We start from the raw sequence: 72,089 nt of genomic DNA, 5'->3' as shown, positions 1-72,089 counted from the left end.
TACAACACCAGCATGGTATGAAAGACAGCAGGTATATGTGTCTTTACTTTGGTATTTGCATGTAAATGCCCAATAGATGTGATAACATTGATATAATTAAAGGTAACTTCATCATCAATGTCTTACGTGATTTTACCAGGCTAGTCGTACTCGAATCAGAACCTCGGACTCGAGTCGCATCGCAATTTAAAAACTCACGACTCGACTCAGAACTCAGGAAGCTGAGGGGTCAAACAGGACGCACCTCGGACTGAAATCGATCCACGAATATTTGAAGGTAGACGACTCGATCGAGCAAATTGAGCAATTGTACACAATAAATGGCATCTCCCGAGAGTTTGCGATTCAAGTAAATAATAAGCAAAAATATTGCTAGGAAAGAAAAACTGTGAGGCAGGGTGATATCACTGTCAGGTAGGCATGCGATGACTATGCTTCAGGATGCAAAACCAAAACACTCGAACAATGAGAAATGAGCCGACTCCAAAACCATCCAGAGGCGTGTCCAAGATCATGACATCACTCGGTCACAACCCATGCAAGATCATAAGACCAAGTCATGGAGCATTCCACTCCATTCCTGCGTAATCGAGTTGCTCAAGTTAATCACACAACGATCTCGAACACATTTCCTTTATCCGCCGTTTCCTTCAAAGCAAAATATTTGGCCTGGACCCTGACTGTAATATCTGATATCAGTTTTTTATGGGTTTCAAATGAGATTTTCCACCATGTCTCATGTATCCCTTCGGCCTTGTCATTTGAATTTTGGAATCCTTGGCAGCCAGCATCTCAGTTTAAACGGAGTTCATCGAGTCACTGTTCAAGTTCCCCGTCATATGACCACATCAGGAGAACACCTCCCACCTGGTATTAATTCAATAACCAAGCAGGATTTGAACTCAGGACCCGAGGATCCCAAGCCAACCACCCGAACCACTAAGCAAACCACCTGAACCACTAAGCCAACGCCAGGTTTAGGACAACTCATTGACAGAATGATCTTGAGGGCACCAAGGTTGTGCATTTTACAAACCAAATTTCCATAAAAGCGACAAACATTTGGACACGTAAATGTCCAACCAGAGTATTATGCACTATCGCATCAAAACAGCGAGCACCTGGCAAAGCCATCGTATCTATTGAATAGTAATTAACATTTGTGACCTTTAACCTCATGATGGTTCAATATCAAAAGAGTTAATATCAAAAATGGTAATAATTTACTTCCAAAGTCATATTTAAAACATGACTGCATTTTTAAAATCCAGCCTGAACGAGGGTACAGCACAAACAAAAACAGAAATTCACATCTTCATGAACGTTTTGGAACCTCCCCACCAAAAGTGGACGGAGGTTGTGTGTTCACCCCTGTTTGTTCCTTGCGAAAATCGAAGATTCACAAGTATATTGGTTGATCTGGTGCGTTATTCTGTCTGTATGTCTGTCAATTGCCTATTGGTCACAATTTTAAACAGATCTTCATGAAGCTTCACGACCTGATAGAGCTCGTCACGAACAAGAAACCCATTGACTTTGAGATTTAAAAAAAAAAAAAGTCAACATCAGCCAGAGGTCAACAACTTTGTCAAATTTCTAAAATTAGCAATTTTCATCTGATTGACTTGAAATTTGAAGAGGATTTGCATATCAGGTCACTGAATTCAACCACAAATTATTTTTAAGGTCAAATTTGTTTCAAGGATTTCGCAAGTATCGTGCAATGCATAACGTCTTTCTTGTTTGTTTGTCTGTGAGCAGGATATCTCAAAAAGTTGTGGACGGATCCAGATGAAATTTGTCGACAGGTTGGGTGTGTGACAAGGACGAACTGATTATATTTTGGTGAACATTCAGATCCGGCAACTAGAATTTTTCAAGTAATTCTTCACCATTGAGAGATTGGGCTAAACCAATATACGTGTGTATATATATATATATATATATATATATATATATATATATATATATATATATATATATATATATATATATATATATATATATATATATATATATATATATATATATATATATATATATATATATATATATATATATATATATATATATATATATATATATATATATATATATATATATATTGTTGCGGATTCGCGCCCGCCGGCGTGCGAACGGCCACGTAACTCGAATCGCGGCACGTCGCCCACCGGACGGACAATCCCGTCGTGACCCTCTCGGACTAACGCCGGGAACTAGTCACGGGTGGGCCTTTCGGCCTCACCACGATCGTGCCAATCGCAGCCCGCCCGCGTGGGATAGGGTTGCTCGCCAAATTCGACCTACCTAAGTACCCACACGGAGGGTAGACCGGGCGATCGCACCTCGCCGCAGGTCGACTTCGGACACGGGCCACTTTAAGCGACCCGTTCCGTACTATCGGGATAACCGAGCGGTGTTATCGTCGGCCTCGACGGTTCAATTAATTATTGGGCGTCTTTAGCCCACGACCAACCCTTTACGTGAAGTAAGATGGAGATTCAATAAAGGAAAAGACGAAGCGAAACGGGAAAAACAGTTCAACATAAAGCACATTTATTTCGCGATGAACGGAAAGCACACATATACAATTACACCAAAAGCAAATGTAAAAGAAGAAGAAACACACAATAATACACAAAAAGCAAATGTAAAAGCAAAACACAATGCAGATCTACCACCGACTACCGAGCACACGGCAACACTTATACAGTTTTACTTCACAGACGGCGCCGACAACACATATACTCAAAGCAAAAGAAAAGGACCACCCTCAAGGATGATGGGGGCAGCCGGGCCTGGGGCCGAGACCGCGTCGGGCCTACCTGTCTGATGATGAGCCGCAAAATGGCGGTGGCGCCCCGACTTCGCGGGCCTCGCGGACAGTGCCTGGAATGGGGTGGGAACGGGGCCCCCTTCTCGCACTATCTCAGCGCGGGGGGAAACAGGAGGGGGTTGTTGATGCTCGGGGGAAGGAGGATATCTCCCTGGCTTGGGTCCCGCGACGAGCGTCTCCACCACGACCTCGGTCGCGTTGCCGGCCTCTCCTCTCCGCAGCTCCCCGACTCTGACACGAGCACCCCCTCGACTGCCTTCGCCGCCGCCACCTCTCCACAGCTCCGTCCAACTGCCTTCTCCGACTCCTCTCTTGACTGGCTCTTCCCAACTCAACTCCGAACTCAACTTGACTCCCAACTCAACTCCGAACTGACTCTTTGGCGAGCGAACACGGCCCTTTATAGCCCCCGTGGCCTCGCTCCTTCACCTTCGACCCTTTACCTCTGGCTGGCTCCCCATTGGACAGAGGAAAAGTGGGCGTGAATGCTTTTTGATCCATGAATCTGCATATAGCGATATTACTCCGACGCACCTGGAGGCGGGGCCAAATCGCCCCACGCTCGCCGATAGGACGGAACAGAAGTGGGCGTGAGTCGTTTTTGATCAGTTTTCTTCGGAAAGGCTGGTGTTTTCGCACCCCTGCTCGGTGCGCGCCCTGCACGAGTCCAGTATCGGTGCCCACAAGCGGCGCGGGAATGACGGTGATGCGATGGTTGCGAGGGCGAGTTGTGACGGTAAAGGTCGTGGCTGTGGTTGTGAAGCGGCATTGCGGTTGGTGGTTGTTGTGTGATGGCTGTTGAGACGTGGTTGGTGGTGGTAGTAATGGCGGCTGGTCCAAAATAAAGATAGTAAAAGAAAAACGGCTATCTAGAGGGGTCGCAGCCCGAATGAATGACATTTATTCCCTCAAAACAACGGGTTTGGGCCTAACTACACATATACTTAGAGATATCTCACCTAAGGGACCTGAATGGTGGTTTGCGAATTTCGTCAACCACAACACTATATATATATATATACACACATATATATATATATATATATATATATATATATATATATATATATATATATATATATATATATATATATATATATATATATACATATACATATATATATATATATACATATATATATATATATATATATATACATATATATATATATATATACATATATATATATACACACATATATATACATTGTCACGGTTGTGGAAATTCACAGAACACCATTCAGGTTCCCCGAAGATCAGTTATTTCGGTAAGTGTGTGTTCCAGGTTAGATTTCCCCACCAATGTATAACGGGAATTGTTCGGTGCCGGGCTGTGCATCTTTGAGGTCGTGTTATTATTTTCTATCTTTTATTTTAAAACAACAACAATAACAACGACAACCCACGTCCGCGTTTGATGGCGATTTCCACCACGTCCGCGTGAAGCCGGTGATTTCAACCACGTCCGCGTGAAGCCGGTGATTTCAACCACGTCCGCGTGAAGCCGGTGATTTCAACCACGTCCGCGTGCAAGCACGACTTGCAAAACGGATCAAAAAGTCCTTACCCTCTGAAGAAGCTGGCCAATCGGAAGTGAAAGGGGCAGATCCAGCCTGGGTGAAGGTTCAAAGGTGAAAAGGGGGAGGGCGCCGATTTCGGGTGGTGAAGCCCAGAGCGGCCCCTCCCCTTGGGGCTATAAAAAGCCGTGTTCGCTCGCCGACAAGGCAGTTGAGTTCAGTGGAGTTGAGTTGATGTGGGGAGCTCGGAGGCAGTTGAGAGCAGTGGAGAGCTGGTCGCTTCAAGTTCGTGCTGCGCTGGACTTCGTGGCTTGCAGTTGGCGGTGGGAGTGGAGAGACGCCCCGTTGAGAGCTGGAGAGTTCAGAGTGTTGGAGTGCGGGCAGTTGGTTCGCTGGGGGGTTCACCAGCGCAACCAGGAGGCTGGAGTCGAGACCCGATCACTCCTCCAGCGTGTCGTCGGCTAGGCCAGGCCGCAGTGGAGGCCGGACGACCAAGGGAGTCGGAGCTCAGGGGTCCGGGCAAAGACACTGAGGGTCACCGAACGAGGACCCAGCGAGTCACCACGAGAGTGGCCAGGTAGCCCGCTCGGTCTCTCGGAGCCCCTTCGGTCATCCCGGCTCTGAGTAATTATAAAGGCCGGTTCTTCCTTTCTTGGGTTTTGGATGAAAGTCTGTGGCGCCTTGTCAGCTAAGTAGAACTGACTAAGTGCATGATTGTGTACATAACAATAGACATCGGTTGTAGGATTTTGCTCGTGTCTTGTCCCTGAGCCCCCATTCCCCCATTCATTGCATATGTGCATGTAAAAATAAATACCCCTATTGTTTGAATGTTAACCTGCTCGTTGTGTCACTGTCTGCCATTGACTGCCATGATGCGTTCGGATTATTAGCTGGCTGATTATCAAGCCGATAAAACGTACATCTGGTCCGACTGGACTTGGCGATATAAAACCGCTCGGCAATCGCATACGGAACGAGCTGCTTAAGCGGCTCGTTTTTGTGCAGGCCCCGTCTTGGTATAAACACCCGGTATCTCTGTCTGCGCAAATAATTGGGTACATCGACAATTCGGCGATCGACCCTGTAGCGCGTGGACAGAGGGATTGGCTGGTTTGGTGTGTTAAAACCACCCGGAGCTGGGTTTCGGCGTTGATCCGGAAGCTACGACTAGATTGCGCATTCGGTGAGCGTGCACGGCCGCAATTGGGCTAAGGCGGTCGTCCGCACACCCAATGGGTGGAAATCTACAACAATATATATATATCTACAGTATATGTATACCGTATGTATATTTATATATGTGCAGGATATCTCAAAAAGTTGTGGACGGATGCGGACGAAACTTGGTGGACTCATTGGGTGTGTGGCACGGACGAATTACTTCGATTTTGGTGATGATCCGAATCCGGATTTGGATATGAGAAATTTTTTTTTTTAAGGGATTCTTCACCATTGAGAGATAGGGTCAAAAACGATATAGTTTTGTGCAGCATGATATTTCCAAAATGTATTGGGCCAGATATGTTCTCGTGGATCAGGCATTGTGTGGTGGAGGTATGTACTCCGCCGAGTGCCCTTCGTTTTTTCACTGATTCTTCACCATTGAGAAATGAGGCAAAAAATATGCTGTAGAGCATAAGCAGGGGGGTACCTGACACTGCCCGGGCAGGTGAGTTTTTCCCGGCAGTGGTTTTGGGACAGATTTGACATCGACAAGCTATAGAGTTATTGGCCTTCTGATGGCTCATTTTTGCCTGGGGAAGCACTGCCTGACCTCACATCTCAATATACACATTATAGCAGCCTTTGCTGGCCTCAAAACGGATGTCAAGACCAACATGCGGGAGGCTATAACCTTACCCAGATTCTGAAGGACGTACACCCAAAATTTGGGGCCTCGAGGTGCTATGGTTCAGCCGTGAAAGAATAACGTACAAACGCACAAACACTTGAAAATATTTACAAGACACTTAAAAAAGTTGTGGACGGATTCGGACAAAACTTGGTGGACGAGTTGGGTAGGTGACAAGAACAAGACGATTAGATTTTGGTTCAGGTCCAGATCCAGCCCATCAGTGGGATACAAAACGTAAACGAATAAGCCTGGCGAAGGAATGTGCTCCACTGAGTGCTGTTCTAGTTCCTCTTGTGAATTATTGGTAAACTTAGAGATGTGCAGACTGTAAAGGTCATCCAATCAAAATTGATTTCTCATCATCTAATAAAGTGCATAGAATTACTTACCATTCACCAAGATGTCTCCACCATGGAACAAGCAAGTGCTTTCTGTGCTAACAAGTGCATCATTAACTATTTAGATGTACTTATGCAAGTGTAGGTGGAATGATTTCCACTCAGGTCCAGAATGAGGCAGATGCTAAGAGGAAACTTCCCTTCAAAAATTAGATTGGGCCTGACATTTTCACTGTTGTACAATTATAGCTCAACTTATTGAAGATGATTTACATGTTTAAATTTTTTTAAGATGATCGGCCACCATCGTCTGAAGTAACGCGGAAACCATAGGGGTGGAAGTGTCGATGTTCTTCGGCAATGTCTAAAGAGGAGCTTGTACATATCTACCTCTGGCACCGAAGGTGGACGGAGGTTATGTATTCGCCCCTGTTTGTTGGTGAGTAGGAGATCTCAAAACGTTGTGGACGGATTCGGACAAAAATTGATGCACAGGCTTGGTGTGTGACAAGGACCAATTGATTCGATTTTCATGAAGATCTGTTTTCGAGAATTTGTTAATTTTTAAAGTGACTCTGCACCATTGAGAGACCGGCCAAAAGTGATGCATGGCATGTTATTTCAAAAAGTGGTGGATGGGGGTTGGGTGTGTGACGAGGACAAATTGATTCGATTTTTGTCAGCATCCCGATCTGGATACAATAATTTTTAAGCGATTCTTCAACATTGAAAGTTTAGGCCAAAGATAGTATACAACATGATATCTCAAAAAGTTATGGGCAGGTTATGACAAAACTTGGTGGATGAATTTGTTTGGTGGCAAGAACAATCGGATTCGATTTTGGTTAAGGTGCGGATGCATATCCGGCAGTGAAATACAAAACAAACTGTTCAGCCTGACAGGTTTGTGCCCTCTCGAGTGCCGTTCTAGTTATTACATAACATCAAGAGACATCAGTGAACTTTTACATCAATTTCAAGGCTTTTAGTAAACAAAATACTGTATATGGGACAAATCAAGTTTATGTGATTGAAACATGTGATCGTAGCATCATGAGATGTGTGCTTATGTGGGAACACAAAACAGGCTGACCCAAAAATGTTTTTTTTAAATCCTCAAAAGGAACAACTGTGCGGTTTCAGCAACAAACAACACATTTTTCGACATGGCGACATTGATCGCTATGCCTCCGCCAACATTCGGTCTTTGCGCACTCTAACTTTGATCTAAAACCTCAAAACCATTTGACCTCAATATCTATTCTGCATATATGTATTGCTGCGGTTTTGGAAGAACCCAGGGAGTGACATCCAACACAGAAAGGAACCCCGGATTTTAGATATACAGTATCCACAATATTGCTTCGGTAGATTATCTCGCCCCTCATATCAGTGGCCAGGAAAATGCGGTGTTTGTGTAATTCATAATTCTTTTTTTCTAAATCCCCTCTCTCTTTTTTTCTCCTGTCAACACATCCATTCACACTTTACAACAAACATTACATTCTACAAAACCCATTTCATTACAAATCCATTGGGTTGAGGATGCAAAGCTCCTCATAATAAGGGACCAATGTAATCCCGTAGGCTTATGTCAGTGAGTGAGGTCAACATGCCCTGCCTTCATTATCTCTCTCTGGCTATCCCTCTTGCTTGTCCAGTTTCCCTGGAGCTACTGGCCTTTTTGTCCGTTAGATTCATGTTAAGTTGACTGACTAAGGGGATTGTGTGTTTAAGTGCAAGATCTTTCTTCGTGATGGTTTTTGCACTGTAAATACCTGTATTGCACTGAATGTGCGTGCCTTTGTTAAATCTTATATAAACTTTCCAAACTACCCGATCATCTGTTTCTCCATTGGTTAGACAGTCTGTGAATAGTGGATGAGAGTTCTGATCCGCCGTTTCGCTACGGTCACTGATTAGTCAACGTCTCACTTACGGTATCGCTCGGCCATTCTTGATTGACAGTCGTGGGCGTCGAGAGCACGGTTCCCAATCTGGGGTGGGGGTTGGACGGTGGGGTGAGGGGGATTAATATGCTGGGAAGATAATGCAGGAAATGGACGTGAGGACCCTACCTAAATTAATCATCTCAAATGGCGTCTGTGGTTGCTCGGCAACTCCTCATACCAACACCTGCGGCTCGTTGGCTTCAAGGTCAAAGGTCTGGAAGCGAGTCAAAGAAGCCCCTCGTGATCCGACCTGGAAAACCCGTAACAGCATCATTGTACATGTACTTAGTTTAGTTGAAATTCCATAAGGAATAGTATCGCATTAACGGGGTTTCAATGTGATCACTGACCCTTGACCTTTTTGGAACAAATAATCTATCATGGGTGGATGCACTGACAGAGGTTTATCAGAGAGTACACTCATACTCTCTATGTCGGGACGGCACGGAAAAATAATATTTGTACCAAGTTTGATTAAAATCCATTCAGCTGTTTTCAAGCATCACATTTTTACCTGACATGACCACTGCCCTTTGAATTCTTCATGCCTAATTCAAATGCATTCATCTTTGCATCATAAAATACACTAATACCAAATATGGTCAAAATCCCATCCCCAGTTCACAAGTTAGTGTGGAAACAACTTTTACCCAACGGGACCTGACCTTTGACCCCTTGACCCCATAATCGAATCAGTTCATCTTTATATCATTATACATACTTGCACCAAGTTTGACTTGGATCCAATCAGCCGTTCTTAAGTTATCGCGGGAAGGAAAACCTATCACGAACGGAAGAACAACCTGAAAACATAATGCCTCCGGCGACTTCATCACGCAGGCATTAAAAAAATAAAAAATAAAAAAAACATGACAAAGCCAAGCACTCATGGGAGCATTTAACATCAGTAGTTTAATACACACAAGAATGACCAGAAGAGAGAATCCTAAGGATTGCAACCCATTACAATGTGTGAGGAATATTATGGTTCATGTGCCTTGAGCTGCAAGAACAAAAATCTTCGTGGTTCAGATCCCGTCACCGCAAAAGACTTTTAAAAGGAGAATGAAATGCAAGCAGAGGGTTGTATTCCTCGACCCAGTCACGTACCACACCGTTTTAACAGCGTTCGACATGTCGATGAAATACATCGGTGATGTAAAAGTAGGATTTGTTGTTGGCTGCTGTGCCCATGTGCTGTCGGTCCTTGTGGGTTTTGGGGTTTGCCATAAATCATAACCAGCAAGTAGCAGTTTTGGCTTGAGACCGAGCGGACACCATTCAACTTGATGAGTCCTGTGGATAGCTTGTTGTAGAACACCCAGCTTACGTATGAGGAACATTAAGAAGGTTCCATGAAAGAGATACTCACAATACTGTACTCCAAGACACCTCACCTTTTCTATTTTTCAATATCGACCAACAAATATCCATAATTGGGAAGAAAATATATAAATGTATTGTTACCTCTGCCACCAAAGGTGAAGGAGGTTATGTTTTCACTCCTCTCTGTCTGTTTGTGTGCAGGATATCTCAAAAAGTTGTGCACCGATTCGGACGAAACTTGGCGGACAGGTTGGGTGCGTGACAAGGAAGAACGGATTCGATTTTGGTGAAGATCCAGATGCGGATCCGGATCCGAGAATTTTTTTAAACGATTCTTCACCATTAAGAGATAGGGTTAAACCAATGTGTATGTGTATGTGTATGTGTATGTGTATGTGTATGTGTATGTGTATGTGTATGTGTATGTGTATGTGTATGTGTATGTGTATGTGTATATATATGTATATATATATATATATAGATATATATATATAGATATATATATATATATATATATATATATATATAGAGCAAGATATTTCAAAGATGTATTGGGCCTATGTTCTCATGGATCAGGCATTGCGTGGCAGAGGTACATGCTCTACCGAGTGCCCTTCTACTTTAGTTATGTTGCACCTCATTATTAAGCCTGATGTTCGCTTAACGGTTAATGTGGCTGGCTTAAAATCTTTGGGTCTTGCGTTTGAGCAACGTCTTTCTGTTAAATAACACGAAGTGGGTTGACTCAGCCTGTCATCCTTCTGAAATCAGCAAAACGAGTCCCAGCTTACTGGAAAAAAGGGGGCACAGCATCAATGGCAAAGCCACGCTCCCAGCAACGACGCAATCAGCAGCCAAAGGCTGCATGCAAAATAATAACAACCTCATTTCTTATTAGTCTACGTTTTTGGTGAGTCTTGGATTATTATGAGCATCTCATTGGCAGAACATTGAATGCTCTTCGTGTGCGATTCCAAGACACATGCTCGAGTATCTGTATTACGTATTATTCGCTCACTTGGTGGAGCTTTCCCGGCTCGTTTAGCATCAATTCACCTGCACGAGGGTGTTCGTAACCAAGACTACATCAGCAAGGGGCAAAGCAACCCGACTCAATTCACATTGTCCTTAGATTCACCAAAATGTTCTGTTCGTTGAGAACAGTGGTTTTTCAGTCCGCAGGCCGCATGCGGCCCAATTCCTCAGGCAAAAATAACATTCTTTTCCTGCAGTAATTCTCTGCAGACTACTGCAGTATATGAGAGTACAACTCTCATATACTGCAGTTCTAACTGTAGCATTTTTGTCTGGGAATCAGCACACTGCGCTGACCCAAGCGACATCCTGTTAAAAAAGGTAAATATACCATCAGAGATGGGGAATCCCCCACCATTGAAAAATAATTGAAATCAGATAAGCGGTTTTCCATTTATTACAAAAAACATGTTTTTCAAGATGGCCGCCCCAGTCGGCCATCTTGGATCCGGCCACGCCCAAAATCAATCGGGTTCTTCCTTTTCAGGTGGTACATGTGTGACCCAAATTTCAAATCGATATGGCGAACAGTTTATGAGTTATCACACTCACAGCTATAAATGTTGACGCCCAGCAGCCGGATGGACGACCCAGGTGATAACAATATCCCCCTTCCTTCCGCCACGCGGCGGGGGATAAAAACTGCTTGGAATGAAGGGAATTACCAGATCTTACACCAATATGCATCAAACCAGATTGATTTTAACAGTCAATATACTTGGACCTGGTTTACTCGTTTAACATGTGCTTGGTAGACATTTTACAGAAAAGTGATTTGTATGATGTTACTCTCAGATAACAGATACAAAACCGTTTTTAAAGGGATACACAGGAAGGAAGTTATATGGGTGCGGCCCACATATAACGCCAATCGCTGCAAGTGTGGCCAACTATGGTAAATCGGTTGAGAACCACTGGTTTAGAAGAAATCTGAGACGGTCGTTTTCAAGCTCACAAACCCTCCCGCATCAAAACTAATGTTGCAACGACGTACCCCTTACAGATCAGAGAGGCATTTCAAGTTAATACACCTTCTTCGTCTTCTTCTTCAATGTGAAACATATTGTTGTGGATAGTATAATCTGCTGGGGGTGGCGGCTGTTCTGACGATGCAGTGCCTCCTGGAGGTTAGACCACTAATTACGCCATGCACGTGAAGCGAAAAGCGAGGTTAGGCAATTGGTTCAAGTCCGTCCGTGTCGCCCTCTCTCAACAAACGTCAATTTATGATCGAGGAACAACTCATTTCAATTGAATGTTATATTTTGAACATGAATCGGTAAAAACGAACCTGTAGTTGGCAGAAGTTTGGCTCTGAATTTGTTCTAATCACACGTGCGCACAGAGGAGAGAGATAATTATTTCTCAACTCTGGAATTATTTTGAATTCTTTCACTGCCAGACAAACAGAAAACTTACTGTTCTAAAGGATATCATAAAGGACACAAACAACAGGCACGAAGAACTAATGTGACGTGTTAAGTCGGGTGGTACAATCGACACTGGGTAAAACACGGAATTAATTTATTTATACGACTTTTAAAATCTTTATTTTATTTAAATTTAATTATATACATGAACACTGTTGAACACAAATCACCTTCTTTGCACTTCCAAGAACCTCCAGTTTTGCAGTACTTGGACATGTTAAATAAGGTGGTGTAAAAGACAGCTTCAATAGCACTGAACTTCCAGAGTTGCTTTAAAGTCTAAACGATCTTTAAAATCATTATTTTATTAAAATTAAGGGGATATACTTCAACACTGCATGGGGTATCATGTTCTATGAACTCTCTTGCTTGCAATTTGTTCAGGGTGCTGGCGATAGCTTGCCTTCTCTTCACGGAGGGCACCGTAGCGTCTCCAACGTCCACAAACTAATGCTAACAGATGGGACCACCCATTCGAGGGGGATGACTGATGAATTGGCCTTAATGCAAAACACCAGGGTGAGAGTGTATGGCTGGGCCGAGGTTCAAACCTAGGCTCGACAGGCTCAAAGGTGTGTGCGCATACCTCCAGGTCGAGGGCTCAAGGCTGTATTGCCAGCACAGTTTACAAATGTATTATACAAAGCCACATGTGCCAGTCTCCATGAGAGTTTTTCTTTCAAAGCATTCTGTTTGCTAATGCTCGCTCGAGCAGTCAAAATGCCTGGAACGTTCTACAACAAATACAGTATTGATAATCATGGCGAGCGGTGATATTGCACCGCTGTGACAATTGCACGTTTGTTGACCGTTATTTTCACAGCCTTTGCTTGTAAATCGTCGAGCAAAATGTACGACAAATCGATGAATGAAACACAGTCCCCACGATCCAATTAAATGCGTTGATTTGAAATCGCCGCTAACGCTCCAAATGCGCATAAATGAAAATTTACGCGCGCGGTAGACGGTCGTTAAAATGGATTTGCACGGACGTCCATTGTGACGATCCTGGATCCAGTTCGCTGGAAAACGACCTTGACCTTTTCCTGCACCACGAAAGCAAACTCACCAATCAGGTAACGGAATTAGAAGAAGAAAAGAAAAAAAAAAGAAAGAAAAAAAGAAATAAACTGGAGGCAAAACCAGCTGGAGCAGGCTCACGCTTTCAATTACCAAAAGTCCATTTAAAATCTTCCGCGAACAGAGAACCTCAAACAGACCGCAATAGTAATTGGAGTTGTGCGAGGTAATACATCACCAAAGCTAACAAAAGCAGGAGGGTGCTGATAAACTGTTTCTACTACATCACCTGGTGATTCCGTATTCCCGCCCTTCCATTGAAAGTGTTAATTGCACCGTGGCTCGATAAAGTCAGGCCGTTCCTTTCTGGCAACTGCAACACAAGTTGGGGGGGGGGGGGAGAGAAAAACTTCAAGATTAATGTGGACAATTCAAGACTCGTTTCTTTATGGACTCTTTCAATGCACCGTGGATTTGGGGGCACCGTGACCGTGGGCTGATTCGGATCGGATCGGATCGCTGCTCTACGGAACCTTATCGGGCATATGCGCTACATCTCATTTACATTCGGTGACGTGCGACAAGTATCAATTCACTCAAAACACCTTTTCCAGGACAATACATTGAGTGATCGAGTGCATCTTTGTAGTCGGCGAGACTTATTTGCTGGACTCCATTATATTCACTCCGCAGATGACAGCCTTTGTAGCGATTGTTTGATTCCCACAGCATCTGTGCTTCTGCCAATGACACTGCAAACAAATTGAGAGCCCGTGTCAATTATAAATCGTTGCCAACCCACAACTCGGCATGGCATGTGAGAACAATACTAAGGTATGATAATTAGCCGGGACCATAGATAGGAAGGGAAGATGTTTTGTGTCATACGGTTCATTAAACTCAAATACCGTGTTAGCTGTTTGGTCGGGTGGTAAAAAGACTCACTTTTTCACCGGTTGATATGGGTTCCATTCCCATGGCTGCTCATTCTCACCAACCCATACAATTTGAATGTGGTGAGCATGCCAAACACCACTCAAAATATCTTGAGGAAGGCCTTCATCTAGCAGTGGAGTGGTTCAAACCGATTTACGTTTAATTATCTCTACACTTTAGAAAAACAAAACAAAAAAAAACAGGGGGATATTGTAAATGGCACTGTCTGTCTGTATGTCTGTCCGTCCGTCCGTCCGACTAGCTCCTCCTAAATGGTTGTGCAGAAATTCCCCAAACTTGGTAGTTATGATCACTATTTGGCAAGAAAGTGCAAGAACAGAATCATTTTTGGCCCCACTCCCTGGGGTGGGGTCAAAAGGTCAAAAATCGGAAAAATGCAATTCCAAGCACATTTTAAATGAAACTTTGTATATGCAATCAACATTTGGAGACGCATGAAATATGTAACGATTTTCTGGGTTTGACCCCTGGTTCAAGCCCCCAGGGGATGGGGACTTATGGTTACAGGGTTAAAAACGGGGAGGGGGGGAAATTGAACTCAAAATTTAATGTTGGGTCAATCCTGGTGAACCCTTTTGCAATCTTTCAACTTTGCTTGAGGTGGGAAGCGTAAGAATTTGCAATGGGACGCCATCGACTTCGCCCAGGTTATCTTTTTTGAACAAGTGATGGAGAGAAAAATCAAGAAATTCAGAAAAGGTACTCACATTAGCAAGTTGAATATGGACCCGACTGCAAGCACAGAAGTACTGAACTCTTATCTCATCTCACAGCAAAAGCATCTTTTAAAAATGAAACCAACTGGTGATCTCGGCATCAACAAGAGGGGGAGCACTCGGGAGAGTGCAAAACCTCCGCCGCCAATACTGCTGGGTCACTCAAGTGAACCTTATATCTTATTCATTAAATATGATGTCAACAGTGCTGGCAGTTATAGTTCTTTTCTCCAACATTTTTTTTCAGGGGGGGGGGGGGAGAGGTTTGGAAATCACTTAAAACATGTAGAAATGCAAAAAAAAGAAAAGAAATCGAAATTTTGTTGAAAAAAGTTGCAAAAAAAATTTTTCTCTAACAATTTTTTTTGGGGGGGGAGCGGGGGGGTTGGAAATCACTTAAAACATGTAGAAATGAAAAAAAAATTTTCGCTAACAATTTTTTTCGGGGGGGGGTCCAAAATCTAAAGGCATGATCCTTGGACCATACCGAATCGCCCCACCAAGTTTCGTCGAAATCCGTCGAGGAGTTTTTCCGTAATACTGTTCACAAACAAACAAACAAGCAGTCATAGACTGGTACTTACGAAATCGTCAACTTGACCTCTGACCTTGTCTCGTAAATGCTGTCTCTAGAGAAGGTAGCGACGCAAACCAGAAGTTTCTACAATGATTCTGTACCAAACCATCAAAAAAATTGAATGTTTGACCTCACTGTGACCTTGACCTTTGACCGATTTTGACCAACATCTAATCAGCGCGAGCCATCACCCTCCTTAATCACGTGGTGTAATTTGACATTGGTAGCTTCTTCCGTTCGAGTTATAACTTTTTTTTGGATGTTTGACCTCACTGTGACCTTGACCTTTGACCGATTTTGACCAAAATCTAATCAGCGCTAGCCATCACCCTCCTGAATCACGTGGTGTAATTTGACATTGGTAGCTTCTTCCGTTTTCGAGTTGTCATGCCTTCAAACAAACACACAGAGGACGGAAGTCATCAATATACTTACGAAATCTTTAGATTTCGTAAGTAATCAACAAACAAACAAACAGAAAGGGGTGAAAACAGTAACCTCCGATCTTCGATGGCGGAGGTTAATAAACAATCAAGAAGACGACGTCGTACGGAGCACAATACTTGCAAAATCCATAAAAACAAATTTGACCACAAAAACTATTGGTGGTTGAATTCAATGACCAAATATGCAACTCCTCTTCAAATTTCAAGTGAATCGGATGAAAATTGACAATTTTAGAAATCCGGCCCATGTTGACCTTTTGGCCTATGTGGACCTCCAAAATAATTAGCTGGTTAAATTCAATGACCTGAAATATATATACTCTTCAAATTTAAAGTCAATCAGATGAAAATTGAGGATTTTCGAAGCACCACCTTAGTTGTTGACCTTGGGACTATGTTGACATTTTGGTCAATGTTGGCCTCAAAAATAATTAGCTGGTTGAATTCAGTGACCTGATCTGCAAATCCTCTTCAAATTTCAAGTGAATGAGATGAAAATTGAGGACTTTAGAATCACCTCCTCAGTTGGTGACCTTCGAGCTATGTTGACCTTTTGACCTCAAAAACAATAGGCTTCTTACTTATGACAAACTCTACTATGTGGTGAAGTTTCGTTGACGATCGGTTTTTAAATTGTGACCTGTAGGTGACAGGCAGACAGACAGACAGACAGACAGAAAGAATAACAAAATCGACTAACCAATATAGTTGAAAAATCTTCGATGATATATAGTTGAAAAAGCAAGTAACAACCAGTGAAAAGGAGTTTCCTTATTACTCAGATGCTTCCCATTTCTTTGCCACCATATACATCCAGTTACGCCCGATTACCATGCATTTTCAACCATAACAGGTGTACATCGCCCTCTATCGATCCCTCATTTCCACCCGAGAACTACCACAATGCACCCTGTCATACAATTGTCCATTGTACGCAATGCACTTGGCTGTACACTCAGTAAAATTACGTTACTCTATCTCAACAATTGTTCTCCAAAAGGACAGGTTTATCAGACACACATCAATCCTTGCAAATATAAAAGCAAATGACAACAACACTTGCTTTATTTAAAGCAAAAACACGAAGATTCACCACCCACCCACAGTAGAGGCAGGATAGCCAAGGAGGTACGCACACTCACCTCCGAGATGTCTCACCTGGGTTTGAATGTCACACCAGCTTGAAACAGTCATCCTGGTGTTTCAATGCAAGGAGATTCATAGATGTGTGTCGTCCCTATCGGATCGACGTTGTCTTTAGCGAGAGGTACAAATTCCTGCTCTAACCTACAGGGAGCCACAGCAACGCTCCTCGCAAATGATGGGGCAAACCGCAGCAACGTGCTCATTCAAAAAAGAGGAGGAAGAAGCCTAAAATTGACAAGATTTACTGAAACCAGTGTGTAACAAATGCAGCTACATGGTTTTAAAAACACAGTGATATCCCCCAGAAAGGCAAAACTGTTCAGTTTATTGCAGTCACGATGAACTGATACAAGATTGTTGTGAGTAGTGCAAACAATTTTAAAGGAACACACCAAAGTGGCAAGTGCAACAGTCTGACGACAAAACCGCACTGAGTGAAGATCATGAGAAACAGCACAGCGTGTTTGGGCTCATATTACTCTCGATTTGCAAATGACGTATGAGCATGCCTCGTTGTAAATGGCTGCAAAAAAAATGGAATATCAAAGAGCAAACAAAAAATAACAATTCAAAACTCGAAAATGATAATTTGCTTTGAACGCAGTGTGTTGCTTTTTTGCTAGAAAATAAAAGTAGGCAAGCTATGACATCAGCACAGAAACATTGAGATGGAGGAGGAGGAGTAGGAGTAGGAGGAGGAGGGGGTGAAATCAACAATAATGTTCCCACTACAAAAACTCGAGATACACAAAAGTGGCGTGACGGAATTCAACAAGGAAACAGCATCGTACGTCCAGGAAGTGGTGATCCATCCGCGGCAGTTTGAGAAAAGGTGGTCGAGAGGAGCTGCAACGAGTGGCACACGGAGGTTGTTCATGGTTCACTGACCAATTTCAGCAACTTTGCCACGGACTTCGCACAGATTTTCTTCCTTGGCATGGTGAAGAGTTTCCTGGAATTGGGTCATGGAGCAAAATCCACACGATTCGAAACGGTCAGGAAATCACAACACGTGTTGCTTTCTCTTTGAATGGATCAAATATGAGTGAAAATAAATCATACATTACTAAATTTTGTACACAACAGAGATATTGTGGTAAGTCTTCATTTTTTTTTTTATTAAATCGTCGATGTGTTCTTTTTCGAGGTCCCGTTTAATATCACCTGCAAGCTCAAAAACGGATCCGCAGCGAGAAGCAGAGGTACGAATGATTATATCTATTGATAGTTATTCATTTTGTTAACACTTACCAGATTCACTAAGCAATTGGGAGGGAATCTTTGCACTTTTCACAGAGCAAAAGGAAATAAGACCACACAGGTAATGTAAATAGTCGTGCTGGCTTCAACAAACGATGCGTTATAATCGATTACGATTTAAAAGAGTTCACGTGACCGTCTGCACGCTAGATTCAAATTATGCAGATCAGGCCACTCGGTTTTTCTTGGGATGAAACTGCCCAGCATCACCGTGGTCCATGAATACCCAGAAATGTTGCAGCATACCAACACAATACTGTATTACAACAGACATACGAGAGTATGCTTCTGCACGTATCTTATCCACAGCTTATGTTGTCCCCTACCCCTCATCGTCACCACATCCCTTTTTTTTATCCGTCTCCATCTATTTTCTCTCTTGGCCCTGCTGTTGCCATTTCATTTCCCCCCTCTCCTTCCGCTGTTCCTTTTGTTCTGTTGCATTGTGATCCATTCTGTGTTCTCGCTCTTCCACGAGCCTCAACTTTGAATACCATAAATCTATACTAATAAAAGGCAGTGTGTGTGTGTCTGTGTGTGTGTGTGTGGGTGTGGGTATGGGTGTGTGTGTGTCTGAATGAGTGTGTGTGTGTGTGTGTGTGTGTGTGTGTGTGTGTGTGTGTGTGTGTGTGTGTGTGTGTGTGTGTGTGTGTCTCTGAGTGTGTGTCTGAGTGAGTGTCAGTGTGTCTCCTCCATAACTCCAAAACCATAAAACCTATCAGCCTGAAACTTTGCACGCATGCTAAGAAAACTCCCAGGAAGTGCAAGAGTGAAAATTGGGCGTTTGGGTTAATTATAACACCCCTTTTGAAGATCATTAATGGCATTATTTAATTATATCCTTCATCAGGCAATGCCAGGCCACTTCGCTCTCTGGGTCTTTAGGAGTTTCCTGGGTCACCTTGCTGGGGCCTCAAGCCACCACGTTTTTGGCCTGCTCACCCTTACCTTGACTTGACTTGGAACAGGCCACAACAATTTCTTAACGATAAAGCTGTTGTTTTCACTTTCCTCACTCACATTATCGAATGTCTGTTCATCATAGCTACGAATCGCTGGGTATATTGCAATGCTTATAAACATCCGGAGAAGTCAGCGTTCATGGCTTGACATTTTGGGCGTCTCCAGGAGGTGTATGTTTAACGTGGTGCTAATCACGTACCAAACTAGTCGTTTCTTAACGATAAATTTGTTGTTTTCACTTTCCTCACTCATGTGTGTTTGTGTGTGTGTGTGTGTGTGTGTGTGTGTGTGTGTGTGTGTGTGTGTGTGTGTGTGTGTGTGTGTGTGTGTGTGTGTGTGTGTGTGTGTGTGTGTGTGTGTGTGTGTGTGTGTGTGTGTGTGTGTGTGTGTGTGCGTGTGTGTGTTTTAGTTATCTCCATATGTGGGTTTCAGAAAGTGTGCGTGTGTGGTATCTCCATATATGGATGGGTTCCAGAAAGTGGAATGGAGCCCTCCTACGTCTCAGTGTGTGTGTGTGTGTGTGTGTGTGTGTGTGTGTGTGTGTGTGTGTGTGTGTGTGTGTGTGTGTGTGTGTGTGTGTGTGTGTGTGTGTGTGTGTGTTTTTAGTTATCTCCATATGTGGGTTTCAGAAAGTGTGCGTGCGTGCGTGCGTGGTATCTCCATATATGGATGGGTTCCAGAAAGTGGAATGAAGCCCTCCCAGGTCTCAGTGTGTGTGTGTGTGTGTGTGTGTGTGTGTGTGTGTGTGTGTGTGTGTGTGTGTGTGTGTGTGTGTGTGTGTGTGTGTGTGTGTGTGTGTCTGTGTGTGTGTGTGTGTGTGTGTGTGTGTGTGTGTGTGTGTGTGTGTGTGTGTGTGTGACCGCTGTTTCTCGACAACCACTGGTCCGATCTAATTGAAACTTGCCAGGTATATTGCTGGGGACCTGAGGATGTGCCTTTTCTAGGTTTGATATTAATCGGACAAGTGCTTCCCAAGTTATAGCCATTTATTTACCAAACCAATGACAGGACACGTTGCTGCAGAGGCGTGGCCGATGGGGAAGAGAACCTCAGCCTCGTTCCCCATTACAGGTTACAACGTACGGACTTCCGGATAGTGATGATTTACTGCATTCTAATAATTTCTCGATTTCTTATGCGCATTTATAGATAAACACAATGCCCCAATCCAGTCGTCGTTTACGAGAGCGAAGGAACGGCCTGTGTGGTTGTTTGAAAGTTGTTTTATTTTTGCACGTACGGACACGTACTAGTCCTTATAAACAGTAACTTTCTTGTTTGGAATTATTATTTTTTTATTGTGTTTGACTGCCAGGCAGGAAGAGTAAAAAAATATATATCACTCCTCTCTGCACATATGCAACTGGGATGAATTCAGAGCCAAAGTACTGTGCAGTACTGCTTAACCACAGGTTAGTTTTCGGATTCATGTTCAAAATAACATTCAATTGAAATGATATTGTTCCTCGATCATAAACTGATATTTGTGGACAGAGGGCGACACGGACAGACATGAACCAATTGCTTAACCCCACTTTTCACTTCGCGTGTGCAGGGTAATGACTTGTACACGCCATGATGAAATATTATGAACTAGAACGGCATCGTCTAACGACGTGAGCAGTCAAGCAAAAGCAGATCTAAAAAGATTTGTGCCAATTCATCCTGCTATTAATTTGCCATTGGTCACTGGCTTTCGCACAAATACAAATTTTTATTGCAGACCCATCAAAAAGTTACTTATCACAGGGTGTTCAAAAAGACCTGAACAGCTTAGGTTGTTAATATATCTAGTACCACAATTGGTACAATGATACTCTTTGGCTTGTATATGATAACAGAAACTCATAAAGTTTTCTTCATTTTTCAGGTTTGGTGGTTTAATGTAAAAGAAAATGGCGACTCCACAGGAGAAAGCTCAATGCGTCGAATGAATGGTTCATCGAGACAAGATCCAACACGCAAGTTCAGCGTAATTTCTGTACAAGGTATGAAAGGAATCCGCCATCGTGGACTAGTATCAGAGTGGCACAAGAGGTTGAAGGAGACTGGAAGTTGTCAGAAACATAAAAGTACCGGTCGACCAAGCAAAAGGGCAGCAGACATTGAATGAGTGCGTGAATCATTTCAACAAAGTCCCAGAAAATCAATTTGATGTACATCCAGAGAACTGGGACTACCAATCACCAATGTACACAAGATTTGGCATTAAAGACTGAAGCTTTGTGCCTACAAGGCGTAGATTCTGCAGGAACTCAAACCAAATGACAGACACAAGCCTTGGAAATGCTCAGTCGCCAAGAGGATGATGAAGATCACCTGAAAAAAGGTCATGTTCACAGACGAAGCTTGCTTTCATGTATCGGGGAAGGTCAACCGGCACAATGTGAGGATCTGGGGCTCTGAAAGCGCCAAGTGGTCATTGAACACATACGCGACAGTCCAAAGGTCAATGTGCTGTGTGGCTTTCTCCATGACCGTTTGGTGGGTCCGTTTTTTTTTTCTTTGCGGAAGAGGCAGTGACCTCAACAATTTACATGAGCATGTTGGAAGGATTCGCCTTCCCACAAATTGAAGACCTACAACCTGATATCATTTTTCAACAGGACAACTTTCCCCCTCATTGGGTCTTCGTCGTTCGAGCCATCCTGAATGAAAAGTTTCCAGGTCGCTGAATTGACCGAGACTGCCCAACCACCTGGCCCCCACGATCACCAGACATAACCCCCTTGTTTGTTTGTTTTCTGTGGTGGTTTGTCAATGATGTTGTGTACAACACCAAGGTGGAAAACCTGCAGGATCTTCATTCTCGGATCACAGCTGCAAGCTCACTGGTGGACGCAAACATGCTGAGCCAAACATGGCAAGAACTCGTGTCCCTCCTTGATATCCTGCGCGTGACAAACGAAGCTCACATTGAAGTGTATTGATGGTGTGCACAAAACTTTATGGAGTTTCTGCATCATATAAACCAAAGGGTATCATTGTATCATTTGTGGTACTAAATATATTAACTAACAAAGTTGACCGGGTCTTTTTGGAACACCCTGTGTAATCGAAGAAACAATTTCAAATGGAGCACCTCGCCGCCATTAGAGCATGTAAATTGCATCAGATATGGCAATAAATGCGAATTGTTGCTACCAGCTTGCCGGCTCGATGACAGAAGACGCCATTTGCATTTATGCCTGTTCCATCCGTACCCCATTTGGAATCCCATGCGGGCACGGGCAACTTGCTCGTCGATATCTATCCGTCATGTTATTGACACATTGGACACAATCCAATTCGACAATGCTTCACAAACACAATACGACAAACGGAATAGTTTTGGAGAAAGAAAATCAACACGAGTGTCAGTACAATTAAAAAAGTAGAGCGAAGGTTCAGTGTTAGGAGGTAATGCAGCTCATGTGTTGTAGAGCACATGGTAGCTGCCATATCATTGTTTTAGGTGTAAATGGTTGGGGAGACTTTCAATCAACCATTTTCTGCTCATGTCAAGCAGAGAGCAACTTACTATCTCTCCATCTTTGATTTTTTTTCTTTTCTTTTCGCAAAATCAACGGCACGTATTTCAGCGAAAAGATGGCTCGCACTAGAGTTTGCCATTTTATGTCATGATGAGGATCACTAAAAGAGATGTACACTCCAAATGATGTGCAAAGCAAACATAGATGCGGGGCGATGAAAGGTGTGCGCAGTCAGATTTCTGCTGGCATCGACATATGCTCAAAACTTGATGACTAGAGCAAGTCCTGTTTTCTGCTTACCGGAAAGCACGCAGAGCGTTGGTTGAGCGTTCAAACTCCTGGGCCTTGCGGTGACCCTGCTTGATTACTTCATCAGGCAGACCTGCGAGTCGTGCGGCATTGAAACCGTAACTCTTTGGGCAGGCACCGCCAACAAACTTGTAAAGAAAAGTTATAGTTTCCTGGCTTGGATCATCATCATTCTCGTTTTCAACCATACAGGCCTGCGGAGAAGAAAACAAGCAATTTGTAAACCTCAGAGAGGAACACAGATAATTACATCGGCACTCGGAAGAGCGTATACCTCTGCCAGGCTGAACAGTTTATGCTTTGCATCCTATTGATGGGCCCAATCTGGATCTGGACCTGAATCAAAATCGAATGTGCTCATCATCGTCACCGACTCAAACGGGAGAGCAAATACTGCATTTGGAATAATCAGAAGCAACCCGAATAAGCAAATAGCAAAGATGAAGTCATCAGGAGGAACCTGCACAGGATTCGGGTTTCAGCCGCTACTCCACAATCCTCAAAAACCCATACAGGCACAGCCAAGTGAGCCTTACAGAAAAATTTCGACAAGAATTCTCTTCTCCTTCGACAAATAGTTAAAGAAAGAGAGAAACAGAAAGTAAATGATTATAAAAGAAAAGAAAAGAAAAAGTAAGAATTAGAATGAATAAGGAGAAATGTGAAAAAGTGGAATGAAGTGTGAAAGGGCCAAGAACAAAGATGTCGGGAAACACCTGGACAGGTATATTTCAGCAGTTACTCCCGAAGCTCAAACACAGGAACAGGTACAATCTACCAGAGGTCCATCAGTGCGGAAGCACAGTCCACACAGCATCAGGATATGGTACAAACATAATCAAATGGAAGACCAAATACTGCCCATTGGAGTCATCAGAAGGAACCCAAATAAGTAAAGAGCAAAGATGGAATCATCAGGAGAAACCGGATGACTCCATCTTTGCTCCAACTCATCAGTTGGAGTTTTCAGCTCTTCATGCACTCACTGCACCGTCATGCTCTCAAAAGTTTGGAAAACTAAATATGGTTGGCACAGCATCTAGTTTCAGTAAATTCTGAGGTTTAAGTGCCAACAAACCATTTTTTTTAAGTTTTTTTTTTTTTTTTTAAAGCAATTTGGCTCAAAATTCTCCGAACAAAGACTTCTCCTATCAAGTCTGAGGAATTTGAGTGAGTCTCAGGTTCTGCAACCATTTCGAAAGCGGTGCCCGGAAATGGCTCGACCCAGCAAGTCCGCACGAACGATCCAAAGTTGCCAGTATATTCACTTGTTTTTACAAGTTGCACATATTTACAGATGTAGGTTGTGAAACATGGTTGGTTGAATTAAAGCCTCTCTAAAATGCGTGGAGTGTTATTTTATGCAGTTTCGTTCACCACTAAGTCCGTTTTTGGATACCAGGAGAGAAGCCTTACATAGAGTCTTAAACTCCTCGAGAGAAGAGCCGTTCGATGCATCACATGTATGACAAGGTCAATATCGGAGACTTTGGTATACTGTACATGTATCTACTATGACTACAAAGACATTAACAAAGAAAGAGAACACCAACACAGTGCATGAGATTTGAACCAGGGATCTGAGCATCATTATACATGTGCTCAGATGGGAACAACAACAAAAAAAAACCAGAGAGTTGGTGTCAAAGCCACCCAATGCTCACCTGTTTATACATTTATCGTTTTTAAAAGACTCGTCTAATAATATTTTTTATAAAGCATTGCAGTGAAGTCTGATCCAAATAATTTTAAAGCAATATATGTCTTTGCATATTGTGATCAGTAAAAAAATAGTGTGGTAGATAAAAACATTAGAAAGGAAATAACTTGCACCAAAAACTTTAACATTTTCACGCTCACGCTCACGCCGGGGGTATCGCTATAGCTCTCTGTTCTTCGAACAGGCGAGCTAAAAACACCATTACAAACTCGGAAGTACACTTTCAAAGCATTGATTGTCTCACGAAAGTGGTTATAGCCATTTGGCTTCAAATTATACAAGATATACTCTGAGATCATTTTTGTGGTGAGTTAAGGGAAAACAAAATAACCCATAATCTAATCTCAAATGGATTGCATGGGAGTGGGGGTTGGGAGGGGGGACCCTGCACTCCAATGACGAAGAGGAAAATTTTTTAAAAATAATGATAATAAAATAGGTTTTCAAATTTATAACAATTATTATTTTAATAATTATTCATTAAAACGTACAATCTTCCACAAGGAAATTCAGACTGGTCCCACAACACACAATCGGGAGACGCTCGGGCCTGCGTGCTGTATCCCACCCATTATCAGCTGTTGATATCAACACAACCATATTCTCTGTCCCATGAAAGTTTGCAAAGGATTCATTGTTTTGACATCAAGACACTGATGAACAAACTAAATGAGTAAGGAGGAGATTGGGACCATACTCTGTGCGGAGCATTGGTGCTGCCTAAGAAGTCTCCTTGGCTATTGTGGATGAGTTGGTTAGGTGACAAGAACAAGCCGATGAGATTTTGGTTAAGGCGCGGATGTAGATCTGGCCATTAGTGGAACACAAAATGTAAAGTCTTCAGCCTCGTGTAGGTATGCTCTCAACTGAGTAGCGTTCTATTTATGACTTAAACTAGTGGTTCTCAAAGTGTTCCCTACCGCCCCCCCAGTGGGCGCTGGGAACTTTCAGGGGGGCGCTCCAGACTCCACGAGTGGTAGGGGACGCTGGCAATGATTTGGGGGGCACTGGCGATTTCGAGGAGCAGAGGCGATTAGGAGCACTCATTGGGCTTCCTGCAGTCTGAACAGGTTACCCTGCGCCATTCGGCAAATTGGCCATACAATGCCCGTTGCGGTCCTTCTCATTTGCCGTGGCGCCGTCCAGAGAGAAATTAAAGACAGGCAATGGGACAGGTAGGTCTTTTTGTAAATAATGAACACATTTTAAAATGTATTTATTCTGAAAATCATTAAGTTCTTCAAGCATATTAGAGACTTGTTTACCAACAATGCAAGTCAGTGTTTTTTTTTTTTATACACACATGGTGTGAATACCATATACATGTGTGATGATCCGGCAGCGCAATTCCCAGCGAGGCGCGAGTACTGAGGCGGCGCGAGTACTGAGGCGGCGCAACATTGTGCTTTAGGCGTGCGCTGTTGTAGCTACCGTTGGAAATGTGAAGAAAAAAAATTTTGACACGCAGGGTGAAAATCGATGAGTGCATTGACCAGAGCCCGGAAATATATAATTATTGTTTGGCCTTATCACTGGTGTTAGTCTTTCGACATCTTGGCGTATTGATTTCGTTATTCAAAAAAGCTTCACGTCCGGTCGACTTCAAGATGTCGACCTCAAAGAAAAAGTGTCGTCAGTATTCCGTTGAATACATCAATTATGGATTCATTCCATCCCTGACGAACACGCAGTTACCGATGTGTTTGTTGTGTGGTATCAGGCTGTCCAATGAAGCAATGAAACCATCTCGACTGAGCGAGCACCTGAGTAAAAAGCACAGTGATAAGGCTCGCGCAGAGGTCAGCTATTTCCAATCGCTGAAAGAGAAATTTGAGAAGCGATCCACGGTAACGACAATGTTCAAAGCCAGCCAAAAGCTTGTGGATAAAGGACTGGAAGCGTCGTATAAGCTGTCATTGCTCATCGCCAGATCTGGAAAACCGTATTCAATCGGCGAACAGTTGATCAAACCGGCTGTTGGGGAAGTGATAAAACTGTTATGGGCCAGGATCCGTATCCAGTTCTCTCGTCGATTGTGCTCAGCAATGATTCCGTGGCCAGGCGGATTGATGACATGTCATCAGATGTAGAAGATAAGCTGTGTGGTGAGCTGAGAAGTACACACTTCGCCATCCAGCTGGATGAGTCCACTTTGCGTGACAGTGAAGCTCTGTTACTCTGCTACGCTCGCTTCATCCGTGATCAGGAAATGGTGGAAGAATTGTTGTTTGCCCGCTCTCTCCAGACCGATACGAAGGGTTCTTCCATCTTCCAAACGTTGGAGAAGTACTTTATTGATAAGAACATAGCGATGGAGAACATTCTCGCTTGCGCGACGGACGGGGCACCAGCGATGGTTGGCCGCCAGCGTGGTTTTATTGCGCTTCTGAAGAAATAGGTACCATCCGTGTTCGCCATTCACTGTGTCGTGCATCGCCAGCATCTTGTAGCAAAAGCTCTCAGCACCAGACTTTATACATCACCAGAGATGCCAACTTTTGGAAATCAGAATTAGGGAGGATTTTACAACCGACACCAAATAATGTGCGCGAAGCGCACATCTCGAGCGCGGAGCGCTCGACCCTTGCGGCGGGGTCCAGGGCCCGCCTTAGGGCCCTGGAAGCTCTGGGGTTCTAGACGCTCTCTAGTGCCCTCTGAGCCCTATTTTGGAGCATTTAACATGTTAAGAATTCCCACTTTTTGAACAAAAAAAGGGGAAAATTGTGCACTTTTTAATGTTACATGTATGTTAATATTAGTAAGTTAGGGGACAATCAAAGATTAACAAAAAGCACAAAAGAAGCAATATTTTTCTTACCTTACTGGCTGGTACTACTGCTGCTTGCTTTTTCCATGGCAGCTTTGCTGAGTGACAGCTGTGTGGCTCTTTTAGCCCTTCTGATTGTCTTTGCTGTATTCTCTCTGGTAGCAAGGGGTGCTATGAGCTAGTTTTTCAATTAAGAGAGCTTCCAGGGTTTTGACACTCAAATTGGGACGAAATTCAGTATGATTCTTCCGTACAAGACTGAGTGCCCGCTCACATGATGCGTTCGAATGAGGAATGACCAAGATTCCCTTCATCACTTTGCTCAAATTAGGATACTTCTTGGCACCAGTGCAGGGATCTGTGAGCTGTGAAATCCGATGCCACTGCTCATCCACTCTCACTGTCTCAGTAGCAATTGTAGCTATGGAGGCGTCTGCCTGGTAGTGAGCGAATTCACTCTCAAGACTGTCTATGTCACTATCACCGCCACTGAACAGACAGGGGAATTTCTTGATGAAAAACTCCACACAGTCAAACCCCACTTCTTGGTGTAGCTTAACATCCAGCACCTGAGCATGCTTGGCTAATTCATCATCTAGTGGCCAGGTTTTGAAGATGTAATTGCAGGCTTTCACATAATATGAGCGAACTGCACTGAAGAAACCTTGGATGTCTGACTCACTCAGAGTGAAGGTGGATTTCTTGAGACTCCTTTGTTCCGTTATATACAGTTTGGCATCGTTCCCAATCATGAGGTCCTCATCATTCTTCTGATGATTTCTGTCAGAGAAGGGTAAATTTACCAGAGGAACCGATGACACCGATGGTTTCAAAAACCGTACGAAGATATCTTTCAGAAGACCATTCAATTCTCCGTGCAGGAGATGAATACAGGGTTCGTCTCTTTGGAGCAGAAGATTCCCCTTCTCAAAAAGCTTGTTAGCATATCGAAGGAAGAAACAATAGTTTTGTTTGTGGAGACAAGAACATCCTGTTGACACGTTTTTCTCTAGATTCCTGCACAGTGTTTGAGGAAGATGCGCTTTTAGTTGTAGAACTCGTAGTACACTTAGCCGCAGGGCGATCACACTTGCGTTTACTGCCAGCAGAAGAGGTCAGACTCGTAGTACCAGATCCAATTTTACGTTTGAGGAGAGAGCTTGAGGTAGGTGCAGCCAAGGAAGAAGACCTCTGATTCGAAGGTTTTGCTGAGCTTCTATCAAGTGATTTGGCAAAAGCAGAACTTAACTTGGGTCCTTCTTTGCCTGCAGATGGGACTATCACAGTCTTTCTCGACTCTGAAGGGATCTGCTTTGCAGATGAACGTGATGAAGGGCCGGTGATGCTACCTGCTCTCAGCATTGGTTTTGGTGCTGTCCCTGCTGTCTTCTTCGCAGCAGATACTGCAGTGGTAGTGGTGAATGCTGCTCCACTAGTGCTTGATCCTGCAGTGCCAGTACTGGCAGTAGATACAGTGCCGTCCTTCTTGCTCGTTGTTAGAGTCTTGGCTACAGTTGGTTGCATTTTTCTTCGTACTTCTTCTTTGAAGAAGAGGCGAAGTGGCTCCCACTGTTCAATCAGCCTGTCTAGGCACTGACCAAGGGACAGCCACCTTGTTGCGACATGCTTCAGAATCTTGTGTGTCGGGGCATCACAGAGTTCTTGCAGTGCTTTCACTCCTTTGACGCGCTTTACTACTTTTGTCCAAGTAGTAGTAAATATCGATGAGAAAGTCATCTAATTCAATGGGTAAGGCCTGAGCAGCCTTCTTGGCCGTATTGTGCATCATATGGCAAGGGCATCCCATGATGTAGCACTCTGGATTTTGTTTGTGGATATAAGCAGCGACTCCTTTGTGCTTGCCCACCATGACAGAGGCATTATTATCAGCACAAAAGGAAACACAATTTCCCCACGGAATTTTCCTGTCACTGAACTCATGATCAAGCAGTTTGAAAATGTTTTCTCCAGTGGAATCTTGTTTGCACGCAGGCAAACTTAGCAAACCTTGCTTCACAATCCCAGCACTGTTGTCATAGTACGAAATCAGGACAGGATATAGCTGGGCCTCACCACTGTCATTGCTACCGTCTGTAGCTAGGCTAAATGGAGCTAGTCTAGCAATATCGGCAATAGATGAAGCAGTAACATTTGACAACTCACCAATTATTGCTGAAGTTTTTGTTCTTGCACATCCATACTTTGAAGCAACTTTTGAATCTGGAAACATCTTTTGAAATAGAGGTCCAGCATGATCTGAGACTGATATGGGCAAGTTATGTTCCACAATAAATCCACTAAAGAGAAGTTCCGCTCGGGTAACATCCTCTTCCTCGCTTGTCCCTTGTTTGGTGAAATAATTCAGAAGTGTACCGGTACTCGTGCTCGAAGATCTCTCCTTTGCAATGTCTGTGTGCCGTTTGCTTCCAACGTGCTTCCGAATATCATCGCGACCTCCGTGCTCAACTGAAATATCAACGCTGCATACTGTACAATACGCATGATGAATTCCTCTTTCAGTCTTTCAAATACACGGGTATTGGAGACTGTATTCGGTCTTGTACTTCTGAGACCATTTCTTGGTCTTCGTAAGCTTCTTTTCTGCCATTTCATAATCAACATCGAGGGCTTGAAGCATCGGTAACTTCGAAGTCGATGTTCCACAGCTGCAGCGCGACTCGTAGAACTCTAGCGGCTGTTAAACACCGCACGGTAGTCGCGACCGCCGGGCTGGTACGGGGCCCAGCTGCATGCAGTGAGCGTATCGCATGCATATACACTGTGCATACATACCGCATGCACTGTATTGCACACATACCGCATGCACTAAATCTCAGTGCATGATCGCATAAGCGAGATCCAGACCCAATGTTTCGCTGCTCCTCATTTGAATTTGCAATTTTTAACGTACAATTTGGTAGCAGCGAACGTTATGGAGTTACCACATGCTATACGTAGCAGACGATGCTTTTCATTCAATTCTCATACTAGTACATTCTGATTAGTGAACAGTGCAAAAATATCAAAATTTCGGGAGGATAAGGATAGTGATCGTAAGGGCGGGAGTTCGGGTGAATTTTCGGAAGCCTCCCGATGAAATCGGGAGGGTTGGCATTGCTGCATCACTCCAAATAGTAATCAAAGCAGTGAATAAAATCAAGGTGTCGTCTCTGTATGATCGGCTGTTTTGTCAGCTTTGCCAGGAGAATGATGAACCATTCGAGAGGCTCTTGTTGCATACCGAAGTTCGATGGTTGTCCAAAGGCAATTGTTTGACCCGTTCCATGCCCTCTTCTCGACAGTGGTCGAGTTTCTGTCGGAAATTGATACAGAGTTATCGGAGAAAGTGAATGTGATTGAGCATGATGTGGCTTACCTCACGGACATATTCAGTATACTGAATGATGTCAACAAACAACTCCAGGGTGACCATATGATGCTGATTAAAGCAAAGAAAGTGATCGGCACGTTCGTAACCCAGGCGACTCTGCACAGGGAAACCCTCGGCCGCAGAGATATGTTCCACTTTCCCCGGTTGGCAAAGGAAACTGCTGTTTCTGATGGAGCTGCTCGTTTATTGTAATCACCTTGAGAAGATTCGTGGAGATATGGAGCAGCGTTTCAGAGACATGCGAGAACAGTCAGTGCCAGCATGGGTGATCAACCCATTCAAATGTGACATTCGATATATGAAGCATGAATTACAGGACGAAATTATCAACTTGTGGAATGATGATGAGGCGAAGGCAAGAATCTCGCAGCATGAATACGGCAAATTCTGGATTCTGGAGCGGGGCGAATACCCCGCAATGTGGACAGAGGCAGAACTGCTGCTGATGGCGTTCCCCACGTCATACCTCGTTGAAAGAGGGTTCAGTGCCGTGATGGTGCTGCTGACCAAGTATCCAAACCGCCTTGACATTACCAAGAGGGGCGATCTGCGTCTCTCCGTCACTGAGATGGAGCCAGACGTTCGTAATCTCGCAGCGAGTCACCAGGCCCACCCTTCACACCGACGGTGTTTGGGCCTGTGACAACAGATTCCCAGTTTGCCTCACCTGGACCTGTTCTGCTGAAACATTGTAGGTAGTGCAAAATAAAATAGAAAAGTAAAGGAAAAGTAAAATAAAATAAAGTAAAATATTTTTCAGAAAATATTTGGCATCTGTTATTTTTGCTTTCTATCTACATAAATTCGGACTATTCTATTGCCCACTTGGTGTCCGACCACGAACGATAGGACAAGGGGGCATTGGGCCGGTCCAAGAGGGCAGAAGGGGGCGGTAGTCAAAAAAAAGTTTGAGAACCACTGACTTAAACAATGGTATTTGGAAAGAAATAAAATTTGACAAAGTAGCAGCTCATTCCATCACTAAGGAAAGTTAGTTTTGTGCTAAATGACAAAATCCTCTTAAAAGTTGTGGTCTCGATACTCAGACATCAATAATTAAGGACGTCACAACACCCTTGCTGATAAAGGCCAAAGTATCACTTTAACATTGGCCAGAAAAATCTCACCATGTGACCAAGGCGAACAGATGTGCTTTTCGCAAAGTCCTCCACCAGCGAGTGGTAATGGGTGGAGAAGAGAGTGCGGCAGCCAATATTCTGAGCCAGCTCGTGAACAACTGCACTGGCAATCGCCGTGCCGTCGTATGTCGCCGTGCCACGCCCTGCCGCATCAAAAAGCACAAAATCGGAGGCAGACAGCATAAACGGTTCAATCTCACGACAGACTCCAAAAAGTGCCACGACTGAACTCTTCAATTCACAGCTATGCTCAACTACGTTTACAAGGGAACCTTCTGCAAAAATGAATCCATCATTTGGATCAGGTATTTCATCCGTTGGCATCATACGTTCAAGTAGAGAGATATTAACATTACAAAGCCACTTGCCAAGCTCGTCCAGCAGTACAAGGGAGTGTGTCGTAGCATGACGCAGAATACTCGATGTCTCACTCAGCTCCACAAAGAATGTGCTCTCCCCTAAGTGCACATAAATCGTTTCATCAAGCCACATGTCCCAGGTCTCTTAGCTCTTTACACAAGGTCTGAATGAAATATAACATACTGACATTCATTCAGCTTAGCTTACTCAGCATCAGTGCGCACACTCAGCTACATTCCATTTATGAGGAAATATCAAAGCAGAATTATTATTATTTTTTTTTTTACTTTACAGGAAATTACAAGTTTTATTCCACATGCACTGCAATATCCAGAAAATAAATAAATAAAAGGGCTGAATATTCCAGAGAAGAGCACAAGTTTAAAAAATAAATAAATTAACAAACTGTCCAAAAAGGCCTGAAAGGCACAAGAATGGTTTGTTGGACGAACTGCTAGTATTTTGAGGTCAACTTCACAGACCAGACATGATGCGATCAGAGGCTCCAAGGCGTGTAAACACTCTATCGACCGGGGAAAGGAAACAGCTCTCAGCTGGGACAAAGCATCCCAGTTGTGCCAACACTATAGTGAGACCAGCCTGCAGACAAGACGACAAGACAAGACAAGGACAGCATTAAGATTAACACCGGATGCTTGGAGGGCGAAACATATGAGGACATGTATTCAAAGAAAGACTGCATCACGGTATTTGAAGAAACCCAAACACAAGCAAAGCTAGTTAAGATTGGGATGTGTGAAATAAAGCAAGTTCTTCAACTTAAAGTTATGAGCAAAGTTGTCTTGCAGAACATGGCCCTTGTTACTAAAGGTCAAAGAAAATTTTCACACATCTGGTTTGAGACATCAAAACGTTGGATAATGTCCTCGTCGTCGATCTCGAAACGTTTTACGATGTTCTGTTTTATAATTAAGTTATATTTCAGGAGAGCAATGTTAGTAGCATGCAGTGCAGATATCAATTTGAGCCACTCAGAGTGAACAAAATAGACAATTAACTGGAATATCCCATTTAATGGGGTGAAAAATAATTAACATTTGCAGTTTTTACCTCCACCACCAAAGGTGGACAGAGGTCATGCTTTCACCTCGGTCTGTCTGTGTGAGCAGGATATCTCAAAAGGTTATGGATGGATTCAGAAGAAACTTGGTAGGCATGTTGGGTGTGTGACAAGGACAAACCGATTCGATGTTGGTGAAGATCTGCATCTGGATACGAGAATCTTTAAAGTGATTATCCACCATTGAGAGATGAGGCCAAAACTGAGATGTAGCAGGATATCTGCAAACGTTGTGGACGGATAATGACAACTTGGTGGATGAGTTGGTTCGGTAATAAGAACAAGCCGATTAGATTTTGGTTCAGCTCCGGATTCAGATCCGGCCCATCAGTGCGACACAAAACGTAAACTTTGCAGCCTTGTGGAGGTATGCGCTCCACCAAGTACTGTTCTAGTTTTCCTCTTTTTTATACAAGGGTCATGAAGAAAATGAAGATCAAAATTCAGTAGGTTTACAAACTATCAAAGTGTATGTGAAGGATGGACAGACACAAGGAGAAAAAGAGGAATAACCAAAAAAAATAAATAAACGGGAAACAAGTCTGAAGACGACGATGGTTCACGAGCGGTGTTTGACGATGTAGATTGTTTCAGAAGTCAAGGATGAGACAATGTGATAATGTTTGACCAAGTTATAAAAATGATCAACATGATGTGGTACGATTGACGGGTTATTAGCTGCAAAATGTCGAAAACCCGGTTTCGTTCAACAACTTTAAAAATTTGACCTTGGCATCACCTTTAAAGGTCACAAAACAATGTTGTGGACATTAAAATAAGGAAACAGGATACGTGCTATAGCTTATTGGAGTTAGCTTGTCGAAGAACGTCGAAAACCCGGTTTGATTCCCACAACTTTGAAAATTTGACCTTAGCGAACTTTAAAGGTCAAAGGTCAAGGATTATGACCTTTGTGCAAAACTTCCTCTGGAACATTCCAGGAAAAATATAACGTCATATGGGCTAGATGGCATTTAGCACTCCTTGGATTATCCATACTTTGATGAAATCAGCGTAAAAACAAACTTGAAGGGGGCGCCACGGGCAAGATGTTCGAAATAGAGCAAAATGGTTTCAAGACTTTAGGTGGGGAATGACCTCAAGATTACGCATAAAAAATAGTCATCCTAGCTCTCAAAGTTTGGGGGTCGCATGATTTTTATGTCAAAATTCAATATTTTCTAAGTTCGTGACCTTGTGACCTTGACCTTGGGACGAAAATGAAAAATCGAGCTCCGTCGGGCTATGCAGGTGCCATTGGGCAAACCAAATACCAAAACCCGTCAGATTCGACAAACCCCCTTGGAGAAGATGCAAATTGAAATCGGCTACCCCCTAAAAACACGTTTTTTGGGCGTAGCTCCGCCCATAATGGGTGCACCACGCCAATTTTCAGGAAAACACAACTGGATCATGATATAAACCTCCCACCAAAATTTTATCAGGATCGGATCAAAACCCACGGAGCTATGCTCGGGACAGACAGACACACAACAATAACGCATATAGTGGTCACTTATATTTTTCGTGAAAATATTTTTTCGTGAACCAACAATGGCCCAAAATGGAGCAGGATGGGAATGAATCGGCATGTGTGGAAGAGATCATGGATGTGCATGGGTGATGGACATCGTGATGAGATTTCCCACCGACTATCACCTTTTGAGACATAAATTTTATTTTTTAAATGTTTATAGCCAAACATTTACCTGTTACTAGGCCTACTAAGCTATCACAAAGCACTTCTCAATGTGACACCGAGAGGAACGTGAACCCAAGAGTGCAAGAGCCCTCTTTTGGCACTTGATGGTGATTTTTTATTTTTAGAAATATGAGAGTATCTGTGTTTAAAAAACGGCTGCAAGCTCACACAATGTATGCAATCATCTCCGTAACGGAAGCTGGAGAACAAGCTTTCTCGGATGAGGATACATCCTCACAAAAAAAGACAAAAACAAATGAGAAGTACAAAGTCAGAAAGGAACAATATGAGGAAAATCAAAAAGCATCGGCCGAAGGAATGGAGAAACGAGCTCTTGCCTGTCGCATAAGTGTAGACTTCCCACCCATGTTCGGTCCTGTGACGAGGACGCAACGCGCAGGGCTTAGGCCTTCATCTGCATCCTCCACACCGATCAAGATATCGTTTGGAATGAAATCATCGCCAAAGGCACCACGGAACACACAGGGGTGGCGGGACTCTCGCAGCTCCAGCCATGGCATTCTTTTTTTGGAGAGTTTAACAGTGGGCCTGCACATGGAGCCTCCGACCATGCCACCACTTTCGCTGTAGTTGGCAAGGCTCAACAGAACATCTGCAGGAACAAGGGAAGGGTGTAAAAAGGCAGTGGGGGTTAAAGCTATCAAATGGGTCTTTTAACTTTTATGTGAGGGTTCTAAAGTTAATGTTTGTTGATCAATGGACAATTAGCAAAGGAAAGTGATAACCTTTAAAAATAAAAATAATAGAGAACGATCAAACGCAACACCTGCGGCAGCTTTTATCAGAAAATGAAGATTCAAAGACGAAATCTCGATGTAAATATGCAATTCTCAGGCTGGAGATGAAACTGGACGTAATAAAGTGTTCTGATAAACTCCCTCCCAAATTGGTCGTTAATTAGGTGTTAAATCGGCTTTCTTTCAGCTTCTCAGCTTAATTGTGTGTTAAATAGACTTTCTTGGCTTGGTTGTGAAACCAATCCACCATTTATAAACACCAAATTCATGGGAAATCGAGTTCTGACTTAAGAACGACTGTTGGGAGTGCAACCTGCTCATAAGTTGGAGACCCACTGCATGTGTAGTAATGTTACGGGCTGGGGTTTGAAGTTCGCCATGAGGGGAAGTGCTCGAGTTACTCCCGAACACCCGGTTCTGAGGCCACCAGTCACGGATAACTCTGCGGCTCGACGGGTTGCTTATCAACCACGAACACCGACTGGTATCGCCAATCCTGCCAGGGTGTCACTACTTCACGTGGTTACCTTACCTTTGGATGATGGTACTAAGGGGGACCCGTGCCCTCGATGTGTACTTTTCTTATCTTACCTGATCTGGTGCAGCCAAAGCGGAGCTGCCAAGTGCACACCGGCTAACATGTAGAGCCAATCAGTGGGTTAGAATTTCCTGGCTAATACTACGTGCGGACTATGCTGGATCAATGGAGGAAAAGAAGCAACGAGCTGAGTACATTTCCAATACAAGCAATATATTATTAAAAGGAAAAGGAAAGGTATGTGTACAAGAAGCGAGGGATTCGTTAGAAACATAAATAAAATACATGCAGCAGGGAAAGCAAGGTACGGCAAAATATAATCCAGTTATTGACAAAAGAGAAGACACAGGACAGAGCGAGACTGATCAATTAAAACTTGTAGACTTAACTTATTCCATACATCACATTGGCGCCACACCAGAAGGGTAGATATAATAAGCAAGAAAGGAAGATGAGAAAAAGGTGAGTTGTTAGACGGCCTCTTTCACCGTGCAAGGTCTGACAGAACTGTGCTTTCCCGTGCTGAGGGAAAGGCAAGGGAGAACTGGTACAGGGATAGCAGAGCGTCGCTGTATGACGGGATTATTAGGATGCTGCGCTCCGCTGCATCCTGTGTCACTCCACCTCGAGACCAGTACCGAAAGCAGCTTCCGTTAGCACACCAGTGTGCGACTGTCCAGAAAGTGCGTTCAAAGTCGGAGAGAAAGATTTCCAAAGAGCACCAGAGCTGAGCCGATTCTGTTCGAAGCCGCCAGCTGGATATTTATACACCCCCAGGTGGGGCAGAGTCCACGTCCTAGCGGGCGTGGCCGTGCCGTGCGGAGGCCAATCCCCACCAACCTTGTTCGGAATGCACTAGGCTCATTGGTCCCAGACCTTGCCGGCGTCACTTCCTCCACGCACCCGCCGGGCCAGAAGTGTGTCATTCGTCCTCGAGACAGGCCATGGAGTGTAGTTCCCGACTTAACGTGAGGGTAGTGTGCATCACTCTCCATTGGCAGCACAAACATCCTGGAGAGTCGTGGATGTTTCCCTGGGCAGCGCGATGTTTGCCACTGACAGGGAGGAATGACAGAAATACCAGTACAGACTTGCGGTTGATGGCCGCAAGATTCGCCGGTTGTGGTGCTCCAAGCTGTGCCAAAGCGGCGCCCCGAGCAGGAGTGATGGCATTTGCTGTCGTCAATCAAAGGCGAGTGGTTGAGATGGTGCTGAAGCGGTGTTTGAGGTGGGAATGGCGCTTCGTGGAAAATCGGCATCGAGACGGAAGAGTGTTGGCTGAGTTACGGTGGTTTAAAAGCGGTTGTTGTAGTCTTGTGGCATGGAGGTAGCTGGGGTGGTTGAAGTACGGTGGTTGAACTGTGGTGAATCCAGCGAGTGAGCACTGACATGCGAGCTTGTATGAGGTGGTTATTAAAATGAATTTGTCTTAAAAGTCCATGTCCAGTTTTTATCCAGAGTGGTGTTGTGATTGTGGTGGTTGTAGTGAAGAGTATGGTGCAGTAGAGGTGGTATGGCGGTTGAGTTTAGGCGGATGATTTGAACCGGGTTTTGGCGCGGATATACAAATGAGACGGCGCACACATTGCCTCGCTTCTTGGTGGTCATGGTGCACGCTCCGGATTGTGGTATTAAAGCAAAAGACAAATATACCATCAGAGATGGGGAATCCCCCACCATTGAATGAAAAAGGTCATACATATTCCAGATAATGAGGGAGGTGAATTGGAAACAAGACACCATTTGGTCATCATCTCGAAAAAGTTCTGCAGGGGTGAGGAACGTAGTAACCAAAAATAATTGAAATCAGATAAGCGGTTTTCCATTTATTAAAAAAAAAACATTTTTTTCAAGATGGCCGTCCCAGTCGGCCATCTTGGATCCGGCCACGCCCAAAATCAATCGGGTTCTTCCTTTTCAGGTGGTACATGTGTGACCCAAATTTCAAATCGATATGGCGAACAGTTTATGAGTTATCGCACTCACAGCTATAAATGTTGACGACCAGACGGACGGACGGACGGACAGCCGGACGACCTGGGTGACAACAATATCCCCCTTCCGCCACGCAGAGGGGGATAAAAAAAAACGGGGATAAAGTGGGGAAAAGCCCACTTGAACCCTACATAATGCAAAACCCCTTTGGAACACTCAATAAGAGATAATGCACCTCCGGATCCACTGTATGGTGGTTCCGCTTACTGGGGGAGTGACGGTTCAGTATTTTTGAACACATGCACTCACAAAATGACAACAGCATATGGTGGAGGTGGAACGTTCTGTCAGAAATCAAACATTTTCAGAAATTAAGAAACATCAAAATGTTTAATGGCTTACCAAGCACAGAGACGCATTCAACAGCCGCGATCCAACGCTGGTAGCTACTGTCGAAGTGAGAGAACAATCGGCGCAAGCAGTCATTCTGCAGCGCAGTCCTGCGATCTTCTGCCGCTGTTAGCTTTCCAAGCAGCCGTTCTATCTCCGGTGTCCAGTAGCGCTTACAACCTTTCTTGGTAGTCTTTGACCAAGCACAAACAAAAACAAAATTAGAAAGCATTTCCGTCTGAGAGTGTAAACGAAGTTCAAATATCCAGTGTAAGACGAGAAGGTACAAGGTGGTTTTCAGCCTGTGGAACAAACTTCCACATTCTCTTCGATCTCATTCTTCCTTCCAGATGTTCAAGACTGCTGTTCATCACCATTTCAGATCATCCCCCATCCAAAACCATGATAATTTCTACACGCGTTAACCACCTTCCCACTTTCCCTCATCCCCAAGCCCACCTCCTTCCAAGCTTCCGTTTCTTCCTTCCTCAGAGTTTGCTTCTGTATCCATCCCATTCATTCTCCCTTACTCCCTCTCTTTATTTTATAATTCACTCCGGCTACGGGTGTCCTCGTCCTCCATCCTCCACCCCCCCCCCCATCTAGTTGGCTTTGTGGCTAGGGATCTTGGGGTTCTGAGTTTGAGCCCCGTTTGTCACTGAATTAACACCAGGTGGGGTTGACTCAGCCCGCCATCCATCCAAGGTCGGTGAAATGAGTACCAGTGAACTGGTATAGGAAAATAAAAAGAAAAAAGGAGGAGAAGGAGGAGAAGAAAGAGAAGGAAGAGAGGAAGGAGGAGGAGGAGGATGAGGAGAAGGAGGAGGAGGAAGAGAAGGAGGGAGAGGAGGAGGATAAGGAGGAGGAGAAAAAGAAGAAGAAAAAGAGGAAAAAGAAGACGAAGAAGAATAAGGTGTTCCAGCTCTTCCACGAGTCTCGACTTTAGATACAATTTTTCCTTTTTTAACAAAAGGACAAAAAAAAGAAGGTGAGAACAGAGCAGGATGCGTTGCGTGTGCGAGATTCAGAGGCAAACATAGAGTTGAAATATTATTCTAGTCCCGAGGAGAGGTGAGGAAGGGGATGGAGGGGGAGCATACACCGGAGAATAACTTAACAAGGTCCATCAAGACTTAGAGGAAGTACCCTGGTAGAAGAGTTCGGCCTTGAAATAAGCAAGATTATGTTTTCTGGCTGACTTGTTGCAAGCCTCATGGAGTGACTTAAAGTTGCCCTCAGTCAGGTTTGCCTTCCATGTTGAGAAAGCAAGCTGCTTGACTGCAACTGCTTCACCATCGGATTCAGTGTACCAAGGCCGATAAGATTGGATAAATGGGTGCATGAAAGAATGTTTTCCCACGCCAAATCAATGTCAGATGTGGAGATTGCAGCACAATCCTTATTTTTTTTTTTTTTAATTTTGAGAGAGAGAGCAGTTTGCGGTTCCTGCAAGATGGCCAATGTGAACAACCAGATTCTGTAAAGTTGAAGTTATTCCTTTGCGATAGCCAGAAACATGGACTGGCAAGAACATTGGTCAGAAGAGTCCTGAGGAGCAGAGGAGAAACTGGGGAGGTAGCATGGAAATTTAGTCATGACCCGGTTCAGGAGAGAAGATTTATCAATTGCAGAAACTCATGTCAGAACGTTTTCACGATGGATCAAACCCAGAGTCACAGAAACCCTCAGCAGCAATTCCATGGTTGGTTGTTGCGAAAACATCACCCACCCAGCAAATGATGCCATGACGATACAGCTATGAACATTGCAGATAACAAACATTTACATCGAGTTGGGATGGATGGTGACAAGTTGACCAAGTTAGATGAAAGAGGGACATATGAGTTGACCAAGTTAGATGTTGGCATCATTGGGTAGACTGAATACAGTACACCAAATGGCCAAACAGGTGGTTATGGATAGGTATACGCAACCAGAGGCATTTAATGCATATATCTCCGTTTGATCTGCGGACCATGATAGCCTCCCCTCCCCCATCCCATTCCCTCCATCCATCCACAAATATACCTTTTCTCAATTCTCATTTGTCTTTCTTTTAAGAAGAGCTTCATACCCAAATAAACACCACTTTCTTTCCCATGCTGGTGAGCATATCACTAAAGATTTGGTGGAAAAACATTTGTTGATCAGGACAAGCCTGAACATGTAAACAGGGGGGGGGGTATAGTTTGAGAAAAATCTAGTTTCATTAACTGCACTGTCCTTTTAATTTCCAAGATACAAGTCCGCGTCAACCTTGAACCACCCTCATGTATAAAAATTCGTCCTCGATCCCCTTCTTTAAGTGAATGCATGTGCAAGCCTGTCTGTGCATAAACATCACAGAGATGTGATTGAAGAACGTAAACATGGATGAGGAAGAGGAAGTTAAAAAGGACGAGGTGATACGTGTCCAAATTTGACACTAAACAAACAAACAAACAAAAAACAATAAAATTACCACACAGATGTTGGTCCAACCCGCATTTAACCTTGGATTTATTATTGGTGTCGCACACAATTCACCCTCAGCCAGATGCCAGCTTACCTTCAGTTGGTACTCATTGGGCACTGAATCCACAAGGGCACCGTCAGGTACTTCAAGCTGAAAGCGGTTGCGCCCAGTGCCCCAATAACGCAGTTTTCGACATCCAATGCGTTTTCCCTGTCTTTCCAAATAATCCTGGTCCCCAAGAAAGATCACGATTAATTGAAATCACCAATGTCCAAGATTCATACCTAATATTTCATGACCAAAGAGGAATGAATGCCTGATGAGGATACATTGAAGCAATCAAAATTTTGTGCAAAGTATACAAATGTGCTGAAGTCACTGACATTTTCATCTGGAGACCAGAAAAATTCAACTTCCTCTTCTATGTTCTACGCATACCTCAATCCAAAAGGGTAATTTCTGCACAGAGATGCCGTGTTAAAGCAAACAACCCCACAATAAAGAGGCATTTGAAAAGCTCAGAATAAATATTTTTCTCACGATATTCCCTGCCGTCAAGATCATGAAGAAAAAAAACAAAAAAAAACACAATTGCCCATTGCCAGGATCATGAAAAATCTCACACAATTCCATCATCGGAATCATGAAAAGAAAAATCTCACACAATTCCCCGTCATTGGGATCATGAAAAATCTCACACAATTCCCCGTCGTCGGGATCATGAAAAATCTCACACAATTCCCCGTCGTCGGGATCATGAAAAATCTCACACAATTCCCCATAGTCAGGATCATGAAAAATCTCACACAATTCCCCGTCGTCGGGATCATGAAAAATCTCACACAATTCCCCATCGTCAGGATCATGAAAAATCTCACACAATTCCATCATCGGAATCATGAAAAGAAAAATCTCACACAATTCCCCGTCGTTGGGATCATGAAAAATCTCACACAATTCCCCGTCGTCGGGATCATGAAAAATCTCACACAATTCCCTGTCGTCGGGATCATGAAAAATCTCACACAATTCCCCATAGTCAGGATCATGAAAAATCTCACAATTCCCCATCGTCAGGATCATGAAAAATCTCACACAATTCCCCGTCGTCAGGATCATGAAAAATCTCACACAATTCCCCATCGTCAGGATCATGAAAAATCTCACACAATTCCCCGTCGTCAGGATCATGAAAAATATCACACAATTCCCCATAGTAAGGATCATGAAAAATCTCACACAATTCCCCGTCGTCGGGATCATGAAAAATCTCACACAATTCCCCGTCATCAGGATCATGAAAAATCTCACACAATTCCCCATCGTCAGGATCATGAAAAATCTCACAAAATTCCCCATCGTCAGGATCATGAAAAATCTCACAAAATTCCCCATCATCAGGATCATGAAAATCTCACACAATTCCCCATCGTCACGATCATGAAAAACTCAATTCCCCATCGTAAGGGTCATGAAAAATCTCATACAATTCCCCATCGTCAGGATCATGAAAAATCTCACACAATTCCCCGTCGTCAGGATCATGAAAAATCTCACACAATTCCACATCGTCAGGATCATGAAAAATCTCACAAAATTCCCCATCATCAGGATCATGAAAAATCTCACACAATTCCCCATCGTCAGGATCACGAAAAATCTCACAAAATTCCCCGTCATCAGGATCATGAAAAAAATCACACAATTCCCCGTCGTCAGGATCATGAAAAAAAAAAATCACACAATTCCCTTTCGTCGGGATCATGAAAAATCTCACACATTTCCCCATCGTCAGGATCATGAAAAAAATCTCACACAATTCCCTGTCAGGATCATGAAAAATCTCACACAATTCCCCGTCGTCAGGATCATGAAAAATCTCACACAATTCCCCATCGCCAGGATCATGAAAAATCTCAAAAAATTCCCCATCATCAGGATCATGAAAAATCTCACACAATTCCCCATCGTCACGATCATGAAAAATCTCAATTCCCCATCGTAAGGGTCATGAAAAATCTCACACAATTCCCCATCGTCAGGATCATGAAAAATCTCACACAATTCCCCATCGTCACGATCATGAAAAATCTCACACAATTCCCCATCGTCACGATCATGAAAAATCTCACACAATTCCCCATCGTCAGGATCATGAAAAATCTCACAATTCCCCGTCGTCAGGATCATGAAAAATCTCACACAATTCCCCATCGTCAGGATCATGAAAAATCTCACACAATTCCCCGTCGTCAGGATCATGAAAAATATCACACAATTCCCCATAGTCAGGATCATGAAAAATCTCACAATTCCCCATCGTCGGGATCATGAAAAATCTCACACAATTCCCCATCGTCAGGATCATGAAAAATCTCACACAATTCCCCATCGTCAGAATCATGAAAAATCTCACACAATTCCCCGTCGTCAGGATCATGAAAAATATCACACAATTCCCCATAGTCAGGATCATGAAAAATCTCACAATTCCCCATCGTCGGGATCATGAAAAATCTCACACAATTCCCCATCGTCAGAATCATGAAAAATCTCACACAATTCCCCGTCGTCAGGATCATGAAAAATATCACACAATTCCCCATAGTCAGGATCATGAAAAATCTCACAATTCCCCATCGTCGGGATCATGAAAAATCTCACACAATTCCCCGTCGTCGGGATCATGAAAAATCTCACACAATTCCCCATCGTAAGGGTCATGAAAAATCTCACACAATTCCCCATCGTCAGGATCATGAAAAATCTCACACAATTCCCCATCGTCAGGATCATGAAAAATGTCACACAATTCCCCATCGTCAGGATCATGAAAAATCACACAATTCCCCGTCGTCAGGATCATGAAAAATCTCAATTCCCCATCGTCAGGATCATGAAAAATCTCACACAATTCCCCGTCATCAGGATCATGAAAAATATCACACAATTCCCCATAGTCAGGATCATGAAAAATCTCACAATTCCCCATAGTCAGGATCATGAAAAATCTCACAATTCCCCATCGTCGGGATCATGAAAAATCTCACACAATTCCCCATCGTCAGGATCATGAAAAATCTCACACAATTCCCCATTGTCAGAATCATGAAAAATCTCACACAATTCCCCGTCGTCAGGATCATGAAAAATATCACACAATTCCCCATAGTCAGGATCATGAAAAATCTCACAATTCCCCATCGTCGGGATCATGAAAAATCTCACACAATTCCCCGTCGTCGGGATCATGAAAAATCTCACACAATTCCCCATCGTAAGGGTCATGAAAAATCTCACACAATTCCCCATCGTCAGGATCATGAAAAATCTCACACAATTCCCCATCGTCAGGATCATGAAAAATGTCACACAATTCCCCATAGTCAGGATCATGAAAAATCTCACACAATTCCCCATCGTCAGGATCATGAAAAATCACACAATTCCCCGTCGTCAGGATCATGAATAATCTCAATTCCCCATCGTCAGGATCATGAAAAATCTCACACAATTCCCCGTCATCAGGATCATGAAAAATATCACACAATTCCCCATAGTCAGGATCATGAAAAATCTCACAATTCCCTATCGTCGGGATCATGAAAAATCTCACACAATTCCCCATCGTCAGGATCATGAAAAATATCACACAATTCCCCATAGTCAGGATCATGAAAAATCTCACAATTCCCCATCGTCAGGATCATGAAAAATCTCACACAATTCCCCATCGTCAGGATCATGAAAAATCACACAATTCCCCATTGTCAGGATCATGAAAAAATCTCACAAAATTCCCCATCATCAGGATCATGAAAAATCTCACAATTCCCCATCATCACGATCATGAAAAATCTCAATTCCCCATCGTAAGGGTCACGAAAAATGTCACACAATTCCCCATCGTCAGGATTATGAAAAATCTCACACAATTCCCCATCGTCAGGATCATGAAAAATCTCACAAAATTCCCCATCATCAGGATCATGAAAAATCTCACACAATTCCCCATCGTCACGATCATGAAAAATCTCAATTCCCCATCGTAAGGGTCATGAAAAATCTCACACAATTCCCCATCGTCAGGATCATGAAAAATCACACAATTCCCCATCGTCAGGATCATGAAAAATTTCACACAATTCCCCGTCATCAGGATCATGAAAAGAAAAATCTCACACAATTCCCCGTCGTCAGGATCATTAAAATATCTCACACAATTCCCCGTCGTCAGGATCATGAAAAAAAAAAAATCACACAATTCCACGTCATCAGGATCATGAAAAATCTCACACAATTCCCCTTCGTCGGGATCATGAAAAATCTCACACAATTCCCCATCGTCAGGATCATGAAAAAAATCTGACACAATTCCCCATCTTCGGGATCATGAAAAATCTCACACAATTCCCCGTCGTCGGGATCATGAAAAATCTCACACAATTCCCCATCGTCAGGATCATGAAAAATCTCACACAATTCCCCATAGTCAGGATCATGAAAAATCTCACACAATTCCCCGTCATCAGGATCATGAAAAGAAAAATCTCACACAATTCCCCGTCATCAGGATCATGAAAAGAAAAATCTCACAAAATTCCCCAGTCAGGATCATGAAAAATCTCACACAATATCCCGTCATCAGGATCATAAAAATATCTCACTCAATTCCCCTTCGTTGGGATCATGAAAAATCTCACACAATTCCCCTTCGTCGGGATCATGAAAAATCTTACACAATTCACCGTCGTCAGGATCATGAAAATCTTACACAATTCCCCATCGTCAGGATCATGAAAAATCTTACACAATTCCCCGTCGTCAGGATCATGAAAAATCTCACACAATTCCCCGTCGTCAGGATCATGAAAATAAAAATCTCACACAATTCCCCGTCGTCGGGATCATGAAAAATCTCACACAATTCCCCGTCGTCAGGGTCATGAAAAATCTCACACAATTCCCCATTGTCAGGATCATGAAAAATCTCACACAATTCCCCATAGTCAAGATCATGAAAAATCTCACACAATTCCCCATCATCAGGATCATGAAAATAAAAATCTCACACAATTCCCTGTCGTCGGGATCATGAAAAATCTCACACAATTCCTCGTTGTCAGGTTCCTTAAAAAAAATCTCACAATTCAAACAAACAATTTTTCAAAGGCAAAACGGTATTGGAATGTTAACTGCAAGGTTGCAAAACATTGGAGAAGAAAATGCAAGAGATATTTATCAACAGTGGAAACAACGAAGGAAATCTGTTTCAAAAAAGGCTTTGGGTCAGAGTTAAGGTCATTTTGTACGATACAATTATCAGTGCACAATCCAAAGTTCTGAAGGTTATGAAAAGCACCATTCACTGAAGAGGCTGGACCAATTGCTCAATGACGCACTGCAGCAAAAATAGTCGAGATGAAATGTTGCCGAGGAGAACAACCTACAAAAAAGATCCTGCTCAATTGGCAGAGCAACATTCATCACTTGCGAAGTGCAGGGAGGGATTGCTCTCCCATTAAAACAAGAACCACTTTTGGCCACTAATTGCAGCACTTTTTCACAAAGTAAAAATGCAGCAGGCACGCATTACACCGTTAGCACCACCATGTGCTGCACCAAGCCCAGCTATGGGAACCATGATAACTCCACATCTAAGAAGTCAACGTGCATGTCTACATTGCCTGACTCGGTTTCCTTCCACCTCTGACTCCAACTGTACAAATACGTAGATTTATACTTTGTTTCATGCATTGTAATTTTAACGAATCAAATTTTTGGTTAATAATTTCAAACTACATTGCATTTTAAACCTGTGAGATAAAGATGAGGATGCAAGTTTTGCAAATATGGCAATTACGTCGACGGGGGCATAAACGAATGCACCATCCACCGGTTGATTGGGAAGGACAAACAAAAATAAGACCAAGGCAACAAATTGTTTGAACAACATGCGATATACTCATACCATTAAATTCTGAGTGATGTCCTTGATGTCAGCCAGGGCCTGGTCATATTCAGGGTCGAAGCCTGGTTTGGGTTCAATGTCACCTCTGCTGTGTGCCTTTGTGTGGTCAAAGGCAGTGTTCCAGTACTTCAGATCATCAGTCAACTCTGGAAATAGGCCGTCACTCTCTTCCCCAGCCTCAGCTGCCACACGGCGGAGCAAACGAGATTTGAACCCAGACAAGCAGTCCTGCACCATTGCCCCAGACAATGGAAATGACGCACTATTTTTATGCTAAATAAATAAACAAATGCCATCAATTTACAATGCAGCCTTCAACTTCACATCCTGTGGAGAAGCCTTTCAGAAACAGTATCAATGACATGCATTTTTGGTATAATATCCCACCTTCAGGGTGTACACAGCCTTCTGAGCCGTTTGAAACCCATCAATAGTTGCGAGGAAATCAGCAATTTTTCGCCGGCTGTACTCTCTCTCCTCGTAGAAGATGGCTCGACTGTCTGGGTCACTGCTACCACCTCTTGGACGGAGCCCAATGCTGTGTATTTTACTGAGAAGTCGCTCGAGATCTGGGAGCTTTCGTAGAAGCTCCTTCACCTGCATTGAAGAAAATGGTCAAACAAGGGGTCGATATCTTTCGAAGCAAACGATATTTTTTTCTTAAACACCTTTAAAAAGTAACAAAGACTATCTTTACATCAAGATAATGAATTGTGTGACAGCCACTTTGATATAACGTGCAGAGAAATGAAGTGCCGGTGCAGAGACTTGCACTACACACCTTCGTAACTTGCTCAGAGATGGCCATTAAGTCTTCCAAGGCATCAAGACGATCATTGATGCTTTTGGGGTGGCATAAAGGTGCAACGAGCCACTGTCGCAGAAGACGTTTGCCAAAGGGCGTTGCACAAGAGTCAAGACGCTCCAACAAGGTCGCTTCAGTTGTGCCAGTTGTGCTGTTGCGAAGAACCTCAAGATTGGCGAGGGTCAAGCCATCCAAAATCATTTGCCGGCCAAAAAGCTGTGAAGGGTTGCTGTCTGAACCATCTGTACAGACAATCAAAGCAAAAAAGCAAAGATAACAGTGGCATTCGCAATTCAAGTCCCTTGTACAATTTGTGTAAATTAGTGGATCATTTTGACAAGATGTGACTTCAGATTGGTCTGGAATGATGGCTAAAGCTTTAGTTATTGTCATCTTTTCCCATTTTCCAATCAACAAGGTGCAGACAGGCTCTTTACTAAAACAGGGGAGACAGTAAGACTATAAGAGGGAGCTCGCTGCCATACAACATCATGTGTTGAAAGCTCACACCTTGGCAATCGTCACTGTTCGGAGAAACTCGCCACGAGAGGTTGACAGTGAACGGCCCAAAACAGTCGGATTCTCGAGTTGTGACAATGTCGACTTCGCTTTATACATTACATAAGACCCTCGAACTGTCAATGAACATAACGTTGTGAGAATAGGAAGTTATATTTGTTTTTCCTCTGAAAGTGAACAAACTCATGCGCTGCAGTTCCAGCGGAAAGTTGTAAAATGTTTCACACCAAAAACACACTATAACCTTCCTTGCATCCAATTAAACAATTAATGTTTAGGCATTCAATATTCACAAAATAGGCCTGGAAAGATGGCGAAGAGGTACATACGCTCGCTTCTTAGCCCGACCCAGCCACAAACTGTCATCCCGGTGTTTCATCAATGTGTGTGCCATCCCTCGGATGGACGATAAACAGCCGTCCCTTCTGCCGGCATTAATTGGTGGACATTAAGATCCCATTGCGTCCTTCACGAAGGGAAAGCGAGCTATCGCCAGCACCCTGGCTACATTCCAAATTCCTGTCTCAACTACTGCTGAGAAGGCAATGGCAAACCACCCAGTATAACCTTTTTCTCAGGAAGCTGCTTCAGCGGGAAAACCGACGCTCTGCGACGAATACAGTACATCAGAGAGAGATTCACAAAATAAATAACAAGCTCAACCATAATTTACATCTTTAACTTTAACACTGATCCATCCATCCATTGGGACCATACTCTGTACAGAGCGTTGGTGCTGCCTAAGCAGTCTCCTTGGCTATTGGGCACAATCCTGGATGGGTAGCCACTCCGACACAGGATACCAGGAAGCTGGCACTAGCTTTTCCGACCTTGGAAGAATGACAGGCAGAGTCAACCCCACCTGGTATTAATTCAACAGCCGGGTGGGATTTGAACTCAGGACTCGAGGATCCCAAGCCCACCACCCTAACCATTAAGCCAACACCAGGCATGAATATATCATTATAATACTGTTACGGCTGTGGAAATTTGCAATACACCATAAAGGGTCCTCAGGTGAGATATATCGATAAGTTCATGTGTAGTGAGCCCACACCTGTTGTTTAGAGGGAATATGTGTGATTCATCTGGGCTGCGACGCTTTGAGTTAGCCATTTTTCTTTCTCGATCGTTATTTTGGACCATGAAGCCGCCAACAACTCAAAACCACCACCTTCGCCTCTTTACCTCCACAACTCCATCGCGAAAACATCGCTTCACCGCCATTCCCAAACGATGCCCGCCAACCAGCAAACCCCCCACCACCTTCGCCTTTCTCCTTCCACAACCATCGACCCCACCACCAGCCAACACCGAACGTCGTACTGTCCGAAGCTGTTCGGTGATTGCTGCCGAACGCAGCAAGCTGCGAGTGCAATGGATGTCCTTACGGGAAAGAAATTCGGATCAGGGGAAGTTCACGCCCCTTTTCCTCCGTCCAATGGGTGAGCGTTGGGCGGTATGGCCCCGCCTCCAAGCGCGATGAATGTGGATTCCTTACGGGAGAGAAATTCGGATCAGGGGATGTTGAAGCCCCTTTTCCTCCGTCCAATGGGTGAGCGTTGGGCGGTATGGCCCCGCCTCCAAGCGCGATGAATGTGGATTCCTTACGGGAGAGAAATTCGGATCAGGGGATGTTGAAGCCCCTTTTCCTCCGTCCAATGGGTGAGCGTCGGGCGGTATGGCCCCGCCTCCAAGCGCGATGAATGTGGATTCCTTACGGGAGAGAAATTCGGATCAGGGGAGGTTCAAGCCCCTTTCCCTCCGTCCAATGGGCGAGCGTCGGGCGGTGTGGCCCCGCCTCCAAGCGCGATGGATGTGAATTCCTCTCAGGAAGGAATTCGGATCAAAAGGGGCTCACGCCCCTTTTGGCCACACAAATGGCTGAACAGAGGGTGGCGTGGCCCCGCCTCCAATCGCGTTTTGATCTTAAAACCTGCATACAGGCTCCTCCCCCGGTCTATAAAAGACGCGAGTCTGTGTGGAACTCGTTGTTGTAGTGCGGTGGTCGCTCGTCTCGTCGTTGGTGTCGTCTCGTCGTTGGGCTCGTCTCGTCGCTGGAATCAAGCCACCTTCGCTTTCACAAGCGACCAAGCCAGCCAGCCAGCTTGCGCGGAGCATGCCGGAGAGGGCTCACCGACCACGCCAGGGGCACGGAGTCGGGCGCAGCTGCGCGGATATTGCGGCTTGCCCGCCATCGCATCACGAGGACGCGGGTAAGACCTTTTCGGTCTCGTGGACCTGGCCGCTCCTCCAGGTTCCACGCACATTTGGTCCACGGACGCCATCTACCTCCCTGCCTATGGGGAGGTCTTTAGTGTTTATTTTGAATGAATGATGTGGCGCCGAGTCCCGACAAGTATAATTGTTTAAGTGTTGTAAATAATTATAGTCGGTAGTAGTGCTTTTGCTGCATTTTGCTTTTGCTGCACATTGCATTACTGCCTTACCTGCGTGTGTAGTGTGTGTGAAGTAAAGGTGCTTGCTTGTTGAACTGTTTTCCCGTTTCGTTGCATCCTTTCCTCCGTTGAAAGTTCCATGTTGCATCACGTAAGGGATTGGTAGTGGGTTGAAACACCTGGTAAATAATCTGAACCGTCGAGGTCGACGATAACTCCGCTCAGTTATCCCTGCAGCACGGAACGAGCCGCTTAAGCGGTTTGTGTCCAAAGCCGACCTGCGGCGAGGTACGATCGCCCGGTCGACCACTCGCGCAGATACTTAGGTAGGTCAAATTTGGCGAGCAACCCTATCCTGCGCGGGTGGGCAATAGGCACGATCGTGGTGAGGTTAAACCCCACCCGTGACTGGCTCCTGGCGGTAGTTCCAGGAGGGTCACGACTGAATTGTGCGTTCCTGTGGGCGACGCGTCGAGATTCGAGTTACGTGGCCGATCGCACGCCGGACGGGCCGAAATTCGTAACAATACCATTCCTTTCATGTCATCAGGCACAGAGGCTGCCGAGGCAGTTTCATTGGCAAGGAGTACAGTCCTGGACGACTCGTCACTCCAATGCAGCTTCCCCTGAATGGTTATTACCCCAGTACGCTGGTACTCATTTTGCTGACCTCAGAAGGATGACAGGCTGAGTCAACCTCACCTGGTGTTAATTCAACGGTAGACAGGGGCTCAAACTTAAGACTTCAGGTCCCAAACCAGCCACCTTAACCACCAAGCCAAACACCAGTTAAATAAACATTGATGTGATCAACTGATATCTGTAAAGTCACACACCAATTGTTTGAGTACCCAAACAAGATTCACTGTATATCCATCACATTTCAGATCAAGCATAATAAGAGTTTTTAAAAATTGCATCTGTAATATCTCACCTCGACAACTTGCGATATCAGGTGGCACGTAACGTTCAAAATTGCCCATGGAGATCAACTCTCGATCAACGAGGCATTTCCGCAGGTAGAAAAAACAGGCACCAAGGGCTGACAGCATCAACTCACAGTCCTCAGCTGCACTCAAGCCCAGTGCATCAGTGCCAGCAGTCATTTCCTGCAAAACTGGTGGTAGCCCACCAGGCCTGGCATCTCCTGCTTCAATCTTCTCTTTTCCAAAATATTCCTCTTCAGCCAGAATCTTTGGGTGGGAGTGAAAGTTGTGTTGGTTGACATCAATATTGTATTTCTATGCAGTGACAAACACTGGTGAAAGTAAAAATAAACGAGAAGGGCATTCGGTAGAGCGCATACCACCGCCACGCAATGCCCGATCCATGAGAACACAATTGGGCCCAATTCATTTTTGAAATTTCATGCTATGCAGTACAATATAATTTTTGGCCCTAATCTCCCAATGGTGAAGGATCACTTTTAAAAAGTAGAAGGGCACTCGGTAGAGCGCATACCACCGCCACGTAATGCCTGATCCACGAGAACATATCGGGCCCAATACATTTTTTAAATATCATGTCATACAGTACAACATCATTTTTGGCCCGATCTCTCAATGGTGAAGAATCACTTTTAAAATTAAATTATTCTCGTATCTGGATCCGGATTTTCACCAAAATCAAATCAATTCGTCGTTGCGACACACGCAACCTGTCCACCAAGTTTCATCCGAATCCGTCCACAACTTTTTGAGATATCGTGCTATATCGTCGACCGAGAATTAACAGGGTCCAACTACACTTTTTTAAAGTTTGAGAAAAATGAAATCAAAAATTCAAAGTGGAATTGGCCGCTATCTCATAACATTTTATTTTCATATCGTGTGCTACATAACAGGTACATATAAAGGTTACATAAAATAATCTTACTTAGTTTCCTCTGTTGCCCTTCTACATGGACTTCTTCTAAATTTGAATGAAATGTCAGATAGACCCTGTTAATTCTCGGTCGACGATATATTGTTTTTGGCCCGATGTCTCAATGGTAAAGAATCACTTAAAAATTCTCGTGGTCGGATCCGGATCTGGATCTTCACCAAAATTTAATCTGTTCGTCCTTGTCACACACCGAACCTGTCCATAACTTTTTGAGGTATCCTGGACACAAACAGACAGACAGACAGGGGTGAAAACATGACCTCCTTCACCTTTGGTGGCAGAGGTAATTAATAAATCTCGTATCCAGATCCGGATTCGGATCTTCACCAAAATTGAATCAATTCTTCCTTGTCACACGCACAACATGTCCACATAGTTTCATCTGAATCCGTCCAAAACTTTTTGAGATATCGTGCTTTCTTTTCGTTCAGTCCAGTCTCTCAATGGTGAAGAATCACTTTTAAAATTCCAGTAGTCGGATCCGAATCCAGATCTTCACTAAAATATAATCTGTTCGTCCTTGTCACACACCCAACCTGTCCACAAAATTTCGTCTGAATCCATCCATAACTTTTTGAGATATCCTGTACACAAACAGAAAAACAAACAGACACAGACACAAACAAATAGACAGAAAGGGGGTGAAAACATAACCTCCTTCAACTTCGGTGGCGGAGGTAATAAAGATCATGTCCAAGAAACAAAGGAAATGAGTGATACAGATTGACACAAACACAAAAATAAAAACAACATTAACTCGAGAGTTCATAGAACATGACACCCATGCTGTGTTCAAGTATATACTGTTATGATTATGGGGGTAGATGGAAGAATCTATTAAAGAATAGCATTGTGTAGAGTTGCTTGATCCGTGGACGAGTACAAAGCATCTCGATGTAGTAAGTAGGGAATCTGTGAACTTGTGTTACGCGTCACCACACGAGGGGTCAAGTCAGGTATGGGAGCATGTGCTTGAACAGCGCGTCGCTGCGTCCACTTTCCGCCGGTACTCCAGGGGCCTCCGTCTGGCCATCCCCCAGGCAGATGCCAGGCCCATCCCCATCTCCTTGAGATGATGGTCAACCTGCTGCAACCACGAGGCACGTGGTCGGCCCATCGGTCTCCTCCACTCACGAGACTCCCTCGCTGAGAGAATCTGGTGAGCAGGTTCAGCGTCAGGAAAACGAGCCACATGTCCATACAGCCACAACTGACGCTCACGGACTATGCAGGTAACAAATCTCATCCGAGTCTCTCTCAGCAACCGCTCGTTGGACACAAAATCCGACCAGCGATAGCCAAGGATTCTCCGAAGAGACCTGGTACCAAAGGAATTAAGTCTCCGTCTCAGATCCTTGGTCAGAGTCCAAGTCTCGCACCCATAGAGCAAGACTGGAAGTACCAAGGACCTGAAGACTCGGACTTTCGTCCTCCCGCACAAGTACCGGCAGCGCCACACCCCATGATGCGGTGAATCCATGACTCCCCAGGCCCGACCCAGACGTCTATTGACCTCTGACTCACAGCCAGCAGAGACATGAATATCACTGCCAAGGTAAGTGAATCTCTCCACGACCTCAACATCCTCACCACAAACAGACACAGACAGGACAGCAGCATCCAAGATGGACAGCAGCATCCAAGATAGTCTGGATCTTAGTTGTGACCCAAGAAACCCGTAATCCCAGCGGCTCCGACTCCTCATTCAGCACCTCGAGGGCCCCCAAAAGGATATCTAAAGTCTCCGCAAAGATGACTGCATCATCTGCGAAATCAAGGTCAGAGATCTTGACATTCCCAAACGATGCACCGCAGCTTGATCTCTCCGACATCTTCCCTAAATTCCAGTCCATACAAGTGCTGAATAGTGTGGGGGCAAGTACACATCCCTGACGAACTCCAGTAACAACTGGAAATAAGTCAGAGGTGGTACCACCACACTTCACAGCACTCTCAGTACCAGAGTAGAGTTCAGACATCAGATCGATCAGTTTTGGTGGCACCCCACGAAGACCAAGAATCCTCCAGAGGACATCCCGATTCACTGAATTGAACGCTTTACAGAGATCAACATAGGCTGCAAGCAGCCCCTGCCGAAACTACCGTCTGCGTTCGGTGAGGACACAAAGAGCAAGGATACGGTCAATCGTTGACCTCTTTGGTGTAAAGCCTGACTGCTCTGGACGCTGGTGCTCAAACAGATGGTGGCGAACCCTATCTAGAATTATCCGAGCAAAGACCTTGCCCGGCACTGAGAGCAGCGTCACCCCTCGGTAGTTGTTGCAGTCTTGGCGATCACCCTTCCCTTTCCAGAGAGGAACAACAAGGCCCCTCTTCCAGTCAGTTGGGATGATGCCTGTGTTCCAGGCAGAGCACAAAACTGCATGCAATGACACGAGTGCAGCATTTCCACCAGCCTTGAGAAGTTCAGCATGGATGCCACAGATCCCTGGAGCTTTGCCCCGTTTCAACTGGTTCACCGCAGCCAGTGTTTCCACAAGCAAAGGTGGACCACAGTTGATTCGAGGGTCAGCAACAGGGATTGTAACACCCTTGACGTCCAACTCGACAGCTGGGGGATCAGCCTGGTACAAGCGCTCAAAGTAACCGGCCAGAGGGCCTTCACTTCAGACTCCTCTGTCAAGAGCCTACCACTCTCTGCTCGAACTGTAGTGCTCCGAGGGATGGGCTTGGATGAACGCAATGCGCGAATTCCCCTGTAAGCGGGACGAGAATCACCTGTCCACAGGTGATGCTCTACCCCCTCAAAGATTCCTCGCACATCGGCCTCCTTGTCCACCCTCAGTGCATGCACAGTTTTACACCTCAGCTCCCTGAACAGCTCAGCTCTGCCATTCAGCCTGGCCCTGCGACTCTGGTCAATGGTATCCAGTGTCCCTTGAGAGACAAAATTCTTCTTTGCCCTGCGGTGAGTTCCAAGACATCCACCGGCAACATCAAGGACGGTGGTCTTGAAGGCACTTCACAACTCTTCAGGACCCCCCAAAGCACCCAGACCCACCAATTGTCCACTCAGCCTGTTCGCAAACTCCTCAGCGACTCTCTCATCCCTGAGCTTGGCAACATCCAGCCTAGGCTGGGATGGTACCATTCTCCAGGATTTAAGGTGCAGCTTTAGAGTTGCTACAACAAGCGTGTGGTCAGTATTGAGGAACTGAGCACTCCGGTAGACCCTGCAGTTCTGGATCATCCTCCAACGACCGTCAATGAGGACATGGTCAATCTCCTTTGCCACACCGCCAGCGTTGGAATACCAAGTCCAGCGATGAGCTTGTGGGCGCTGAAACCATGAACCAGCCACCCTAAGTCCATTACTTCTTGCAAAGTCAAGGAACTTAGTGCTATTCTGGTTCATAGTTCCTGACCCATGGGGACCAACACACACCTCATAACCATCCCTATCAGTTCCAGTCGATGCATTAAAATCCCCCAAGACAAGAAATGCATCTCGTCTGGGGCACTGATCAACCACAGACTCGAGCGTGGCGTAGAATGCATCCTTCACGGTGAGATCACTCGCCTCAGTCGGAGCATAAACAGAGACCAGGGAAATGACACCTAAGGAGTGACGAATCCTTAATCTCATAATACGCTCGTTGACCGGTGTTACCTCAATTATCATTGGGGTCAGCTTATTGGACACAGCCACAGCAACTCCTTGGGTATGGTAACCATCAGAGCGACCAGACCAATAGTAGGTGTAACCACTCACCATGATCTCACCGCAATCCGGTCTCCGAACCTCAGAGAGAGCTGCAATCCCGATATCCAAGCGCTTGAGCTCAGATGATAAGAGAGACAGGTGATCATCCTCTCTTAAGGATAGGACATTCCAGGCACCCACCCGAAGGGACCACCTCAGGTTAACCCAAGGAGACCGCCGTCTGGTGGATCACACCTCAGCACCACTCCGACACACTCTCCCGCAATCTGACCCAGGGATGATACCCCGTGGTTTCCCTCCTATCAAAGATTGGGGGTCCCGAAGGCTTTGCCCCAATCCCCTCATTCGGTGAGCTGCCCTGCGAAGGGAAGCTGCACAGGAAGTACTCCCACGGAGTGGGTTTTCAGATTTTTTTGCGTTTTTGTGTTTTGCGGAATGAAGGGTTTTACGGTGGCTGGAGTGCAAATCCTGCCACCAACCTCTTAATAAAAAGGTAACCCAACTGCAGGAGGACGTCGGCAGACACAGTTGGGCACCAGATATGGATGGCCGTTGGCTCACAAGGAGCTCCTCCGCCCTTTGACAGGTTTTGTTTTTAATCCTGCTGGGTGTCCATATCCAAACACCCTCCTCACCAGAAAACCTGGTGGGGGAAACGGTTTAGTCGCCGACAACCCGACCATGGAACAGGTTTGTACAAGTTTACATGGTACCTGTAGCAGGTCACAGATCTAACCTGACCTGACCTGAAAATTAGCTAAGGAAGTAAGAATAAGTTCCCCAGTGCATGATTGCCCTCTCTGATTTTTCCCGATGTTTTTATATTTCTAGATCGACAATAAAGGTGGGCACGCGTCCCTGAAACCACAACAAACGGGCAGAAAGCCCCACCTTCAAAGCTTGACAACAAGCAAAGTCACACCCCCAGATGATTGATGGGCGTGACGTCAGAAGCCCACCTTCCTGGACTTCGTGGGAGCAGGCCACGCCTCGGAGGAGAGGATAAAGTAGGACAGAGAGAAGTGGAGTAATGAACGGCAGCTTGCGCATTTTGACAGGATTATAGTCATGCATTATGAGAGGCGAAAGAAAGGGAGCGCAGAGGAGAGGTTGCACATTTTAGGAGAAGGAGTTGGCTTGGCATTTTGGGAGAGCCGTGATCATAGTGGAGGCATTAGGTGCATTGTACTGGAGAAGCGAGAACGGAAATCGAGCGCACACCGAAGAGGACAACACGGCCATTGAATCCGTGTTGAGGCGGTTTGGTTCACGTGGTGAAGTAAGACGCCAGCCTTTTGCTTCTGTTTGGATTGATGAGGACAATCGGGGTACCCGAAGCCATTACAATGGGGCTTTGAGCCTTTATGTGGAGTGCCGATCGCAGATTGCGTGGCGCGCGTTCGTCCCGCTACAAGAGAAATGCCTGATTTCCAGTTCCACAAGGATCAGCTCTGAGCCAAGCAAAGCACAAGAGTAGTTGAAAGGAGGGGTTTTTTTTCTTTTTATTTTGCTTCCCCGTTGTCTGTATTTGAGTCTGTGTGCGAGGCCTCGACGATCGCACTTATATATTTCGTGTATCATTATCATTTCCTTTTGAATCATCATCCTTTGTGAATATTTGTTTCATTTTTCATGATTAAATGTATTGCTTTGAAGACACTGTAGCATTGTGTTGTCCTGGTGAATGTGAACTTTGTCGCATTCACACGGGATACGGTAAACACCTGGATGGTTATTCGGACGGAGCATGCTGCCCGAAACGTTGAGGCCTACTTTCATCTTTTTACTTTGGAGTCATTTTCCTTGTTTAAAGTATAAAGAATATAAATAGCTCATACATGGTGAAAACCCTAAACCTTTTAACTTATTATTGTTGTTCCACCATGGATCCTTTTCAACAGTACCGAGATTTTAAAAACCGTTTAAAACACACACACACACACACACACACACACACACACACACACACACACACACACACACACACACACACACACACACACACACACACACACACACACACACACACACACACACACACACACACACATTCTGGCCCGTCCGGAATTCTGGCCCGTTGCGAATTCTGGCCCGTCCGGCATGTGATCGGCCACGTCACTCGAATCGCGACCGCGTCGCCCACCAGACGGACAATTCAGTCGTGACCCACCTGGGACGACCGCCAGAAACCAGTCACGGGTGGGGGTTTAACCCCACCACCACCCAGTCCGCAGTCCACCCGCGTGAGATAGGGTAAATCGCCGAAAGTCGATATACCTATGGTATTCGCACGGGTAATCTGCCGAGGGATGAGACCACGCCACAGGCCGACTCCGGACACAAACCGCTTAAGCGGTTCGTTCCGTCTTACAGGGATAACCGAGCGGAGTTATTGACGGCCTTGACGATTTCGATTAATTACCGGGATGTTGAAACCCACGACGAATCCCTTACGTGATGCAGGATGGAGAGTCAATTTAAAGGAGACGACGAAGCAAAGCGGGAACAATTGGACAAGCACATTTATTCCGCACCACACGGCAGCACGGAAGGCACGTATAATACAGTAATACACCAAAAGCAATACACAGGAATACAATAAAACCAAAGAAACACACGTATGCAGTGGTAAAGAAACAAAAGCAATGCACGAACGCAGATCTACTACCGAATAGGACTTACACACGGCAACACTTACACAGTTTTACTTCACAGACTGGTGCCACCCAGACATTTACACAAAAACCCCAAAAGAAAAGTAGTCGCGACTTCCCTGGGCACGTCGTCCAGCCTTGGCGACCGCAGCCTCGAGTCCCTCCAGCGTGGTGCACCGAGCTAGTGCCGCGCGTTGCTCCCGTCGTCCGCCCGACAGCTCGGACAGGGTTTTTGGGGGAACTGGACTGGGTTCCGCCGCTATCTCGGTGCGGACGGGGTGGGGAATGGCAGGTGCTCCGTCCAGGGACTGCACCGACCGGCCTGAGAAGCCCCGTGCTCAACCGAACCACGAACAGAACGGACAATGCAAACAGTACGATCCTTGCTCCGACAGTCTCGAGCCTCTCCAAGTTTCGAGCTTCTCCCGGTTTCGAGCTTCCTCCTTGTTTCAAGCTGCCTTTCCCAGTTTCGAGCTTCTCCCAGGGCGATCCGATGCACACACCAAGAGCAAGGACTCTCCACCCCTCGACAACCGACCGAACAAGAGCCCAAATCGAACCAGGACAAGGGAACAACCAACAACCAACCAACGACTTCACGCCCACGCCTTTTGTAGGGTGGGGCTCCGCCCTTCGCCCCGCCCCGTTTCTGACTCCACCTTCCTTCTGGAAGCTTCCCAAAAAGGGGCGTGCCCTCTCGTTATCTCCTCCCGACGCCGTGCAGGGGACGAGGAAAATCAGTTTTGGCTCGGGGCCATGGATTTATTCCCCCAAAATGAGGCCCCCACCTTTTTTCACCTTTGACCTCTGGCTCAAATCGCACCTCCCCAAAATCAAATCAAAACAGAACAAATCAAATCAATATATTGTTACGGCTGTGGAAATTCGCATTACACCATAAAGGACCCCCAGGTGAGATATCTTCATAGGTACATGTGTAGTTAGCCCAAAGCCGTTGTATAGAGGGAATTTATGTGATCCATTCGGGCTGCGACGCTTTGAGTTAGGCGTTTTTCTTTTTCTATCTTTTATTTCAAACACACAACATTTCAACAACCACGCCATCCCCATCACAGCACCAACCACATTGCAACCATGCCACCTCCACCATCTACGCTACTACATCTTCGCCACTACGTCCGCTTCCGAACGGCAAACAAAGGCACCAAGGAAGGAGCTGTGAGGCCGCGCAGGTTTTCCCGCCATTTTTCCCCGCGCTTGGTGTGAAGGAAGGGGGGAGGGCAGCTCGCCGCCGATTGGTGGATGACCAGCGTGAGGCGGTCGGGGAGAGGGAATGCCCCTCTTCGAGAACCCTCTCAAAGGAGGGTGGAGTGAAGGGCAGAGCCTGGGCTATAAAAGTCGGACATGGGAATAAATAAATGTATGGAGCGCTTTTGGCTCTTGCTCTCTTCGTCTTCTTCTCTCTCTTCGGCTCGCTCTTCCTCTTTGTCTCCTCTTCGTGGTGGCCACTGATCTGATCTTCTGTGGTGCGGTCTCGAGACCTCGCTGGCGGGACGGAGCGTCTGCCATTCCCCACACCACGACCTCGAGCAACATCGTTTCCCCCCCCCCCTTTCTATCCACGCTGAGATAGCGCCAGAAACCCCGTCCGTGGCGTCGAGCGGCCAACACGTGCCGGCGCGAGGCATGCCGGAGAGGACTCGCCTACCACGCCAGGGATCGGAGTCGCGGCCAGGCGCGACCATGCCGACGGACGTGGGAGAGGGACTCGACAGCCCAAAGGGAAGTTACCATTTTCTTTTCGGGGTGTTTGGATGGATCTTGTGGTGCCGTGTCTCGTAGAGTAGAACTGTTTAAGTGTTGCCGTGTGTACGCGTATTCGGTTGTCGCTCTGCATTGTTACTTTTGTTTTGGCTGTGATATGTGCATTTTGATTATTGTATGGCTGTATATACGTGCTTCGTGTCTGTGGCTATGAATAAAATGCTTGCTTGTTGAACTGTGCCCGTTTCGCTACGTCTTTTCTTTATTGACCCTCCATCTTGCGTCACGTAAGGGGTTCGTAGTGGGTGCAACATCCCGGTAATTAATCTGAACCGTCCAGGTCGACGATAACACTGCTCAGTTATCCCGATAGTACGGAACGGGCCGCCCAAGCGGCTCGTGTCCGGAGTCGACCTGCGGCGAGGTACGATCGCCCGGTTTACCAAACCGCGTGGGTACTTAGGTAGGTCGAGTTTGGCGAACAATATATATATATATATATATATATATATATATATATATATACATATATATATATATATATATACATATACATATACATATACATATACATATATACATAAATAAATATATATATATATAATATATATATATATATATATATATATATATATATATATATCGAGAAGGTGGAGCGCAATTAAAAAAGAAAATGGTGTCAATAAATTAATTAATTAATTAATAAATAATGGTAGTTTAAGAATCTTGGCTTTAAAAATAAAAATAGAAATTACGCCCATAGGGGGTGACGGTCATCTCTATAATGTTTTTTTACTATCAGAATCGATGAACCGTTGCCAGATATCCCCAAAAATGACAGACTAGATAGGTTTTGAAAATGGCGACTTTCACAACTTTCGTGACCTTGACCCTGACCTCGAATCCGGGAAAAAATATGTCGTTGGGTATCACTCATCGACCTCTACCCACATACCAAATTTCATCAAGATCGGAAGTAAAAAGTTTTTTTTGTACCGGGAGGTGTTTTTGACCATCTTCCAGGTTACGTGGCGGCCAAACGGGATGGAAATTCAAAAATGTGTCCAGTTAGATACAAGATAATATTTTTTACTATCATAATCAATAAAGAGTTGCTGAATATCTTGTAGAATGGCAGACGAGATAGGTTTTGAAAATGGCGATTTTTATAACTTACGTGACCTCGTGATGTTGACCCTGACCTTTGAACCCGGACAAAAGTTATATCGTTGTGCAACACTCATCGACCTCTACCCACCTACTAAGTTTCATCAAGATGGGAAAGAAAAATTGTTGAAGGACAGACGTACGGACGGACATTTGGTCCGGCTTTATTAGGTCATCTCGGTAGAGATGACCTAAAAATAGTGCTTTTAAGAAATAAATTTTTTTTTTAAATTGTAAATAAAAGAAACCATTAAGGATCTACAAAACTCTGGGGTACCAATAAAACCTGGGGACACTAATTTTAGAAACAAACCCAACAGGTATCAGCCTTCCCCGATGCTTATATATTCTCCATCCTGACTTTCTCTAGTTTTTGTGGGGTTTTATCGAGTTAGAAAGTTTCTGATAATTTATCTGTTGTCTGGCTCACTTCATCAACACAAACCACCAGTAAAGTGCGATCCCCCCCCCCCCCACCGAGAAGACAAGCACAGATACAGGTTGTGCCGCAGTCTAACTGTCCAATCAGGGGACATTTTTTTTTCATGTGCCAGAACGGAAACAGCATGTGATCCAAAACCAAACCAGAAGTCCTCGTTTTTAAACAATAGGATTTTTTTTTTTTTTTTTTGCGTGTACAGAGTCTTGGTTTGTGGAGCAGCCAGAGCTCAGAATGAACCATTGAAATGGGGGGGGGGAGAGGAGGAGTCACACTAACAGCAGCCTTCGAGGGTATGGATAGAATGAGATATTGACTAGAGAGTATAGGGAGAGGGTTAATAAAAATAAAAATGTATAAAGTGAAGAATATAGGTCTGCAATAAAGCAATTTTCAAAATATATATGACAACAAACATATGATATACGTCATCTTCATAATTTTTATGAAACAGGTTTGTTGTTCGTAATGATGATCAAAACAACAAGAACCCTGTTCAGCAATGTCATATGGATTCATCTATCCATTGGAACCAAACTCTGTGCAGAGCGTCGGTGCTGCCTAAAGGCCCTGTCACACCTTGACGTTTTAGCCAGCGTATGTCGACGTATGAAAAATTTGTCTAAAATGCTGGCACACGTCGAATACGTATGGGTAAGTTTTGTATACGTTAAGAGCACGCTGGTATATGTCGTAGTACGCTGGCATACGTCGTAGTACACTGGCATACATCATAGTACGCCGAGCTGTTAGACAAATTTTCGATGCTTGAAATTTTTCGACGTATGCCAGCGTATGACTCACATGTTCCGCATACGCTGGCCATAAGTTGTAGGCACGTTACGCGATCGTTGACACACGTCACTTGTAAGATACTCATAAGTCGAAACACGTCGAGGTAATATTTAGCGTACCCGAAACTTATTTCTAACCTATGAGTAACGTGTTGTAGGCAGTTACGCGATCGTTGACACACGTTACTTGTAAGTTACTCATCAGTCGAAGCACATTGAGGTAATGGTTAGCGTCAGTGTTCCAGACTCCATGGTTTTTTTATTTTCCTTTGGTATGATGGTGATGTTGACACTTCGATTTCTAGTGCGTTTATAATATAATTAATAGGCTGCCGCTCAACGATTTAAATCATAACTGCTCTAGAAATCGAAGTGTCAACATCATCGTCATGCCGAAGAAAAAAAACAAAAAAAAACATGGAGTCTGGAACACTGACGGGTTCCTCCTGTGAAGCCCATTTTTATATACCAATTCCCCTAAACGCTGCCAATACGCCATTATACGGTAGCTGTAAGTTAGAAACACGTAAGTTATGTGGTCGTCCGGAAGATGTCACTCAAATACATCAATGTGCGTTGGAGATACGTTACACATAGGTTCAAAGCACGTTACTCATAGGTTAAAAATTAAGTTTCGGGTATGCTAAACATTACCTCGACGTGTTTCGACTTTTGAGTAACTTACAAGTAATGTGTGTCAACGATCGCGTAACGTGCCTACAACTTATGCCAGCGTATGGTTGAATGTGTGCGTCATACGCTGGATACATCAAAAAATTTTCAACATACTGAAAATTTGTTGATGTACTCAGCGTACTACGACGTATGCCAGCGTGCTCTTAATGTATACAAAACTTACCCATAACGTATTCAACGTGCGCCAGCATATTCGCAAATTTTTCATACGTCGGCATACGCTGGCTAAAACGTCAAGGTGTGACAGCGGCTTGACACTTCGATGATTTGAATCGTCGAGTCGCAGCCTTTTAATAGGCTACGCCACGTGATCGTCGGCGATACGTGCAGTGCGCTATGCATAAGTTAGACTATCGTTGGGCATAGGTTGTGAATGCCGACAACACGCTCAGCATTCGTTGGTATAAGTTATCTTTATGTGATTGAAACGTTCTGTGTACGTTACTAATACGTTATGCATACGTCCAAGTCGTTATGAATACGTCCAAAACTGGAAAAAAAACATCAATAGTTCAACGTACGCCAGCGTTTTGCATACATTTTGATACCTTGCCATACGCTGGCTAAAACGTCAAGGTGTGACAGGGGCTTAAGCAGTCTGCTTGGCTATTGGCCACAATCCTGGACGGGTCGCCACTCCGACACAGGATACCCGAATGGCTCAATTATCCCAGCAAGCTGGTACTCAGTTTGCCGACCTCATAAGGATGACAGGCTGAGTCAACCCCACCTGGTATTAATTCAATGGCCAAGCAGGATTTGAACTCAGGACCTGAGGATCCCAAGCCCACCACCCCTAACCATTAAGCCAACACCAGGCATAAAGTGTCACATACAATACCTCAATGCATCAAAAAAAGGAATGCAATTTGTTTTTGCGAGGTATAGCTTTCTTTCTCATTTTTGTAGGTTTTGAGTGTCAAGTTAAATCGCTCTTACCAATCAATTGCAAACACAGTAGGCTACAAACAACAACAGGCATTTTTAAGGCCATTTTCACTGCTCGAGCAGGGGTTAGCCTTGCGGGCCCCATGACAATCTTCACCATTTTACCCTATTTTCTGCATCTCCCCTTCTTAATCCCTTTGCCCACATTTCTTCTTCCATCACCTTTAGCCAAGTCTTTCTCTGTCTTTCCCGTCCTCTACTTCCTACTGCACTCATTTCCATCACTCTTCGTACCCAGTCACTTTCATCCTTCCTCAACACATGAACCAACAATGTCAACCTGTTTCTCTTCAGAACGTCCACCACAGGCTCTATTCCCATCATCTTCTGCATTTCATCATTTGTCTTCCTCTCTCTCAACCATATTCCACACATCCACCGAACCATTCGCATTTCCAGCCTTAGTTGCTGCTCTACGTTCATTACCCACGTCTCACTCCCATAAATCATAGCACTTCTCACACATGTAGCTCACACACCTTTCACAACACTCCCCTCTTCGTCAGCACACCACTCAGTTCCCGAAACTTCTTTCATGCACATCTCACTCTTGCAATCGTCGCAGAGTCTGATCCACCTTCTCCATTCAGCGTGTCTCCGAGATAGCAAAATGTTTTCACACCTTCGAGCTTCGCGCCGTCCCCAAGATCCAACTCAACATTTCCTCCATCTGCAGCTCCCTCTATGCACACCTTACACTTGAATGTAGCTACCACACTGGTTAATGACCCTCTCAGACTACTACATTTTCGATGAACCCACTCAGTGCACATTGTACACTGAATTGAGTTCACTCCGACACCCTTCCCGCACCACAGCACACGGCCACTTCCCAGTCCTTTCCACCTCACCACATGCTTTACCACTTACCATCGCCTTCGTCTTTCCAATATTCACCTTCAAACCTTTTGCCTCCATACATTCCTTCCACGCATTCATCTTCTCCTTCAGTCCATCCCTATTCTCCACAATCAACACCAAACCATCGGCAGACAACAACTCCCAAGGTAAACCCTCCTTTGCGCTCCGAGCCAGCACCTCCATCACAACTACAAATAGTAGTAGACTTCGTACCGACCCCTGATGCACTCCCACCTTCACCTCAAACTCACCACGATTCCCATCCTTCGTCCTTACAGCTGGTGTGCGCTCTCTCGTACATTGCCATCACTACTCTGATCAACCATTCCTCCACTCCTAACTTCCTCAATGCCCATGTCATTACTTCGCGTGGAACCCCATTGCATGCTTTCTCCAAATCAACAAACCCAAGAAACAAGTTCTTCCACTTCTCCAAGTACTTCTCCTGCAACTGCCCTACAATAAAAATCGCATCTGTCGTTCCTCTTTCTGGCATAAATGCAATCTGCATTTCGTCAATCTTTACCTTCTTCCTTATCCACTTCTCCACCACCCTTTCCAATGCCTTCATTCCATGCTCCAATAACTTTATTGCTCTGTAAGAGCCACCGCCCAGAGGGTCACCTTTCCCCTTTTTTCAAAGAGACGAGGGTACTGAGTTCCCAAACCACTGGAATGCGGCCTCCTCTCACCACCAGATTACAATTAAAATCTGTTATTGACTTCACACCCCAACTTCCCGCTACCTTCAACATATCTCCCATGGAACCAATAATTGGCTTTTCATTCTTGTGGTTTATGAGCAGTTGGATTTCACCCCTTTTACAACATTAGCAACCAGCACAAGTAACCACCAAAAATGTTGCATTTCGAGAGTTGCTCACCTTCAACGTCTTGCTTGCATCCCAAAATTGGGACCCTGGAACCAGCTGTTCTTGCAGGGCCGATGCCAAGGTCACGCGGATAATCTTTTGCACCTCTGTGGACAGACTTCCACGTTCGATCAAAACCTACGCAAGATGTGATGCGGAGTTCACAAAATCATTTTCACTCGATGAGCAAACCATAATTTGAACAACGTAAAACCGTCGAAAGGATTTTAGGATCGAAGAGACTCATGTATTGGCAAAGCAAATATCAAATTGAGAGCTCAACTGGCAGAAGCAACTGCCACACTTTACTGACCCAAGTCAATTCCACAACTAACTTGACCCCATCAAGTCCATTTGACAGCATCAGAATCTTTATGTACAATCCATGCCAAAATCTTTATGAGAACACACATTCATTTTCATAAGCCAACTTCAATCAACGTATTTGGAAGCAGCAAAACAAGACGATCTCATGAATGCTAATTTCATGGCAGGTGTCAATTACAGAGAAGTCTTTCAGTCAAATGACCATGCGACACCATGCCACCATTTTGCCAGACGACACTTCATTACACATGGAAAAGTACAAGGAGATATATTTGATGCGAACATCGATATCGTCTTTGAAAAATGGACAAGCGCCAAATGTGCTGTCAGGATCCTCCATGACATTGGAAAATGTTTTTTTTTATGAACTATACTTGGTTATTAAAGTTATGATTACCTGTATTAGCCAGTGGAATTAATAACATATTTGCAATATTATGCATTATCCCCATAAACCCATTTTGATAGAGGGAGGTTGGGAGGGGATGGGAAAATCTTGACATGGTTGAAATTTTGTCTTCTACAAAACCACATTCCACACACGCCATTACTCTCCAATTTCGTTAGAACCTACTCTAATTTTTCTCCCTTCTCTCTTCCAGCTATTCTATCCATCCTCTCCTTCCATATGAAAGTCCACCCTCCCCCCTTTCCAAAATGGGCAAAGCATGTTCTGTATTCTCTTAACTTTGGTGCTCATTCTCCAATGCAAACATTTTCCAAGGCCTCCTACCACATACGATATGTATGTATGCATGTATATACACAATCACAAAGCCGAGGTTTTTTGAGATGTCAATAAGCTAATAATCCAACATGTTAACACCAATAAATTATTCAAGCCTCGGCAGGCTTTCAAGCAATTTCCATATATTGTTACGGATTTGAAAACCTTGTGAACACAAACAGCCAGAGTCCCCGTAGTTCAGTTATTTTGATAAGTATGTGTACAGTTAGAATCCATCCCCGATGTCTCATGGGAATTTTGTGTGTGCGCCGTGAGTTATTTTATAGTCAGGTTATTTCAATCTCCAGATCCCCTCCACTTGCGGCCACAGTGTCTTTCAGCGCTTGCGCCCTCGCCTCATGGCCGTAGCATACGAGGCAAGGTCCTCGCGTGCTTGATTCGACTTCCTCAAATTGGTCTGCATTCCAACACCACGAGGCAAAATCATTGTTTCTCTAGCAAGAGGGGTACAGACACGCGTAGAGAGGACGGGGTTTTCCCGGCTCGGCCATAACCCCGCCCAGAAAGGGGCAGATCCATGGAGGTCCCTGTCCAATCAGCGCGTCAGCTCCACCAAGGCCCCGCCCGCTCAGAGCGGTCGAAAAAAGGATGACGCTACCCTCAGCGTGCGAGTGTGTGGAGAGTTCATGTGCTCATTCGAGTTCGGAGAGTTCAGAGTTCAGAGAGTTCTTGCGTGTCCTTGGGAGTTCCTGAGAGTTCTTGGAAGTTCTTTGGAGGGAGCAGTTCTTGGAAGGCAGTTTGGGTGCAGTCATCATTGCTGGAGCTCTCAAGCCTGGAGTCTCCGCTGGCCTTCTACAAGGAGCGACCATGGATCCGCTATTCACCGTCCAAGCTCACACGGACCATGGGCCCCACACGTGCAGTCGTGGGCCAAGCCGCACGAACGCGGTCAGGTACCCTGACAGAACTCTGACCCCCAGCTCCACTATCCCCTTGGCTGCGAGGGTCGAATAAAGACCAATTGGGTCCTTTTTCTTTTGGGTGTGTGCCTGTATGTGGCGCCGTCCTACAAGTAAAACTGTTTGAGCGTTTATGATCACTGTAAATATTTGCTTGCATATAGTGGTGAATAAGTCTACACTTCGTCCCTTTCTTTTATTCCTGTAAATAAAATAATTGTTTAAATGTTCCAGTTCGTTTCTGTCCTTTCTTTGATTGACCCAGCATGGTTCGGACTTGAGAATTAGTGAGGCCGTTTGGGCCGGTAAGTTGTCATTGGGACGGTGCGGCTCTGATAACTCCGCTCGGTTACGCCGGATCCGAGTGGGTACCTGCGACTCGGTTCGGACAGAGTCGGCCGAGGGTGTGGTTTCCCCGGTAGTTGGACGACGTGGGTACTTAGGTATATTGAAATTAAGCAATTAACCCTACCCCACGTCTTAAAAATATTGGCAACCACGGTCCGCTAAGGGACCCGTGACCTTTCGGACTTATCCGAGAGTCACGACCTAAATTCCGGGTGTTCGGTGGGAGACGACTCCACTGCTCCACCTAGTGGTCGTTTATCACCACCGAACCCTGGCCCACAACAATATTTCATCACTGCAAAACCTGTCGACTCAGTATTACACTTCTAGGGTGAGCATTAAAGTACCATGTTGAAATGTGAGAAAATGATAATCAAAACAAATGCAGCCTCACCTGCACAGGAACATGGTGAGCAATCAGAGTCCGGAAACGTGAGCAATGTCGGTCATCGGCAAATTCTCCAAGGCAAAACCGTCCTATTGAGGCATCGACAAAGCAAATGCCAAAACGTCGCACAGCAGGTTCCTCCTGACAGTTTTCTCCAGTATCCACAGACAACTCTTTTTCTTTGACAGCAAGCAAGAAGTGGCTATCGGATTCACCGAGAGTGCCATCCACTACGCTGCACGTTTGCGTGCCTTTGGTGATAATGCGACAGACCTCACGTCGAACGACCTGCAGGCACATGGATGAAAACGGCTGCATGGCTCGTCTTATAGTTCACGGAGCAAATTGACATCACCTGGCAAGATTGCTCATCAGATCATCTGGATGGCAGGGGAGGTGGGGTTATCTGGATCGCAGGGGGCAACCCGTAATGATTTATACACATCTCTTCCCTCCTACGTTCCCAATCTTTATTTTGTTCACCCTCATTGAACCAACCCAATCCTTACCTATTTGCACAGGAAATATGTAGATGCCCCCGTGGTTCAATGCATTGATCACTCAAGTTCTTCATTATGTATTACCATGAAATTGGCATTCTCAGGAACTACCGATGGCTGTCATGATGATGTAAATTGCTGGTCACATATCCAGTTCAACTTTTCCAAGCAGGATTGTTTTCGTGTCGACACTGTATGACAGCTTCCCGTCTCACTTTCCTTATGCCTGATAGCTATAGCTCTATTTATACAGCAGTGGCCCCATTTTTTTAATAAAAACTACAGTGGAAGTTTGAAGCACATATATCGACTATGTCAGACAAAGCAGCTGTTAATGGCAAAATTGTATTAGCCACCACAAAAAGATGACCAATTACTTCACCATCACACAGCACCTCAACAAACAAAAAAACCCCGGTAGCTCTACCTTGTCAAACTTGCTCGGTGCTCGAGCCATATTGCGACAGCGAGCTTCCATCATTTCAGGGGTTTCTGTCTGTTCGACGCGAGCAACCTTGAAGCCTTTCTGTACGAGGCCAGCAGCATAACGAGCGAGAGATGCCTCGGGAAAGCCAGAGTGAGCCCAGGAACCCTTCATGAAAAGAAGTCCTAGTTCTTCCACTCCAACAACTGCATCCATGTGGTACAGCTCATAGAATTTGCCGACCTGCAATACACAATCTCAAAAATCAGAACAGCAACCAACAACTGTAAAGGTTGTTTTTTTCATATAAATTGTGACCATTTCTGACAGCATCACAGTCATAAAATCAGCTTTATGATTACATAACAGGGTCGTCTCAAAAGTTCGATCATGCCACTTGCAACTTTGGAAAAGTTTGAAGTGATTGCACAATTACATTGTAATGCCATATTATTTACTGGCACGTTTCATAAATATCAAGTTTCTCATACAATTCCACGGCCACATCCTTGCAGTGTGGCATCTTACTATAATTCACCGTCTGTCCGTCCGTCTGTTCCCAGGCTGTTAGCTGTTAGCAAAAATGGCTGAACCGATCGCAACCATTTTTTGGGTGTGTAATCCTGGGACCCCTTGGAGTAAAATAGGCATAAATATAACATGACCCCCTTGACGGCTCCCGTAGGGAGCGGGTACTTCTAGTTATTTTAATTCCTGCTTTCAGGAACAGAGGTTATGTTTTCACTCCTGTCTGTCTGTCTGTGAGCAGGATATCTCAAAGAGTTATGAACGAGAAAAAAAGTTTCCGTACAAGAAGGTGGCGGGAGGTGGTGGAGGAAATGGTTACTTTTAAAACTTTCATTCTGAAAAAAGTTCATTATTCGCAAGCCTTCTGTAATGTTAATCGTCCCATTGAAAAGTCAATCGGTGGGAAAAATGCAGTGACGTCACACAATCACCAGACACTGTGTGATGGGGACGGCTCCTTCGTTGTAACGAATGAAGAACTTCGTTAAGCGACGGAATAGCCATAAATGAAACCATTCGTTGTGGCGAACGTTGACCATTTGAACGTCTGTTAAGCAGAGGATACCTGCAGAGCACGATATCTCAAAAAGTTATGGATGGATTGAGACAAAACTCGGTGGACAGGTTGGGTGTGTGACAAAGACTGACTGATTTGATTTTAGTGAAGATCCAGATCCAGGTCCGAATCTGAGAAAATTTTAAGTGATTCTTCACGATTTTGTGATATGGCCAAAAACGACATATAGCCCGATATCTCAAAAGTTTGTGGACAAATTATGGCAAAACTTGGTGGATAAGTTGGGGAGGTGACAAGGACAAGCCGATTACATTTTTGTTAAGGTACGGATACAAATCGAGCCCATCAGTGGGGTACAAAACGTCAACTGTTCAGTGTAGAGGAAGAACACGCTCTTCCGAGTGCCATTGTAGTTGTTAAGGTGGTGACAACTTCTTGAACGCATCACTGCAGGAGAATAAAACTGGTGCCAAAACTACAAACCACGACTACGGACTCGTTCGGTAGCAGGGGAAAGACTGAACTTTCCGAACATGAAAAAAGCCAAATGCCTACAATGAAGTATCAAGGTGATTCACATTCTATTTTACAACCAT

At 44.6% G+C, this 72,089-nt stretch overlaps 1 protein-coding gene across 2 annotated transcripts; it reads right to left on the bottom strand.

The window, feature by feature from the left end:
- Nucleotides 1-17,458: 17,458 nt before the first annotated feature.
- On the bottom strand, nt 17,459-70,721 carry MSH6 (mutS homolog 6). 2 transcript variants are annotated; one of them, XR_015061456.1, is made up of 16 exons: nt 70,452-70,721; nt 69,531-69,812; nt 66,827-66,952; nt 52,024-52,282; nt 48,148-48,413; nt 47,754-47,963; nt 47,367-47,594; nt 41,489-41,623; nt 38,953-39,133; nt 35,658-35,932; nt 33,019-33,136; nt 32,545-32,634; nt 32,165-32,319; nt 23,151-23,353; nt 17,946-18,106; nt 17,459-17,677 (listed from the first exon to the last, which is right to left on the bottom strand). XR_015061456.1 is itself a non-coding variant. In XM_085894126.1 (15 exons), the coding sequence occupies exons 1-15, from the start codon at nt 70,662-70,664 to the stop codon at nt 18,028-18,030; spliced, it is 2,820 nt and encodes a 939-aa protein (XP_085750252.1). In that variant the 5' UTR covers nt 70,665-70,721; the 3' UTR covers nt 17,459-18,027. The 2 variants fall into 2 exon arrangements, 1 of the variants encoding a protein (XP_085750252.1); XM_085894126.1 differs by having other exon boundaries at nt 17,459-18,106.
- Nucleotides 70,722-72,089: the final 1,368 nt, after the last annotated feature.

The sequence above is a fragment of the Eptatretus burgeri genome, chromosome 9 (assembly GCF_056783735.1).
Source record: "Eptatretus burgeri isolate ZD-2024b chromosome 9, Ebu_testis_v1, whole genome shotgun sequence".
NCBI lineage: Eukaryota > Metazoa > Chordata > Myxini > Myxiniformes > Myxinidae > Eptatretus > Eptatretus burgeri.
This window is presented reverse-complemented; position numbering and strand designations above follow the sequence as displayed.

Coding starts and splice junctions, on each gene's coding strand:
- MSH6 (XM_085894126.1), bottom strand. CDS start 70,664: ATGGATGCAGTTGTTGGAGTGGAAGAACTAGGACTTCTTTTCATGAAG. Junction 52,283..66,826: donor ATGCAAGCAAGACGTTGAAG/GTGAGCAACTCT, acceptor TCCCACCCAAAG/ATTCTGGCTGAAGAGGAATA. Junction 47,964..48,147: donor TCTCTGAGCAAGTTACGAAG/GTGTGTAGTGCA, acceptor TCTTCAATGCAG/GTGAAGGAGCTTCTACGAAA.